Source organism: Tenrec ecaudatus, chromosome 2, assembly GCF_050624435.1.
Source record: "Tenrec ecaudatus isolate mTenEca1 chromosome 2, mTenEca1.hap1, whole genome shotgun sequence".
Lineage (NCBI taxonomy): Eukaryota > Metazoa > Chordata > Mammalia > Afrosoricida > Tenrecidae > Tenrec > Tenrec ecaudatus.
The window spans coordinates 185,031,044-185,102,047 of record NC_134531.1 but is presented as its reverse complement, the minus strand read 5'-3'; the positions used below and the strand labels follow the sequence as shown (position 1 = coordinate 185,102,047).

Sequence of the window (71,004 nt, the reverse complement as noted above, 5' to 3'; positions counted from 1 at the left end):
CTGTTGAAACCAAGTAATCCTTCAGGGAAGTCCCTCAGACCTTTTGCTTCAACTGAACGCCTGCGGGCACAGAAGCTCCTAGTCTCTGCTCCGGCTGGGAACACCGGCAGGCACCCAGCCTTGCGGAGGAAAGCACCCAGAGGTCAGGGAAGCGCGGCCCCCTGCTTCCGGCCTTCCTCGGCTGCGTGCAGCAGTGCCAGGCTGCTCTGAATTCAAGGACCATCTCCGACCCTGCAGGCGGGATGCTGGGTCGGCCATGGAACTGGTCTACCTGGTCTGATTTTCAGTGAGCACAGGGCAATAATAGCCAGGAAACCTGAGAATAGTCATCCTTTAGCCATCGCATTCTTGGTGGGTCAAGTGTTTGTAAGTCTGCCTGCTCGTGTGTCTTTATTTATAACCCCCAATCAACACTTGTGTTGCTTCTGCGGTCATTGGCAGAGTGGCAGCAATCCGGAGCCTTCTGACCAGCACGCTCCCAGCTGACACTGAACAAGACAGGGCGCTGCCTTCTGACTTCAGCTCTCCCGCCACGGTCTGCTGGTGCCTTGCTTCTCGGTGGATGTGCTTTTTATTGGAGATGTGGCTGCGTGGCGTGACTCCTAAGCACAATAAGGGCTGTCTGCGTTCCTGACGGGGGAAAGATGGCATTTCTATTCCCATACGGAGTTGGAGACTCAGAAACTCACGGGGACCGTTCTGCCCTAGCCTGTAGCTTGTTGGGGGGAGATTTGTGTCCGTGTGTTCCGTAAGCCCTGACGGCAGAGTGGGTTGTGCGTATCGGGCTGCTAACCTCGAGGCTGGCAGTTTGAAACCACCGGCGTCTCCTCAGGGGAAAGCTGAAACTTTCTACTCCTATAAAGTGTTAGTATCTGGGAACCCCACAGGGGCCGTCCACCCTGTCCTAAGGGGTCGTGATGAATTAGAATCAACTCGATGGCAGTGAGGCGTTTTTTGTTGTCGGTTTTTTATTCTGGTGTCCCGCTAGTGTGTCGTGTGCTAGAGAACCTACTTTCCGGAGTGAGGCTGGGGATTCCACGCCTAGGAGGAGGGTGTCTTCCCAAGGAAACGCCTACAAATCAAGATGATGTGACGATTGGTTGATGAGAATGCTGTGCCCGGAGGCTCACAGAAACCTACCTCTGCATTTCCTGGAAAGACTGGATCGGCAGTCGCTAAACCCATGTTCACGGTGACACTCTAGCGTCACAAAATAATGAGAATCAGCTGTGATTATCGAGCCCCAACCTGTGGGGCTAAACACCTACTTCGCAATCGTGTTCTAAGGCAGATGCAGCTGTAGTCTCAATGTACAGCAGAAAAATGAAGCTCAGAGAGGTTCAGTCACTTGCCCAAGGTAATCCTCGTCACATGGGGAAGAGCAAGAGTGCCAGGGCAGTCTCTTTAGCTCCAGAGTCTGCTCAGAAACATGCCGCCACTGAGACCATTCTGCTTCCTAGAGACCCCACAGGACACAGGGGAACAGCCCCGCGGGTGTCCGGGGCTGTAAATAGTTACATGAGCAGAACGCCTCATTTGTTAACCCTTGCAACTGCTGCTGGGTTCAAACTACTGACCATGCAGTGAGCAGCCGATGACACCTTGAGGGTGCCTTCCAGAACCTGCAGCCTTAATGATTTTACATTGCATCTGTGGTCATCGAATAAAAACATACTGGGCCTCTTGTAGTCCGAGGCTCTGGATACAAATGCTAAAAGCTCCCAGCCCACTGGGTGACCCAGAGCAGCAGCCGGCCATGGGACTGTACGATTATTATGGCAGTGGATGAGTGGAAGGAGTCCCAGTGCCTGGGGGGAGGGGTAAAGGGTGGTCTGCCAACTGCAAGGTCAGCAGTTCCAGCCTCCCAGAGGCTCCATGGGGCAAAGAGCAGGCTTCCTGCCCCCATAACCGTTTACAGGCTCGGTTGCTATACTGTCGATGGCAGTGAGTTTGAAGTTTGTTTTTCCGGGTGTATTGGTTAGAGTCCTAGAATGGTGCAAGCTGCTAGCTCAAAGGTTGGAGGTATGAGTCCATGCCAGGTCTGGTCAGCTACTTCCAAAAAACCAGAAAAGCACAGGTTCACTCTAACAGATGGGGTCAGCAGGCATCTGAATCAACTCAATGGCAATGGGCTGATGCGTGGGGTGTCCCAGTTAGGGCATTCAGTGCTGATGCCAACAAGGAATCTTAGCATCTCAACGGCTTAACAAGACATCACAAAGGCCAATACAGTGGACAGGGGCTTCTCCTCTGTGTAATCTTGTGAGAGCCAGCATCCTTGGAGCTTTCTACTGAATGTCAGCCAACAAGTACAAGAGAGATGTCATAGAGGGCCGAGTGCAGCACTTTATGACCTGGCCCAGAAATGCCATCCCTCACTTTTCCATATTCTATTGGCCCGAACCTGTAACCCTGCCCCAAGTTAGCTTCAGGGGAGATTCTGAAGAATATAACTGATGAGTCTCTCGTAGGTCTCGGCCCCAGTGGAGAAGACAAAAGAGAATGTGCTAGCCCTCTCCTGATTGGACAGAGGAAGGGACAAGTGTCCTGGGGCCAGTGGGCACAAGGAAAGGCATTCCAAACAGGGGGAACTGCCTGCGCCAAGAACTGTGCAAAGACCATCTCTCCAAAGCGCCTAGCAGCAAACTCTAATGCTTTATGATTATGGGTGAGTCATTTCCTAAGAAGGTATCTTAGATCACGTTGCCCAGAGCAGACTCTGGGACGAGTATTTGAGGATAAGTGATTTATTAAGGAAGTGTTTCAGGGAGGAGGTGGGAGAGGGAAAATGGGGAAGGGAAAGAAGCCAGGCAAGGGTGTGATCACAGGCAAAGGCCCAAGCTCAGGCTGCTTCTACAAGGAAAGTCTAGAGTGTATGCTAGCCCGCAGTGCACTCAGGCTAGGGTACATTTTCATGCTTAAGTCCCACACACTCCAGTTACTGCCCTGGGGCAGGATGGGAGGGAGAGTGTCTGCTCCCGGGCACAGACAGCTCTTGGTCTGTGGGCAAGCAACTCCGGCCCTGGGCAATCCAGTAATAAAAGGGCCACTATCGACGGATAGACACACATAACAGAGGAGCCAGCACAGGGGCTTAGAGAAAGGGGCTCCCCTGGGGACCCAGGAGCTCGAAGGAGTGGTACTACAGGGCAAAGAGAACCTGGCTTGGGACTGGGATTTGGTAACTCACGATAAGAAACAGGGGTCTGAAGTCCCAGGGTGGTACAAGTGGGGAGCACACATGTCTGCTAACCAAAGGTTGGGAGTTCAAGCCCACCAGAGGTGCGTTAGAAGAAAGGTCTGGCTCTCTACTTCCAAAAACAAAGCCGTCCCTAAAAGCCCTATGAACCTTACATCAAAAACTACCCCCAAGTCATCTTAAAATGGAGCACTCGTGTGACTAGCGTTGTGCTCTTTTAAGAGCCATCGAGGACAGCTCAGATGGGAACTTCAGGGCGCAATGAGTTTAGGGTCATGGGGAAGGAACAACTCCGAAAAGAAAGGTGAGAAAGGTGGCACAACTTGAAGAATGCCATCTCTGTACCATGGCATGGCCCGTGTAGGAAGTGTGGGACTGGTGTGTGCTTTGCTGTTTATATTCTCAACAACACATAGGAAATTTAGAAAGAAAATCACCACCGCCCCCTATGGAACACAGTCTACACACACACACACACAGAGAGAGAGAGAGAGAGAGAGAGAGAGAGTCACAGGAGCCCAGAGAGCAAGTGGCGATAACAAAGGCCTTTCAAACTGGAGAGATAACTGAGCTATGGAGGCAAAACCTAATCTTAGTCCTGCCACGATGTGGCTGCGGGCAGGCGCCTGGTCCTCCACGTTTGGTGTCCGCATCCGTAAAGTAGGAATTAGAACCTTATCTTGGAAGGGCTGGAGATTAGAGGTGGGACCAGGCACACACAAGAGGTGCTCAGTAAATGGTGGCTATCCTTGCTCAGAGCCCCTGGGGTGCAGGGGATTATGAGTTGGGCTGCTGACCCACAAAGTCAGCTGTTCAAAACCACTGGCTCCCTCGAAAGAGAAGGATGAGGCATTCTACTCCTAGAGTTACCCTCCCAGAAACCCACAGGGGAAGTTCTGTCCTGTCACTGGGTCGCTAGGAGTCAGCAGTGACCAACGGCAGTGAGGTTGGTTGGGTTTTCCTAGTCCTGTAGGGGCCAGGGTGGTGAGGAGGCAGAGGTGGGGAAGCTGCATCTGGAGCCTGAAGGCCTCTCCCTCCACTCCCTTGAGATGCCTTTCCACCCAGTGATTTAAAGATCTTCCAGTCCCAACTGATCAGGGCCAGAAAGTACATTACATATCACTTGGGTCCAGTCATCATTTAAACAGATGGGGAAACTATGTCCCAGAGAAAGGAAGCAATTTTACAAAGGCCCCCAAATCCAAAAACAGGAGTAGCAAAGGTGTTTCATTCATGCACCAACCCTGATCAATTGGTTGTGGCTGCTGAGCTGTGGGTTATGATAAGATTTCTGGGACTTGAACTGAACTCAACAGAAAATAATGCCAGGATGGATTAGTCATGTCTGTGGTGGGAGAGACTTAAGAGAACAGATGTATCCGCGCCAGCTATTTACATTATTGCTCTAGAAGATGAAATGATACATTAGTCCTCCTGCACCTCCACGTCTCCCGAAAGGGTCCAGCAATAGTCATAGAAGAGAGTGCCAAAATACGTCAAACGGATTCCAGGAGGCAGAAAGCTGTCCAACGTTGTGAAATCGCTGAACTATAGCTAGCGTGTAGACTGTAACAACTGTAACTCTTAACCATTCCTGAGGCCCTGCACACAGTTAGCATGCTCAGCTGCTAGCCAAGACGTCTGGAAGGTTGCAGGTTCCGGTCCATCCAAAGATACCGTTGGATGAAAGGCCCGGTGATCTACTTTCCAAAAAAAAAAAATCAGTCATTAAAAATCACCCTCTGGATGGAACACGGTCCTTCTCTGACACATTCAGGGTCACTCAGAGTTGGAGTCGACTTCACAGCCGCTCGGTTTATGAGACATGAATTTAGAAAAGAGGTCCAAGTGTCCTGAATCGTAGCAGACATCTCTTGGTGCTGCTTCCCCGCCTAAGAGCATCCCACCCCTGTAAAGTGTTAAAGAATGAGGATGCCCTTGTGAGGACTAAGGTGATCCTGACCCAAGCCATGGTATTTTCAATTGTCTCATCTGCACTTGAAAGCTGGAAGGTGAATAAGGAAGATGGAAGAAGAATTGATGCACTTGAATTATAATGTTGGCAATGAATATCGAATGGACCACGGACTGTCAGGAGAATGAACAAATCCGTCTCGGAAAAAGTACAGCCAGAATGCTCCTTGGAAGCGAGGAGGGAGAGACTGCCTCTCACGTTCTGTGGACATGTCAGCAGGAAGGACCGGGCCATTGGCTGAAATAGAGGCAGACACAGGAGCTGCAACCATAGGCGCCCCTGGGCGGAGCTGCTTTCTGCTGCAGTGAACTGGGACAGACTCGACATCACCGAATAACGCCAAAGGACCCCCCACCTTCCCCTTGGGGCCTCGGTTCTCACCTCCCCTCATCCCGCTGAAGCGTGGACTTTGAATGTTGGCAGAGAGACAAAGAGGCTGGCAATGGAGGGGACGCCTCTGTTCCAGTGGTTCCTTGCTGACTGGGGGCTCAGACTCAGAATGAAGGGGTTGGCCATCAGAGGTCTTTTTGCACAGTGACTAAACATCCGCTAGTGACCTGAGGTGAGAACTTGGGGTATTGTTGTTTCAAAAGCAGTCATTAATTAAATTGCCCTTCATCTGATATGCGGAACAAATATTAACTTCGATGGTTCGGATATCAGGAGGGTTGACAGCACTGTGGTGTAAGTATTGGGCTGTTCACCACAGGTCTCGGGTTCAAACCCACCAGCTGCTCCTGGGGAGAGAGATGACGCTGCCTGATCCCTGAAAGATGTGCAGCCTCCCAAGGCCTACATCGGGTTGCCATGAGTCGGGAACAACTGGACGGCAGTGTATTTGGGTTGGGTGCATGCAACAGGAACCAACTTAAGCAAAAGAAATGCATGAGGGAAAAGAAAAGAAATGTATTGGAAGAATTGGCAGCTAGAAAATAAGATCTGAGAGTGGACAGGAATTAGGATTGGTAGGATCCGTTCATTAATGGCCCCGCAAGTCATAGTAAAGGTCTTCACGGTCGATGAGGAAGCACAGGGGAGTGTAAACTTGTCAGGACCAAAATATTTTCTGCTTTGGATTCTTTCTGCCATCAAGGGAACATTTTTGGAAATATTATGGACTTTTGGCATCGCTGTGTGGGTCATCTATCTCCCAAGTGGATTCTGGCAACAGCACTGGTGGGATGAGACCTGTTCTTCCCCGTGGTGTGAAGTGGTACAGGTCTCAGCCAGGCAGTAGCTCACACTACAACTGGGATAGTAGCTTCCCCTGAAAGGAAAAAAATGTTGGCTGGCGATGTAAGTCCTACAGGTCCCAAAAGGATTAGATAGGAAAGTGACGGGCTTCAATTTGCATTTTAGAAAAGTCCTTCCGGATGTAACATATATGGAGAGAGAGAGAAGAACCCAAGACCAGAGATGAGGCCGTTGATTTGGCCCAGGTAAGAGTTACTGTGGACCTAGAAGAAGCAGTTGAGAATAGAGTCAGAGAAACGGGAGGATCTTTGAACCGTTGATAAAGGAGAATCAACAGGATATGAAGACAGATTGGATGTGGCAGAAGCGTCAGGAATCATCCCAAGCTGGCAGCTGGGCAGGCACTGGCACCGTTCACTGAGAAAGGATGGCTTCACCCCACTGAGCCTTGAGTGAAGGTGGCATAACTGGCTCCCTTTTCCTGCAGAAGGTCTAGGGCAGGCAGCCTGCCCAGGAAACTGGCCTGGAGGGATGAGCTAGAAAGGATGCCCAGTTTGGTATCAGACGTCAGGGTAATTCCAAACTCTTTTGGGTACAGAGATGGGCTTCCAGAGCCAAGTTCTGGGATGCTCTCCGCCTCTGGCTTTCCGCCCCAGGCATCATCTGCAGAGAATATCCAAAGATGTAAACATGATGATTTCATCAAGGTCCACATGTTAGGGGACACATGTGCAGGCGATGGCAGCCCATCAGACCATGGAAATTCTGACCCGGGAGGTTCAGACACAACAATGTGGAGGCTTCCCTCCCCCGGACCCCCTCTGGCCGACGCCCAGTTCTCAAACGTGGTTAATTAACGTAATGAATTATGACAAACGTGTATGGCACCTCTGATTTGCTGACAGCTGATACAAACAGAGGCGGTGGCCAAGAATCTCAATGTGTACATTACACACACACACAACTCCACCAAAAATAGCTTGCAACTGCGTTTGTAATCCAGTGACTTTTCCATCTGCACGGGAACATAGCAAGTTGTGGCTGCTGCTGCTAATGGTGAAGGCAGGATCGGGGATATATTGCCTCCATATTTTTAATTATTATTATAAATCCTTCCTTTTCACTGTCATTGCTTACCTCTATATTATATATTCTTTGGTTACTTTTAGCCAACCTTGCATTCCATAAAAGAAGAAAGAGCCACATATTCCCTGAGGACCTACTATGTGCTGGGGCTTCAAATACTAAGTCAGAAGTCTTGGGGGCAAGCAATAGAACTCCATATGAATCTGTTCGGGTAAATAATCATCATAAAGAATGCTAAATCTGCCAGAGACTGCCAGAAGAACTAGCACATCTGTCTTGGAAGATATTTGCTCTTCAGAAGTAAGGATGGTGGGACCTCATTGCACACACTTTGGACATGTTATCAGGGGGACTAGTCTTCGGAGAAGGGCCTCATGCTTAGTACAGTCCAAGAGCAGTGCAAAAGAAGAAGACACTCGATGAGATGGATTGACACAGTGGCAGCAACAATGCGCTCAACCATAAAAAGTGTGAGGATGGCGAGGCCCTGGGTGATGTTTCATTCTGACGTGCATAGGGTCACTGTGAGTTGCAATCAACTTGATGACATCTAACAATAGCAGGCAAAAAGGGGGAGGCAAGTGCTGAAAAAGACCTTGTAATATCTCCTATAATTGAATAAAGCTTGAATTAGCCATCCATGACAAGGGCAGAAAGATTTGGAACAGGGCTCTTGAGTGGTTATGCTCGGTGTGTGTGTATTTCTATATCTATCTATCTATCTCCTGTTTGAACGTCTCTCTCTCTCACTCCAGTTCAATGTCCTTGGTAAGGCAAGGAACATGGCTGCCAATAACTTCTTCCAATAGAGAGGGATTTTCCCAATTTTAAAAATCCTGAGGAGAAACCTGGGCAACTAACTCTGGTGCACATGGGGAAGATCGTATATGCGCATGATGTCTTCCAATGAAATCACATAACCGAAACCTGTTCACATATGATTGTAAAGGGGACTGAGAAGCCCCACATAGCACTCTCACACACACTTGCACATGCACACACACAAATTTATTTAATTCCCTTGGGCAGGCTTTACCATATCACGTTGCCAACTGAATTGCTTTTCTTAAATGAACTTGCTCTCTCTCTCTCTTTCTGTCTCTCTCTTCAATGTTAATATTTTAAAGGAAACTTTATATTTCTACTATATAGAGAAATAACCACCAAAATAATTTCATAATCATTCAAATAATAAATCACCTGAAACTACCCACAGGTTTAGGAATCGTGGTTCATGTTTCCGTCTTGTGCCTGGACTAGAAGCTCTATTCAAAGTGCCCACACGTCACTCATTTCAGCCAGCATGCTGTCGGACACAGTTGTTGTTAGACGCCATCAAGTCGCTTCTGAATCCTAGAGGCCCTAATGCACAACAGAAGAAAACGCTGGGGTCCGGTGCCAAACTCATCATTGTTTCTGGGTTGGAGCCCATCGACGTAGCCACTGTGTCGATCCATCTTGGTAAGGGTCTTCGTCTTCTTTACCAATCATGATGTCCTTTTCCAGAGATTGGTCTCTCCTGACATGTTCAAAGTACATGAGAGGAGGTCTCCCCATCCATGCTTCTCAGGAGCATTCTGGTTATATCTCTTCCAAGATGGATTTGTCTGCTCTTTGGGCAGGTCATGACACAAAGTGGTGCTCAATAACGTGTAGCCAGACTAAGGTTGCTTCTACCTCAATCTCTTTCCCAGGGACATTTGAAGAGTGGACTGGTTGAAGGAGAGGGTGTCTCAAGAAAAATGGAAGGAAAGGGAGGGGAGCGGGAGGGAAGGGAAACGTGTGCTGTATACTCTGACTGAACCCCACTAACCTCACATCTCAAAACTAGACCTCTCCTGCACTGTCCTGCCCAGGTTCTGCTCCGATGATGTCCTTCTGTATCCCCACCCAGACATCCTCGCACCCCTCTTCACAAGTCAGTCTTCAAGGTCTCACTTATCTGATGACTAAAGTTGTGTGTCAACGTGGCAGGTTCATGATTCTCAGAGGCTTGTCAGTTATTATATAATAATTTCCCATGATGAAATTGATGTAATGGTGGCCGGCCCCACTATGAGACATGACAGAGACACAGTGTGGGAATTGCACCCGATAGAATCCCACCACACCAAGGCAAAACATTAAGGGGGTGCAACAGAACAGCAAGGGGATGGAGCAGTGAGGACCCCAGGGAGTGCTGAAGGTGTACTTTTGGGCCAGGGCATGGTGCCCCAACAGACTGGACTGGAAAACACTCCTAAAGGCCAACAAACAATCCTTGAACTAACTACAAGCATTTCTTTCTTTATTTTTTATATACATATGTAAATTTATTTTGCTTCCCTGGCATAGGTATTGATGGGAGATTTGGGATATTATTTACTTAGTGAAGAGCATTTATAGGTTCACTTATATAGAATTATAGTTGTAACATGTGTGGTAGTTACACAATTGCATGTCAACTTGATAAAAGAATAAAGAGGTGGAGTCAGGCTGTGGCCTGATTGATACCTCCTTGTGGGCTTGGTCTTCTTTCTTTCTTTTTCTTTCTTTTTTTTGAATTTTCTGCCTTTTTTTAACATTTTGTTAGGGACTCATACAACTCTTATCACAATCCATACATACATCAATTGTATATAGCACATCTGTACATTCTTTGCCCTCATCACTTTCAAAGCATTTGCTCTCCACTTAAGCCCTTTGCATCAAGTCCTGTTTTCCCCCACTCCCTCCCCGCTCACCCCTCCCTCATGAGCCCTTGATAATTTATAAATTATTATTTGTCATATCTTGACAGGTCCGGCGTCACCCCCTTTTCTGTTATCCACCCCCCAGGGAGGAGGTCACATGTAGATCCTTGTAATTGGTTCCCTCTTTCCAACCCACTCACCCTCTACCCTCCCAGTATCGCCCCTCACACCCCTGGTCCTGAAGGTATCATCCACCCTGAATTCCCTGTGCCTCCAGCTCCTATCTGCACCAGTGTACATCCTCTGGTCTATCCAGACTTTCAAGGTAGAATTCGGATCATGGTAGTTGGGGGGGGGGGGGAACATTTAGGAACTGGAGGAAAGCTGTATTCTTCATTGGTGCTACATCGCACCCTGACCCCTAGACCCCTCTGGGAGGGGATCTCCAGTGGCTGACGAATGGGCTTTGGATCTCCCCTCTGCACTTCCCCCTTCATTCACTATGGTAACATTTTTTTCTTTTCTGATGATGCCTTATACCTGATCCCTTCGACACCTCGTGATTGCACAGGCTTGTGTGCTTCTTCCATGTAGGCTTTGTTGCTTCTAAGCTAGATGGCCGCTTGTTCACCTTCAAGCCTTTAAGATCCCTGACGCTATCTCTTTTGATAGCCGGGCACCATCAGCTTTCTTCGCCACATTTGCTTATGCACCCGTTTGTCCTCGGCGATCGTATCATGGAGGTGTGCACCCAATGATAGGATTTTTTGTTCTTTGATGCCTGATAACTGATCTCTTCGGAACCCAGACGCTATCTCTTTTGATAGCCAGGCACCATCAGCTTTCTTCACCACATTTGGTTGTTCACTCTCTTTGTTTTCAGCGGTTGTGTCGGGAGGGTGAGCATCATAGAATGCCAATTTAATAGAAGAAAGTATCCATGCATTGAGGGAGTGCTTGAGTAGAGACCCAAGGTCCTTCTGCCACCTTAATACTAAATCTATAAATATAGCTACATAGATCTATTTCCCTATCCTCATATATATATATATATATTTGCATATGTACATGTCTTTGTTTAGACCTCTATAAATGCCCTTTGTCTCCTAGCTCTTTCCTCTATTTCCCTTGACTTCAAGCATTTCTTTCCTGTTGTGTTTTGTTGTGTTGTGTTGTCATTGGTTTGTTGTTGTTTTGTTGTATATTGTTGCTTGGTTTTGCTCTGTCTTGTTTTTGTGCATGTTATTATCTCCGCAGGTCTGTCTAAATAAGATAGGCAGGATGAACAATCTGGAAGAGAAAACAATGGGACCAACAGTTCCAGGGGCACATGGGCGAGGGGAAGATGGGGGGAAAGGTAGTGGTTAATAAACCCAGGGACAAGGGAACAACAAGTGATCCAAATCGGTGATGAGGAGGGTGTAGGAGGCCTAGTTGGGCATGATCAAGGGTAATGTAACCAAAAGGAATTGCTGAAACCCTGGTGGGGACTGAGCATGTTAGTGGGACAGGAGGGAAGTCAAAGGAAATAGAGGAAAGAGCTGGGAGGCAAAGGGCATTTATAGAGGTATAGATAAAAACATGTACATATGCAAATATATTTATATAAGAGGATGGGTAAATAGATCTATGTGCCTCTATTTATAGGTTTAGTATTAAGGTAGCAGAAGGACATTGGGCCTCCACTCAAGTACTCCCTCAATGCAAGAATACTTTCTTGCTCACCTCCCTGACACAACCTTCCCGACACAACCGCTGAAGACAAAGAGAGTGAACAACCAAATGTGGTGAAGAAAGCTGATGGTGCCCGGCTATCAAAAGATATAGCATCTGGGATCTTAAAGGCTTGAAGGTAAACAAGCGGCCATCTGGCTCAGAAGCAACAAAGCCCACATGGAAGAACACACCAGCCTGTGTGATCACATGGTTCAGAAGGGATCAGTTATCAGGCATCATCAGAACAAAAATCTTACCATAGTGAATGAGGAGGGGGAGTGTGGAGTGGAGACCCAAAGCCCATTTGTAGGCCACTGGACATCCCCCTATAGAAGGGTCTTGGGGAGGAGATGAGCCAGTCAGGGTGCGAAGTAGCAATGATGAAAAATACAACTTTCCTCTATTTCCTAAATACTTCTTCCTCCCCCGCCCTCCCCCCCCCCCCACTGTCATGATCCAAATCCTACCTTGCAAGTCTGGCTAGACCAGAGGATGTACACTGGTACAGATAGGAACTGGAAACACAGGGAATGCAGGGCAAATGATACCTTCAGGACCAGTGGTGAGAGTGGCGATATTGGGAGGGTGGAGGGAGGGTGGGTTGGAAAGAGGGAACCAATTACAAGGATCTACATGTGACCTCCTCCCTGGGGGGTGGATAACAGAAAAGGGGGTAAAGGGAGACGTGGGACAGAGCAAGATAGGACAAAATAATAATTCATAAATTATCAAGGGTTCATGGGGGAGGGGTGGGGAGGGAGGGGAAAAATGAGGACCTGTTGCCAGGGACTTAAGTGGAGAGCAAATATTTTGAGAATGACGAAGGCAACAAATGTACACCTGTGCTTTACACAATCAATGTATGTATGGATTGTGATAAGAGTTGTATGAGCCCCTAATAAAATGATTTTTTAAAGAAATTGATGTAATGGAATCATCTCCATGATGATATCTGCTATGTGCAGCTAATCAATTGGAAGGGGGTTTCCTCAACGTGTGGTCTACTTCCAATATATGTAGTTACATAATCTGTTGTCAATTTGAGACTTAAGTAAAGGGGTGGAATTTAACCTGTCTATCAGGTTGCAGTTCAATGACCTCATTTGGAGGCACAAAGTTGATAAATAGCTCGCTGGAGGCAGGAAAAATAGGTTCACTCCCTGCGAGACATTCTTGTTGGCAAGCTTTACAGAGACAGGCTGATGGCAGCCAGAGCCTTGGAGCTGAAGAAGCCACATGGAGACCCACGCCAGCACTAAGATGCTTCTACCACCACTGGATCCACAAGACTTTCCACCCACAGTACTGTGATCTTCCTGCATTTGGTGTCATTAGGTGTCACTGCATGGCTGCATGAGTTTAGAGAGAAATGTAGGGACTAGTATCGACATATAGGGTAATGATCTGGTCTGGGGTATTTGCTCAATATACAATTGCTCTTTTATATAAATTGCTCTTTCGATACACATGTGAGTATCTATGAATGTGTTTCTCTAGTCAACCCAGACTAACATATACAGATTTCCTGACAACGCGCTCCCGTTTTTTGCTGAATCTGAATCCTGCATCTGGCTCACTATCATCTGACCGCTAAGTCTTAGGACTTGAGCCAGCAGCCTGCTATGCTGCCTACTAATCCTGGAAGTCATTAGCCTCTGGACCCTGAAGATCAACCATCTTACCTATCAATCTTGGATCCATTAATCTTTGCAGCCAGCAGCCTGGCATCTTACCTACAGGTCTTGGGTTTGTCAGCCCCTGAAGCTATGTGAGGGAGGAGAAATAGCCATTGTGACACCTGACCTGTAGTCTAGGAAATTGCCAGGATCTACAACTGCGTGAGTCATCTCCTTGATATAAACCTCTTTGTGTATGTGCATACTAAGCTTCACTGGTTTTGCTTCTCTGAAGAACCTACCCTAACACACTCCTCCTTCCGTAAACGTTGGAAACCCAACTAATAGAAATTTAAATAAGAAAAGTGTTCTCTCATAAGCAGGTTAATTCAGTAGTTGACGAATGTCAATAAGGACCTAAGTTCTTTCCATCTCTTTACTAGGTTGTCCTCATAGTTGCAAGGTAACTACAATAGCTCTAGGCATCACCTTATCACCAAAATCCAGAGTTATAAAAAGACCATGACCTCCATGTAGCTGTTAAGAATTAAGAAACTTCCTCTCAAAATGTACACCCCACAAACTTCCTCCAACAACTCCTTGGATATCATGTGATCACATTTCCCTTCCGAAGCCAATCATTCCCAAGGGCAAACAATTAGCATGATTAGTACTGAACTCAATTAGTACTGAACTCAAGCCAACCCCTTGAGGATAAAGAAGGATCAAGAGGTCTCTGAAATGCATAAATACCCCACCTAGGAACACAGAACTCAACCCAAATCAACATTCAATAGTAAGAAAACCGTCACATCCTTTTAAGTCCTTCCCTTGATCTACCTACCCTTCAGACCACTTGGATAAAATTCCTCTCTGGTCCATGGACTTTCCACATGTAATAATGTAAATGTCTCCTATCTTGTCTCCCCTTCTAGACTCTTCTGCACAAAGGCCATACCATGCCATCTTATCTGTCTAGGCTTGTTGAATGGGTTTCCACTGATCACACTGCAGTATAGTTTATAATTTATTTGTTCATAAGTCTGTCTCTGTCACCAGGTTCAACGTTCCTCCTGGAAGGGGGCAGATTTTTACAGGGATCCCAAACAGAGGGGCTGGCCCTTGTAGATGCTGAGGGGATGCTGGTTGTATTGAATTCACTGAACTGAATTCTGAGGGCACAGGGAAGGAGGTGGAGGAGGGAGAAGGAAACAGGCCAGGACAAAGGCAAGAACAAAGCAGGGCACAGACGCAGGTCTCTCTGCTGAGACAAAACATAGCTTGGCTCCAAGAGCCCATTCACTAGCTGGGATGGAGATTGTGGGAAACAGTCATTTGCTAGTTTAAATAAACCCTTTTACCTCGATTACATGTAATAGAATACAAAGGTATTGACTCAGTCTGAGGAGGAAGGCAGACATTCACAGGAACCACCACTTTGCAAACAGGCACTAATTACCCCTGAGGCGCAGGTCAAAGGTTCTTACAGGATTAAAATTGACAGTGGAAATAAAAGCAAAGCCTCTACTGTCGAATTAACTAATTGCTTGTCTCCTCTGCAGGCTTTACCCCAGCTTCATCTCTAATCGCTTGTTCTCTTGGCTGGCCAGCCCCTCAGTCCAACAAAACTGAGCTTTCCAGCCCCCTCTTTTCTAACCAGGACCCTCATTGAACTCCAGAGTCTCTGAGTGGTAGAAGCATTTAACAAGCTCACCTGCTACCTGAAAGGTTGGAGGTTCGAGTCCACCAGGTCAAAAAGAACATTGTGATCAATGAGTTAATTAGTTAATAAGGTTTACTGAGGAGAAAAAGCTGTTCTGGAGCAAAGAGCGTGCAAGCAGAGAGCAGTCACAAGGCTCTCTATTAAGCATCAGGGAGGCAGGGACCTTTGGCGCCAAGCATAATGCAAACAACTACATACTTGATAATGAGACAAAAAGTTGTTGGTTGGAACCCACCCAGAAGCAGCTTAAGAAAGGCCTGGTAATCTGCTTCCAAAAGTTCACAGCCTTGAAACCCTATGGAGCATTTGCACACTGCACGCACGGGATCCTATGAGTCAACATAGACTCCCTGGCAACTGACAAGAAGGGGATTTATCGTTGGAAAAGGTAAAAAGGGAGGTGTTCTTATCTGTGCAATTGGTGGGTTCTGGGATGATGAGTCAGAAACATTTTTAACTGTCCAGTTCTTCTTTTCAGGTAGACCCTTTAAAAAAAAATCTCTACTGTTTTGTGAGGGTTTGTACCCAGCTCAAATAGCCGTTTTGATTTATTCTCCAAAAGGAGCACCTGACACAAAGAGACATTTTTAGTTTGTAGTTTGTAGTTAATAACACAGAGGTGCCTTAGAAAAAAAAGGCCTGGTAATCTACTTCCGAAGACTTCACCATTGAAAAATCCCGTGGGGCACCCTGAGTGAGAATCAACGCAGACCCAACCAGCGGGCCATTGCCGTCAAAGTATTTGTGTGGGCGGGCAGACAGTAAAGGTGGTCATGCCTTGGAATTGGGGAGAGGAAGCAGAAGCAACCTGGATGAGCTGATTTCTTGCCTCATAATAATTACATTAGTAAATGAGCACTTGTGTGCTGGGCACAGTGCTAAGCGCATTATAAACATCAACTCCTTTCACTCTTAATAAGTCCTGATATGTATTCACCACTTAAATGAATCAGGACTTTCGGATAAACCAGTGATTCTAGGGAATGAAGAATGTGGGAGATGCACGGGGACATCTTATCACAGCAGAACGCAACGGAAAAGGGCTGTGGGGAAAAGGAGAGAGAGTCGCCCACAGGGGTCCCCATTGGCCAAAGATGAACTAATTCACCTACAAAAAGAAAAACTGGCTGCCGTGGATGGAAACTGACTAAATAATCCCAAAGTGTATGGTGGTCACTGCCGTCCAGTCTATTCCAACTCACAGTGACCCTAGGGCAGGGCAGAACAGCCCCTTCGAGTTTCTGAGACTGACAATCCTTACTGGAGCTTGCTCCCTGGGAGCTGCTGGTGGCTTTGAACTGTTGGCCTTGGAGTTAGCAGCCCAACATTTCACCCGCCATGCAACCAGGGCTCCTTCTAGCAAGAACGTGCCTCTTGTTCTGAAGACTAATACATTCAAAGAAAGAATCCGGTGCTCAGCCTCTCTTTCCTGTGTATTTGGTGTCTTGGGTTAACAGATTAGTTGGTGAGGGAGAGCTGTGGTTTATCAAAGAATCCCAGCTAGCAAATGTAGTAAAAATGATAGAACAAGAAAGTCGCCTTCTCGTCACCTTCCTGAAACAGTCTCAGCCAGGCTTCTAAATCTCAATGCAGTACCATCTGGGAACAGATCAGTCTTGTCTCAGGCCTGTCCTGGGCACTGTAGGATGCTTAAGAGCATCCGTAGCACCTCCACCACCCAACCACCCCCAGTTGTGGCAACAAAAGGTGTCTCTCAAACCACAACCCACTGCGCGAGTCCTGCTGCTCCTGACTCAGCAGTCCTATGGGACAGAGTAGGACTGGCCGGAAGGATTTCCAAGGCTTTAGTCCTTACTGACGGAGCTCTGATGACACAGTGGCTACGCCCTAGGCTGCTAACCGCAAGGTCAGCCGTTTGAAACCACCTGTCCCTCTGCAGAGAGAAAGTTGGGGCTTTCTATTCCCATAAATAGTTCCAGGCTTGTAAATCCACGGGGGGGGGGGGGGGGGCGGAAGGGGCAGAGCCCCTCAGTCCTGCAGGGTCCCTATGAGGCGGCAACAACCCGATGGCAGTGAGCTTGGTTTAGGTTTAACCCTGATGGAAGCAACTGGTCACACTTTTCTTGTGGACCGGCTGGTGGGTCCGCAGCGCCCACCTCTTTGGTGAGCGGCTCAGAGGCAAAGCGCTGTCAATTGAGAACCATTGATCCAGGCAGGGACTGGGAGATCTGCGCTCCACGATCCGGCTGGCTGCTAAAGCCATTAGGTGAACGCTGATGAGGCAGTGAGCCACACCTGACTCAAAGCAGCCCCAAGGGGTGCGCCAGGAAGGGGTAGTCCCCACCGCCACCATCAATCTCCATCAGCCTGGGAATAGAAATCCAAGGAGCGCCCCTAATAACACCTCCCTCCCCCCATGTTTTCCAACCAAGTTGCTGCCCCTATATTGAAATCATAAATCCTCAGCTGGTCTCTTTTCGGGTTTCTCTTTTTCTTTTCTTCTTTTTTTTCCCCCTGCAGGCTAGGCTTTCTCTCAGCCAGATCTTTGTACAAACTGCAGCTTCTACCTGCAAGGCCCCACCCTGTCGCCTGTGTTTACTCCCACCGATGCTTCCTGTTTTCCAAGTCTCCTCCTCCTCCATGCCTCTCCCTCCAGGAAGGTTCCCTAACTCCGGTTCCTATCACCGGAGCCCATGGGGGCACTTCCCAGAGCCTGCGGTCCCTAATTGGCTGCAAGCGGCAGAGGCGGTTCCAGAGTCCTTTCTGTGTTTGCAAGGCGCCCTGCAGAGTATTCAGTTCACTCCCTGGGGCTCACTTCCATTCCTAGTGACCCTCTCCCGGAGCAGACAGCTTCCGCTTTCTACTGAGGAGCACATGGAGGCTTAAGCTGCCAAGCTTGCCGTTAGCAGCTGAATGACTAACACAGCACCACAGGCAGAATATAACCCCAACCCCAAACTCAACTGCCCTCCAGTCGATGCTGAGGGTAGCAGCCCTATAGCACAGGGTAGAAGTGCCCTGGGAGACCCTGAGACGAACTGTTCACAGCAGTAGAAGGGCCACCTCTCTCCCAAGGGGCTGGCGGCTTCTCCATGTTGGCCTTGCAGTTAGCAGCCCAACTTGAAACTACTACCCACTCGGAAACTGCTGACAGTAAGGAAAGAGAAAGGGAGAGGGCGGGCAGAAGGCAGTGCGTGCATTTGTCTGAACACAAACGCATGCACGGTGCTGCGGTGCCTTGAAAGAGAACAGGCAAAGCAACGAGGCAGGTGGAGCGGTAGCATTCTCCCTTCCACGTGGGAGGCTCTGGCTCAATTCCTGGCCAATGGGCCTCCTCCGGCACAGCCACCCAGTGGGACTTGTCAACAGATTTCAGCGGCCCTTCTCTATGTAGACAGAGGAAGAACGGCCTGTGAGTCTCCCTCCAGAAATCAGCCAATGAAAACTCTATTGAGATAGTTAAAGTTCATTGTGTCAAACTGGTCAATAAACACACGTGGGATTAATTGAAGGGGGAGTGATAAATGACTATGAGCCTCACCTTTCTTCTTCTGGAGTCTCTTGCTTTCTGATGGTCAGATCAGGGAGCAGAGCTGCCTTAGCCACTTCCCTGCTTTAGATGACAAGGCTGACTTCCTGCAAGACATCCCTGAGGAGAAGCCACATGGACCTACCCCGATGCAGCCCTGGGTGCTGGAGCAGCCGTATGGAGACCCTTGCCGGTGCTGAGATGTTTACACATTCACTGACTCGGCTTCCGTCCTGCAGTCGGCATCATTGCATGTGTTTTGTGAGATGGAGGAGGGCTTCATGGATTGGTGTCAGACATATGGACTAATGTTGAACCGATGGGCTTGGGCCAGTACTGGGTCGGGATGTTTTCTTGATGTGCACTTACCCTTTATGTAAAACTCTCTCTTCTACATATGAGTTTCTGTGGATATGTTTCTCTAATGTACCCAGACTACCACACCTAGGGATCACAAAGGCTCCATCTGCAAAGGATCCCGGGGATGGCACAGAACTGGGTGATGCTCTTTCCCATAGTACGTGAGGTTGCTGTGCATGAGGAACCAACTCAATAGCAACCAAAGGGAAGACCTTAATCATCTGACCCCTTCCCTCCCGGCTTCTTGACCCAACAGTGCGCCCACCAGCCCTGTGCTCCTGCCACACTACCTTTCTATAAACCTAGAGTGCTCTTCTCTGCTTTTCTCTGCAGGATTGAACTTCCTTGACCCCTGACCCTTACCCCCTTTCCCAGTTAGTCACCCCATCGTCTGTGCACCCATAGCTTTTGAGGTCCCATCTACCTAGTCTCCTCTCACTGTGTTTCGGCCCAAGTGTGTTTCAGTCCAGGAGCTCCGCAAGGGCAGCAGGAGCCAGGGGGAGGCCCCTCTGGGCTCCCAGCTCTGGGAGGCAGGCAAGTGGTCAGTGGCCAGGAGAATGTTTGTGGGATGGAGACTGTATCTATGTGGGGAGAATGTATACTATTGTCATTCGGAGCTGCAACATTGGCTGGGATTCATAGTGACCCGTGGTGAAGCAGAATGAAGCACTGTCAGGTCCTATGCCGCTCTCACGGTACTTATGCCAGAGCCTCTTGTGCATCCGTCTCCCGAAGAGCTCGCCTTCTTTTCACTGCCCCTCTCGTTTACCCAGCAAATTGTCCTTCTCCGGGGACTGGTCTTTCCTGATAACATGTCCAAAATATGGTAGGCAAAGTCTCCCGGTCTTCATTTCTAAGGAGCATGCTGGCTCTTCTTCTTCCAAGACAGATTTGTTTGTTCTCCTGGCAGGCCGTGGTTCTTTCAGTGTTCTTCAGGAATACCATAATTCAAATGTATCGCTTCCTCGCGAGTCTTCCTGATTCAATGTTCAACTTTCCCAAGTATATGAGGCCCTTGAAAATACCATGGTGGAGGGAGGGGAAAAAAAAAAGAGGACCTGATGCAAAGGGCTTAAGTGGAGAGCAAATGCTTTGAGAATGATTTGGGCAGGGAATCTATGGATGTGCTTTATACAATTGATGTATGTATATGTATGGATTGTGATAAGAGTTGTATGAGCCCCTAATAAATTGTTTAGAAAAAAAAAGAAAATACCATGGCTTGGGTAAGTACTCTAAAACAGTGGTGCTCAACCTTCCTGCCTAACGCCATGTCCCTTTCAGAGAGTTCCTCATGTGGTGGTGACCCCCAACCATAGAATTATTTTCGTTGCTACTTCTTAACTGTAATTATGCTACTGTTATGAATCAGGCGACCCTTGTGAAAGGGTCGTTTGACCCCCCAAAGGGGTCACAGCCCACAGGGTGAGAACCGCTGCTCTAAAGAGATCTTGTGCAGTGTATTTACCTAATGCCACATATTTTAGGTCTCTGGCTGCCTCCATGAGCATTATCTGTGGATCCGAGCAAGATGAAATCCTTGACAACTTCAGTCATTCCTCCATTGATCATGACATTGTCTATTGACCCATTGGTGAGAGTGTTTTTGTTCTTTTCACATCGAGGTGGCATTCATACTGAAGGCTGCAGTCCTTAATCTGCATTAGCAAGTGCTTTATTCTCTGCACGTTCAGCAAGCAAGGTTGGATCATCTACATGTTTCAGGTTGTTACTAAGCCTTCCTCGAATGCTAACGCCACTTTCGCCTTCATATAGTCTGACTCCCTGGGTGGTTTGCTCAGCACAGAGATTGGATAAGTCTGGTGAGAGAATACACCCCTGAGGCACGCCTTCCCCGATTTTCCGCCACACAGTCTTCCTTTGCTCTGTTCAAACAACTGCCTCTTGGTCTATGTACAGGTTTTACACGTATTCAATGAAGTGTTCTAAAATGCCCATTCTTCACGTAGTTTGTTATGTGAATTTGTTGCTGTCTATAGTTTGTTATGACCCACACGGTCGTGTCCCTTTGTATAGTCAATAAAATGCAAGGAAATGCTTTCTGGTATTCTCTGCTTTCAACTCAGATTCATCTGATGTCAGCAATCATATCCCTAGTGCCACGCCTTCTTCTGAGTCCAGCTTGAATTTCTGGCGGCTCCCAGTCAATTTACTGTGGCAAATGGTTTTAATTATCTACAGCAAATTTTACTTGGATGTGATATTCATGATACTGTTGATAATTTCTATGTTCAGTTGGGTCACTATTCCTTGCAATACAAATTGGAATCTCTTCCGTTGTTTGGCCAGCAGCTGTCTTCCAAATTCCTTGGCTTGCATAAGTGAGTGCTTCCAGTACTTCATCAGCTTATTGAGACATTTCAATTTGTATTGCAAGAATTCCGGGAGCCTTGTGTTTTAATAATGCCTTCAGTACCGCTTGGAGTTTTCCCTTTAATACCAGCCGTTCTTGATCATATGCTACCTCTTAAAGTAGTGGAATGCCAATCAACTCTTTTTGGTGCAGTGATTCGATACATTTCTTCCCTCTTCTTTTAATGCTTCCTACCTTGTTCGGTATTTTACCCACAAAATCCTTCAGCATTGCAACTCAAGGGTTGAATTTTTTTTTTAATTCAGTGCTTTCAGCTTGAGGGGTTCTTCCTTCCTGACTTTCTAGCCTCAGGTCTTTGCACATTTCCTTGTAATTCCTTACTTTGTCTTCTTGGGTTGATCCTTGACATTTTTGTCCAGTTTTTTGTTTTGTTTTTTAACTACATCATTTCTTCCAGGTGCTTTAGTTATCTCTGTTCAAGAGCAAGCTTCATATTCTCTTCTGACACCACTTGGGCCTTTTCTTTCTTTCTTGTTTTCTTCATGACCTTTTGCTTTCTTTATGTATGATGTTTTTGATGTCATCTCAGAACTTATTGGGTCATTAGTGTAAAATGTGCCAAGTCTGTTCTTGACATGTTCTCTAAGTTCTGTTGGAGTAGACTGAAGGTCACCTGTTGGCTCTTGCAGACTTATTTTGCCTTTCTTCAGCTTCAACCTTAACTTGCACGTGAGTAATTGATCTGTTCCAGTCAGCCCCTGGCCTTTGGCTGATGATGTGAGCGTCTCCATCATTTCTTTCCACAGATCTAGTCAAGTCTTGTGTATCCCATCTAGTGAAGTCCACATGCACTCTCAGGTTTTGCATTGTTGAAAAAATATATTTGTGAAGAAGAAGGTATGTGTCTTGTAATATCGTATAATATGATCTCTCTTTTCTTTGTATCACCAAGATCATATTTTCTAACTACCAAACCTTCCTCTTTGTTTCCAACTTTTGCATTCCAATCACCAGTAATGATCAACCCATCTTGATGGCATATTTCATCTATTTCAGGCTGAAGAAGTTGATAAAATTCTTAAATATTTTCATCACTGGCATTAGTGTTTGGTGCATAAATTAGAATAATAGTTTTATTTACTGGAATCCCTTATAGGTATATAGATATTGTCCTATCACATACAGCATGGTACTTCAAGATAGATCTTAAAATGTTCATTCTGATGATTAATGTGATACATTCATCTTGAATTTGTCATTTGTGGTAAAGTAAACCATTTGATGGTCTGATTCAAAATGGCCCGCCCCCATCCATTTCAGCTCACTGGTACCTAGAATATCCATCTGTATGCATTTCATCCCAGTTTTTAAGAAATAGGGTATAGGGTATGCCAAGTCACGGATTGGACTAAAACAGAGTCTTCACATCTTTTTGCCCGGGACTCCTCAAAAATAATTTTGAAAACACTCTTCCCAGTCAAATCTATCTTATATAAAATTACATGTTTCTAAAGCTCCTAAGTCCATTGTGAAAATGCATGAACGAACGGTGACAGCCACTGAGACACTGGCGCCCAAGCAAAAGCTGCGCGTGGATTAGAACAGCCAATCATCTTTTTGCAAAGGTTAACGTGAAAGTATTTTTCCTAAAAGTCTAAAAAAAACCCTCTAAAATGTCAGAGATTATTTGTAGGAAGCAAGCATGGAATATTTCCCCGCCTCCTACTCATAATCATGCAAAATACTCCACAGAGATATAGACCAAGAAGGTGTCAGCAGGTGCCGGACTCTTTCTCAAGACTGAGAATAGTGAGAACCCAGCTAGAGGGGCTTTACCAGACACGCAGTTCCTAGCATGCTTTCCCAGATCTTGAAATCACCAGAGAAGCTGCATTATGTGAAGGGGAAGGCGGCATCAGAACTGGAGGAAGGCTTATTCACAACCTTTGCCTCTCGCACATTGGACATGCTATCAGGAGAGACCAGTCCCTAGAGAAGGACATCTTGCTTGGTAAAGTGGAGGGGCAGCAAAAAGGAGGAAGCCCCCAATAAGATAAACTGACACCGTGGCTGCAACAATGGGCTCAAATATACGAACAATTCTAAGGATGGCACAGGGCCAGGTGGGGTTTCTTTCTGTTGTATATCAGGTTGCTATGGGTCAGAACCAACTTAACAGCACCTAAGAACACAACAACTACAAGATGAGCTGGCAGGTAGGCAGCTAGATAGGTGAAAAAATTTAGTAGATAGATAGTTGTTGGAATGATGGGTGGATGAATACATGGGTAGTGGATGGATGAATAGATGGATGGATGGATGGATGGATGAATAGATGGATGGATGGATGGATGGATGGATGGATGGATGGATGGAAAGGTAAATAGACAGAGAAGGCATAGAAGGCTGCCATGAGTCTGTGTCCCCAGACTAAAATAAGTTACTCACATCATCAAAATGTCTCATTTTCACAACACCTGCCCAGAGGAATGTAATTCCAGTACAGGAGTTGAAGAAAAAAAGAGATATTAATTAAGCCCATTGACAATTCACCCACAACTGCTTCAATATATGGACCTAAATTCAGAATAACCCAGCACAGACCAAAATAGAGGTCACATGTCTTCCCTTGCAGAATAGATGGGTGCATGAGAGAGGCCTTCCCTCAAGTTCACGGCTCCATGATTCAGGGAACATCCCCACACTGCCTACAATCTGAAGCTCCCTACATGCTGGCACCATGCAGGTGGTAAGATGCTAGGTGAGGGAGAGGCTGATGTGTCTGTTTTGAAGTGGGCAGGGCTGTTGTGGAAAGAGCAGTGAGAACGGGGACCAGCAGCCACAGAGGCATTCTCTGGCTGAGCAGATTCAGAGAGAGCCCTGCGGAACCCTGAGCATCTGTAAATCAAGTCCGACAAGGTTAGCGTACCCATGCGCCTCTTGGAAACTCACCAGATACACAGGGCACACATTCCAAGCCTGAAGACCCTGGGCTGAAACATGTCCCCTTCTGGCAAGAGTCCACAATGAGGGTGGGAAGGAGAACAAGGGACACACCCACGGCACTCTCTCTCACGCTGCCCTTCCACCCAACCTCTCAGCTGCAGCAACATCATTAATGGGGGAGATGGATAAAGGAAAATTCCCTGGGGCAAGGCCCAGCCAGCTGTTTCTAACAAGCCCCCCAGGGTACTCAGCCGCGTTCAGGTGTGTGGACCACTGAGAATCACCGCTCTTGCCCTTGTATGCTGTCATAGTCATTGTCACTAGACCTGGTCAAGTTGGCCAGACTCAATACAACCTCTTGCACCACAGGATTGGTCCTTTGCGATCCATGGAGCTTTAATTGGCTGGATTTTGAAAGTAGATCACCAGACCTTTCTTCCTGCTGTGTGGTCTAACATGTGCAGGTTGGGGAATCAGACACAGAACCTTAAGCAAGTGAGCTCCTTTTGCCGAGCCTCAGTTCCCTCACTGGGGAAAACCAGTTGCGGTTGACATGACCACCCCGTGTGCTGAAGCAGAGATGTGCTGCTTCTGACTGATTTTTTTTCTCGTGTAGATTGCCAAACCTTTCTTCTGATGCACCGCTTGGTGGATCGTACCTCTGGGTAGATCAAACAGCCAATCTTTCAGACTGCAGGTGAGCATTGTCATCCTTTGCACTGCCCGGGGCTCCTGTGTTGTTGGTAGGAGGCAGTATCGAAGAAAGACCTCAGAGGGCTAAGTGAGCATCCAGTGAGAGAAGGGGGTGGACTGCCCCACACAGAGTTGATGCCCGATAGATGACAACAAACCTTAAGTTGAACGGGCCTGCAAAACTGACATCAGTCGTGGTCTCCTTAAATCATCCAGTGGCCAGCAGGAGATTGGTCAGACCAGAAGGCTGAGCACTCTCAAGCCGTTCCCTCTGTAAGCAGAGGAGCTGGGCAGAAACAAGGGGTTAGTACTAATGAGGTCCATGACTCTTCCTGAGGGAGGGGGTGGGGTTGGGGTTCATTACTGGCCTGTGCTGCAGGGGGCCTGCAGACGGGGCTACCTGTGGCCTCCTGCCATGCCAGAGCTAGAAACCTTAGCCAGGGAGCTAAGCGACCCAGGACCCAGGCTAGGGGGCGGCTGGTGGGGGCGGGGGGGTGGTAGCGGGGGAAGTCCTGCCACCATCTGGTCCTAAGCTCCCTGCCTAATGTTTGTAACAGACCCAGGAACTTAATTGCATGCTTAGGGGGCAGCGTTCACATCTTTAGCACCTAATTCACTCTTATTTCTTTGGAAGCCCCAATCCTGAGGCTGGGTAGAGAAAGCTGTCTGTTTATGGCCCTCTCAAGCCCCAGCATCCCAGCCTCGTTCTGCTCGAGCTGGGCAGGAGGCCAGGAGGGCATCTCTCCCAGTTTCTTGACCACCACCTAGGGTTACACCACCCTGCCCTGGCTAGCAGGAACACCCCAAACAGCCCCTTTGATTGGCCTGTGGGATGTCTTTTCAGCCCCTTCAGTGGGCATGTTGCTCCTCTTCCTCTGGACTTCGGGGCTTTGTTCTCTCCAGCCCCTACCAAGGCAGGGAAGGGAAGGAGCAGTGGTGCGGTGAGGAATGAACATAGCAAAGCCTGGGTTCGAGTCTCAGTTCTGCCACTTTCTACGATGGGACTTGGCGCTTTCCTCATTCTCCCACAGACTTCCATCTCCCTAGGCATGCACAAAATGCATGTCCTAATACCTATTTTGGAGCCCTGGTAGCCTAGTGGATTATACATTAGGGCTTTTACCTGCACGGCCAGCAGTTCAAACCCACCAGCTGCTCTGAGAAAGATGAGGTTTTTTCCTCCCATAGAGAGTTACAGACTCAGAAACCCACAGGGTCAGTTCTACCCTGTCCTACAGCATCTTTATGAGTCAAAATTGGCTCAATGACAGTGAGCAAGCATCTATATGGGCAGGTTTTTATATTAAGTGAGAGCATACTGATGGGTAAGCTCCCAAGCCGATGTCCATTTGTCAGGTTGTCCTACCATGGTGGCTTATATACTTCTGTGATGCTGGCTGCATCAGTGTTTCAAAAAGCAGCAGGGTCACCCTTGTGGACAGGTTTCAGTGGCACCCCTGGGTAGTTGGAGACAGCGACAGGAGACCCTGAAGGGGAGCTGAGCTTGGGGGCTTAGGCAGCTTCACTCAGGAATCTGCGGGTCTCTGTCCACCTCACAACCCAAGGGACCCCTTTCAAGTGGAAGGTGCATCCTGTGTGATTTCGCCTCTCACTCCGAGGAAAACCTCCCACCTGTCCCTGGAACCGGGTACCGGGTAGATTCCATACCAACAGACTGAAATGAAGGAAGTCCGGCTCCACTCTTTTTTCAGCTTGTATTGCTTTGGGCAGGTCATTTCCCTTCTCTGAACTGTCCAGTGCAAACGACATGGGACTGTTGTTCCCATTCAAGCGTAGTGAAAGAAGTGGACACCTGAGGGGTGCTCACCCAAGGACCCCATTCTCACCATTATGAAGTTCAAGACTATCGGGCTCGTGAACAGTATGCTCTTTCAAGAATGATCCACAGGCGGGGGCTCAAAGGGACACTCTGGGCTCAAAAGACTAGATGGGAAACTTAATAGCCAGGCAGTTTGTGTCCATTAGGGGAAGAGCCATCCAGAAAAAGAAGGCAAGGATGCCATCCCGTCTCTGAGGAACTGCTGAACTGGTTGTGGTCCTGCCATGTGTCTTCTCCACCAAAGCAAAGGAGACTGAGAATGAACACTGCATCTTGGGCTCACTCACTACTCACAGTGAGGCCCTGGGGGGTCCGATGGTCTCTCTGAAGCTATCTGCTTGGCTATCCTTGTGGATGTTAGGAATACCCACTTCCCACCCAGGGTTGGGGGGGGGGAGGTGCCCAGGCATTGTATGTACATCACCTAGCAAGGGGGCCTAACACAAGGTGGGCGCCTGCCTGCGGAGTGGCAGATTTGAGTGCCAGCCCTGCCACACTCTACTCTGAGATCTGAGGGAACTGGTTTCCGTCCCGAGCCTGCATGCCCTCATCTCCAAAATGGGGCAGTAATCGTGCCTTCCTCCCATGCAGTCCTGGGAACCCAGTGTGACTAGCAACTGAAAGGGGAGGCTTCCTAAAGGTGCTGTGGCAGGCAGGTAAGTCAGCTACAGGACAGGCGGACAGGACGCGAGGAGGGGGGAACCTTCATCAGAGGTAGAAACAAGGCTCTTGCCCCTCCCTCTACTCTGAAGTGGGTCACAGAGGGGGTGCACAGATCAGATGCAGCTGAGCCCATCCCCAGCCAGGAGTCCCCTGCCCTGGCCCATGTCCCACTCATGCCCCACTCTTTCCATAGGACCTCATTGTGGACCTCTAGCCATTCTTGGGCAGTGGGGCTCCCACTCTGTCAGGTGAAAGTGGAATGGGCAGAGTGCACAGGGGAGAGCCTGAGATGGGAAGAAGTGAGGAGAAGAGACGAGCAGGTGCACAGTTCCCTCCTGCAGCCCAGCTGGACTGCCCCCGCCACCCAGGCCAGCCTCAGTAGGCCAAACCAAAGCAGGCCCCCCGGGGAAGGAAGCCTGAGAAGGAATTGTGCTTAACTCTACACGCTCCAACCTGTGAGTGTGCAAGGAGACACACACCAGGGCCAGCCTTCCACGCCCCAGCTCCACCACTAGCCTGGGAGCGGCCTCACCAATCTTATTCAGCCTGTGAAAAGAGTGTGTGTGTGTGTGTGTGTGTGTGTGTGTGTGTGTGTGACGTCCAAGTTCATGCTGTTAACTGCTATCAAGTGCACTCTGACCTGTGATGACCCTATGTGTGCTGAGTCAAGCTGCTCTGTAGGGTTTTCAGAAGCAGGGCCTTCAGACAGGTGACGTTAGGTGAAACGTTCACTTATTATTCAACCAAGTAATTGTCCTCATATCATATACAAGTGACTCCTTTGATGAATTCCCAGCACTTAAAACAGTGCCTACAGGTCCCCATGTGACACAAAGTTTGCATTTGGCTGCGAACCTAAACAGCCTATCAGTGCCGCGGCAAAAAGGCCTGGCCCTCTGCTTCCACAAAGATTGGAGCCAAGAAGACTCTATGGCATGGTTTTTCTCCCTAACACATGGAGCTTCCCAGAGGGGGAACTGACTGCACAGCAATGAACTTGGCTCATCAGTTCAAGAACAGTGCCTGGAAATATGGCAAAGCACTGAACTTGGTCCATGGCTGGGGGTTTGGAAGTAGCCTTTCTTCCAAGGCACCTCTGAGTGGACTTGAACCTTTAACCTTGCAGCTGAGCACCATCACCACATACACTGCCTGGTACTTAATGCATGTGTGCATTGAACAAATCCATCAGGAAACCAAAGGAGGAAGAAACTAATGAGTGAATTCATCCAATTCTGTCATCAGATACACTCTCTTCCTTTGCTCTTTGATGGATCCCCCGTCACCACAACAGAGCCTGGCACAGCGGAAGAGGAGGAGCCACGTCCATCCACATGCGGACAGGGGCTCATTAGAACATCACCTCCTGGCAGGCAAAGAGTCCCCTCTGGTTTGGGCCAGGCTGCATTCTCAATGCCTATAGCAGTGCCAAGGAGCCCTGGTGGCATAGTAGTTATGAGTTGGCCTGCTGACTAAAATGTCAACGGTTCAAAACCACCAGCCGCTCCTTGGGAGAAAGATGAGGTTTTCTGCTCCTGTCAAGATTTGTAGTCTCAGAAACCCACAGAGGCAGCTCTACCCAGTTCTGAGGTCACTATGAATCAGAATTGAATCCGTGACAGTGACTTTGAGTTTGAGAACTGTGCCTGGGCATCATTCGCTATTTGTGAATGAATCATTGAGTGACTGACTGAATGAATGAATCAATCAGTGAATGAAGGCCTAAGGTCCCAGCTCTCGGTGCATGAAAAGACCTCAGACCTGGAAGCATCAAAGACAATGGGGGCTCTTCTGGCAGACCCCAACCCCGGACCACCACTCGCCCTCTTGATTTTTTTTTAAATAATTTGTCGGTTGTTTTTAATTGTTGAGGCAGTAATACTTGGTTCATGAAACTGCAATATACAGAGAAGTGAAATAAATAGCTTATATATATATAATATATATAATATAGCTGGTTTTAAAATATTCCCTTATCATTGGTGTACTAGGTCACGTGAGTCACGGAAGGTCGATAGCAGCATCTTCCAGAACTGCGAGCAAGGCAGGGTCACCATGATTGGACGAGACCGTCTGTCGTCGGGGGTCGAGGCGCTGAGAATTCCGAGGGGCACGCCTTCCCTGCGCGGTGTCTCGGGACAGCTTGCAGCAGACAATAAATAAATGACTGCAAACCAGAGAGCGATTTTTGTTGGAGTTTGGGAGGTGGGGTGGCTAGGAAAAGGGGGGGAGAGGGGGTTTGTTGGGTGGTTCCACTTTCTGCTTCTCTCTCTCTCTTTTTAATCTTGTTTTGTGTTTTTTCCTTTCAGAACCTTTGGGAAAAAGGACTTTGGTTTCTCAGAGTGTCGTTTTCCTCATTCAAGTCCTCCTCTGGGGTCAAGGTTAGAGTAGTCACTTCCTGGAGAGAGACAAGCACCTGTGCGTTGACGACAGTCCCTTCACGCGAGTCTTTTGTCATCGGGGGTTTTGAGTCAACAATAAAATCCTTATCGCACCCCACCCCCCAAGAGTTTTGGTTCAGTTTTTGTCTTCTTTTAAACACAATGTACAAAAATAGAGCTTCTTCCTTATTTTTCATGTAAAAATATTCCTCTGATGCAGTTCTCTGTGAGTGTGAGTGTGGGCTGGGGCGGCGGCGGGGGGCCACGGTGGGGCAGCCTAGCCGGGGTGCGTGGGGCGGATCCGCCGGGACCTCTTGGTCACCGTGGTGTACTTGAAGGGCTTCTGCAGCTCGGCCTGCCCCTTGGGGTAGCGCTTCATGAAGTGCACATCCTGCTGGTTCTCCCGGGTCTTGGGGCCCTTCCGAGGCCGCCCCTTCTTCGTGAAGCCCACGTACCAACCGGAGTATTTTGCCGACATCAGGGCGGTGTAGTTGTTCTCCAGAACCTTCTCGATGAACACACACTCCTTGCTGGTGCCATCGGGCTGTGGGGAAGAGAGAAGTAGGTGGTGAGAAAGGAGGAGGGCAGGGGGTGCAGAGCTGCGTAATGAGGGCACAGGGTGTGGCCATCGCTCTGGGCAGCAGAGTCAACCAGGCCTGTGGGCTGGACACACAGCAGTACACTTTGGCCTCAGTCATTCACTTCCCGGATCAGTGGGGCGGGCTTTTGATAGGAGCCGCTCCTGCACCCTTCCCCACCCTCTGTTAGGTAACAGACTCCCCCTGTCATTCGAGAACGTTCTCTTCACCACCCTTCCCCAGGCTCTTACCTCACCCCCACTAGAGCAAGAAGAGACCTAGACCTAGCCAATGGCAACATTATTTCCCCCTAGGTCTTGGTGATTGGTTAAGGGCCGTGCATGTTGTCCAATTTGAATGATCCTTAAGATCATTTTTTTCCTTAAATTTTTTTTAAAAATCTAAACTAGTTGCTGTCCAATCATTTCCAACTCATGGCAACACCCCAGATTACAGAGTCCACCTGGGCTCCATAGGGTTTCATGAACGTGACCTTTCGGAAGCAGAGGACTTTCTTCCAAGGAGTATCTGGGTGGGTTTGAACCGCCAAACTTTTGGTGAGGAGCTGATCCACTTAATTGATTCCACCATCCAGGGATTCCTTCAAAATCCAAAAATCAGAGGCCGATTTCACCTGGGGGTGGTATGTAAGGCTGACGCTCAAGTAGCCATCTTAGCACCACGAAGGGAATGTCTGTCTGTCGGCGAAGTGAACAGAGAGGAAGCAAAGCCAAGAGGAACGATCAAGAGAAACCACGTCCTGGTGGAATCACTTGGGCTCTGGCTCAAGTTACCTCAGAGTTATGGAAGTCAAGGTCTCGTTTTCCATGAACCAGCTACAACAGAGAAGAGTCCCCAACCCATGTGCACAAAACCTAACACGCGACCAGCGGCACAGAGAGCTCGGGCTCACACCTACGGACAATCGTGAGGATGACACAGGAGCAGGCTGAATGTTGTTCTGTGGCACTTAACAACAATACTCGACTTAATGCCACCGTTAGAGCATTAAATATAAATTACACTTAATGTAGACTGGGAGTGCATGTTAATGCTTGGGGTGAAGCGGGCTAGGGAACCCTAAAAATGAAAATTGTATGCAGCCAAACTGCCGAGCCTGTGCCTTAGGGCCCGGGGGTCTTTGGGCCCCCAGGCTAAAGTGGGAGCTCCCTCCCTGGGAGGCAAGATATACCAGGCAGGGACACTGGATTTAGAGACAGACGTTGAATCAGTTCTGAGACTTTTTTTTTTTACTTTTTATTGTGAATCGGGTGAAGGTTTCCAGAGCAGGTCATCAGTTTTACAATCAATGACTCGTACATATCATTGTCCCGTCTCATTCCTCTGACGACGCTCCTCCCACTGCCTCCCTGTGACTCCTGCTTCCCATTCCTCCTTCCTAACTGTCTGCCCTTGGACGAACGCTGCCTTTTTTATCACGAATGGTTGGGGGTTCCAAGGTGAGCACCCCTCACTCGGGTTCCCGTTCCCTAGGAGACCTGTCCATTGTTTGGCTGGCAATGGAGCCCCGAGGGTGAGTTCAGTTCCAAACCCGAAGGAGGTGTAAGTGTCTCGGGGTTTCCGCCAGTCGCTCTCTGACCTGTAAGTCTGGTCTTTTTTTTGATGATGTTGAATTGTGTTACATGTTTTTCTCCCCTCTATCCAAGGCCAGGAGCTCTGGTGGCACCATCGGGGAAGCTCTGGACAGCCAACCGCAGGGTCAGCGGTTCAACCCCACCAGCCACCTCATGGGGCAGAGGAGAAATGAAACTCTCTGCTTCGGCAAAGATTCACGGGCTCTAACCTTACTAAAGGAGGTCACGCTGAATTGGTATCTACTCAATTGCCATGGCTTAGGGTTTGGTCGACCCTGGACCTCCCATGTGATCCTTTCAGCTCTGAAACGTCTTGCTTGATGTCAGCAAGTTCCTCTCACTCTCTAAACCTTGGGTTCCTGCTCGACAGGAGGAGGACAGAGGCACAACCTCACAGAGGCACAGTGGGAAGCAAGCACTTCTACATGAACCTGACGCCCAGGAGGGAGGGGCTGCTAACTGATTTTTGAGGGGCAGGTGGTTCTGGCTGGTCTGGACAAAGGGGGGTAGGGCGGCAGGGTTTTGAATCTCCTCCCCAGACAACCCGACTTGCTCCATGGGGAGGAGTGGGAAACACACGGGTTGGAAGGCCTGAATTAGCAGCACTCGAGTTTCCAACGAACATCTCCAAATTTAGGCTGGGCCCACTCCTCGTTACGGCCGGCTGCCTGGCCAAGTTGGAAGCCCAGCGGTCTGGCTGTGTGTGGAGACTGAGGTGCTGTGAGTTCCAGCCTTTTGTTTGAAGTGGAAAACGGGCTGGAGCTTCCAGGAACGTTCACCTTTGAGCAGAGGGCAAGCTTGGGCCCTGCAGACAAAGTGCTGGACTTTGCAGAAAAGGACAGGCAGGGTAAGAAAACACTCTTTGGAGGGCAAGAGCTTTCGAGGAGACTGTAGAGCAGGCGGGGAGCAGGCTTAGCAAACATCCTGGGGGCCCAGAAGACAGCCTGTGACGGATTGCTGAGGAGAACGCCAGGGGCATACGTACAAGAAGAACAGAAGGGGGGGGCGGGTCCTTGGGTTCTGGATCCCCCACGGTGGACTCTGGAAGCTGCCTGCCTGACCTGAGTCCAGATTCTTTGGTTGGACTCACATGAACAATCAGAGCCTGCTGAACAAAGGTCACACTATGCTGTTTGCCCACCTAGAATACCTGCCACTTCCTGGGAAACTGCTTTCATCCTTCAAGGCTCAGTGCAGTGTAACTGCCTCCTCTGGAAGCCCCCCTAGTTGCCATTTCTCTCTCTAGGCAATTCCTCTTTTTCTATCAGGATACAACTCAAACATTAAACTTGCCTGGGCTTACAGACTCCATCTTCTGGACTCCCTGCCTCCAGGTCCATTCCCCGCTCCAGCTCCTGATTAGCCTGGAGCTTGTGAGATTGGGAATGCGTCTTCATGCCCTCACAGTGAGTTTGTGGTTGAATGGGGGGAGGGAGAACTTCAAATGGGAGGGAGACTTGGAGGGGTTTTCTTAGAATAGAGCTGTCTCGGGGACAGTCAGGAGCCTATGAAAGGCCCCTCCTGGGGGAGAGAAGAGGACCAACAAGAAGGCGGGGGAGCGCTTGGCCTGTCCCACCTGCTCTCCTTCTCCTTGTGCTTGTTCATTCGTTCATTTACTCAACACGTGTTCGTTGCCTACTGTGGCCCAGACCGTTCCCATCTCATCCTTCGTGTGGTCCTCCTAACACAATGAAGTAGGATCTGCCTGATAGAAACCAACGCTCAGAAGTGGAGACGTGTGCCCAAGGTTGGGCAACTTACAAGAGGCAGAGGCAGGATTTGAATCCGCCATTGAATCCGCCAGCACAGCTTGCTCTTCCTCTGCCCAATCTGGGGACAAAGTCCACAGGGAGAAGGAAGGTGAAGAGCAGGCGTCACTTGTCACCACACTTCCTCCAGGCTGACCCAGCCCTCTGGGATTTAGAGAGCAAATGATGGTCTCAGCTCAGGAACTTGGTGGATTGTGTGGAATTCGAGTCGCCTGCCAGTGCAGTGGGTCAGTACTCAACCAGTAACCCAAAGACGGGTGGTGGGGACCCTGGGAGAGAGATGTGGCAGTCTGCTTCTGAGAAAGAGTTGCAGCCTTGGGCACCCCAATCGCAGTTCGATTCTGTAGGACCTGCCATGGACTTGAGGCCCATAGGCTTGTGGGTGTTCCCCTACTGCCCCCCAGCTTCCTCCTTTCCAATCTGGGGTCCTTTTCCTCCCATTTGACCTGAAGACTGAACCCTCAGTTGGGCCCCAGATGTCTCACTCCCATGGAGTTGACTCCTTTTTGCATAGTGCAGTCACTTACAACCAAAGCCATCTTAACATGTCCCTGGTATCGCCCCAAGGCCCCTCACGGAAAGAGGTGGTGGCCCGATGTTGCCTCAAGAGGCCTTGGCCATGATCGTGTGGGGCAGTTGAGGACATCCTAACCGGATGGATTGTTCTTCACACCTCACAGCTCTTCATGCAGCCAGAAGTGCTCCCTTTCGTGAGTGCAGAGGGGACAGGGTGGGACACTGGCGTGTAACTACAGCCAGTGGCCTCACTCTTTCAAACTCACTGCCATCACGCCCATTCACTCAGACTCATAGCGACCCTGTGCCAAGAGCGGAGAACATCTGAGAAGGCTCTTTGGGGAGCTCAATGCATGTGCCATGCTGTGGGCAGAGAACGAGCAAAGCTGGCACCCCAGGTCCAGACAGTTCGAGAAAGCTGCCCCGCTGAGCCTCCCTGCGCCTGTAAGCAGCAGAAGCCAACACTTGAGCTTGAACGCGTGACTTTGTGACCTGGCTTCAAAGGAGAAAGGAATCGCTATGTAAGAAATGCCAGAGGACACTGAGGCTCAGCAGAACCAAGGGACTTTGGACTCCCTAGCTTGACCCGGATGATTCTGGCTGCTGGGCCAGACAGTCCCTTAGAGGGTGAGAACCACATTTCTTTGGTACCCCGCGGTCCTCTGACCAGACACCCAGAGTAGAGATGGATGGAAAGAGCCAGCATCAGCCCCCACTGAGCTCCCAGGCTGGTGGGTGTAACTCCAGTGGGTATGGATGAAGACACCTCAGTTGCTAGCCAACAGAGGGCTGTTCGTGGGACTGTGGGCTCTGGACTGGGTGGGCTAGAGGGTCCTGAAGGATGAGTGGGGACTCAGATGAACAGAGGAAAAGGCGGTTGTAATGGAGGAGCAGCTCTTACAAAGACTGGATGTCCCATCCAGACATGGTGGTAGGCAGTGCCACGTGCTTATGGGATAAAGTGTGAGGGCAAGGAGCAGGGTTAAGAGACCAGGGGGCGGGGGCAGGGCACATGATGGATCGTTTGGGCTAGGGTGGGGTTGGGGCCTGACAGTCTTGCTCTCCTTTCTATAAAGCTACGAGTGGGGAGGGCAGCGGTAGGGATAGGCCAGGGTGGAGCCCTGCACTAGGAACCCACCCAGAAGAGGCGGCCACAATTCCCAGGGAAGCGGGTGCAGGCAGCAGCTCAGGGGAGGAGGGGACCAGCACCAGCACGCGGCACCCAAGGATGGCTGTTACCGGGACCTGGGGCTTAACCATAGGGGGCGGGGGTAGGGTAAGGGGAGGACAGGGGGGGCGTCTGTCCAGGAGACAAAGGTTCCCGCTTCGGGAGCCTGAGATAAGCCAAATGGGGGCAATGGCAGGGCAGGTGGACTTAGGGGGCGCCCTCTGAACCCCCAGCGAGGCAGCCCAGAAGAAGAGGGACTAGAAGTGAATGGGAGAGTTGGGGTGGGGGTACGGGCAAGAGGCAGCCGAAGGGTGGGGAGCGGGCTTCCGCCGCCGCCGAGCCGACTTGGAGCGCCAGCTGAACCGTCCCCAATATTATTGACTGGAGAAGGCGAGCGGGCAGGAAATCGGAGCCGGCTCCTGTGGAAGCCGTGACTCAGCGGCCAGCCGGCGGGCGGAGGGCGGCCCAGCGGCGGGGGTGGGGGGTGGGGGGGCGCGGCCCGAGGGGACGGGCTGCTCTTTTGACCCCTCGATGGCCCTCGTGGGGTCACCATGCCGGGAACCGCACGCAGACGGGCGGGGCGCGCTCGGGCCCGAGCCGCGTGGGCACTGGGCACGGGCGGGGCGGCGGGAGCCCCCGCCTTGAGAAAGAAAGAAAAACGAGCCTCAAACTCAAAGCAGGTTGGGCCTGGGAAGCGGCCCAGGCGGGCAGGAGAACAAAGCGCCTGACGCGGGGCCGGGCCGCCGCCACAGGAAACGGCCGGCCAGGAGGACCCGGCGCCCGCGCCCCGGCCGGGTCCTGCCGGGAGCCCCCACGCCGGCCAGCCGAGCAGCCAGCCGCGGACGGCGCAGTGAATCACTAATTAAAACCATGCCCGCACCGAAGACGCGCTCTCCAGATTACTATTAGTTTGCTCTTTGGGACGCTTAGGGAGTGTGGGCAGCTGGAAGCTCTGCCTTCCAAACGGGGCTCCGAGCCCCGCCGCACTCTAGCATGGGACCTGGGACGGGCGCCGGAACAGGGCACAAGCCTCAGCTTTCGCCGCTGCGGAATGGGTACAGTACTGGCAGCACCTCCCGGGATTCTTGGTGAGCGCTTCGCTCAGAGCCTGGCGGAAAGTGGGTACTCCGTTAGTGGCGGTGGTTTGCTGCCGTCATTGTTAACTAATAATAATAATGGAACTAAACCCAGGCTCCCCTGGGGCCCAGGGCTCGGTAGGAAGGGAGGCATTCAAAAACATCAGAAACGCTGCCCAACTCCCTGCCCAAGCAAGGTGCACTCAAACAAAAGAAAAGGGAAAAAAATTAGCCACCATCGAGTCGATTCTGACTCGTGTCGACCCTATAGGACAGGGTAGAACTGACCCTAGGGGTTCCTGAAGCGGAACCTCTTTACCAGGAGTAGAAAGCCTCATCTTTCTCCTGCGGAGTGGCTGGTGGTCTCAAACTGCTGACCTTCTGGTTAACAGCCCAACGCACAGGGCAAATAATCAGCCAGGGGCCTGCCCTCCAGCAGAAGGTCCCCTTCCCTGGAATCAGGTTGCCCTACCCTTGCAGACAGAGCCTCCCCCCGCCCCACGCCCATGAATCAAGCTGGCCATGGGGGTGAATGGGGCGTCTGCAGAGGAGCGGGTGCACAGGTGATGGCTGCCTCATGCAACAGCTGTGTCCCCTCCGCGTGAACAGCCAGCCACGGGAAGCTGGTGCGGGAAGCCAGCACACACTGAGGGGGCGGAGGCGAGGTGGGGGGGGGCGCACGTGTAGACGTAGCACCAGCGGAGGCTCCAGTAAGCCCCCAGCGCATACGTCTGCCCCCGCAGCCCGCCCTAATTCATTTCATGCTGCGCTCTTGCCCGTTCCAAAGTAATAAAATCTTCCTGAAATGCTAGAACCGTGAGGCCGGGCGTGCTGACGAAGGCTGGGTTCCGGAGGCTGCTGCTGCGTGATGCCGTAAGCCCCTGGCGATTGTTAAAACAATCTACAGCCACCGCCCTCGGCCTGCCTGTCCCTGTTCCCAGACACCAGGTACCTACAGGCACGGAGCCCAAACACCCCCAGGGTTCAGCCCTGCCAAAGCTCCTCCTCCAGGAGGAGCGATTAGACCCTGCAGTTACCCCAATGGTGCAGCGGTGGAAAGCCTGGCCTGGCAGGCTGGGGCACCGGGCAGAGAAGGGGGTGAAAGGAAGAGATGACACGAGGCTCGCATGCAAATGTGCATGCTCTCCATCATGGGCTGGCAGGGCCCTGGACACGTGTCCCAGCTCCCCAGGTTCCCCAGGAATTTGGGGTCATCACTCACCTTCCCCACGAGCTTGCCTTTACGGTTCATGCACAGGTAGAATTCTGTCTCCTTGCCCTTGATCCGGACTTGACTACCGAAGGTGTCTGTCTCCACTAGGAGCTGGGCTTCGAAAGGCAGAAAAAAAGAACAAGACACATTTTTAACCAAAGACAATGGCACCAGGCACTCATGGTCCCTGACCCTGGCACTGGTCTCCTCCCCACAAGTCAGGCTGGGGCAGCCTCTCACAGCACCCATAGGAGCATCCAGCCCCACAGCAGGGAGATAGATGAGGTCCCTCAGGTGTTCCCCACCCCAGTCTCTTGACTCCATGTGGGGCAGGGGTGTGCCAGTCAGACAAGTTTTGCCTGCCCCTGGTGGCTAAACATGGGTGTGCCAGTCTTCTTCACCATCATCGCCCACCTCCCCCAGCTCCTCACCACCAGACCCACTGCCAGAGAAATAGCCTCACTGCCCAAAGCAGGTTCAGGTAGATAGCCCCATTCCCAAAGCTGGACAGACAGCCAGAGAACCATACAAAGAATGCCATTTCCCACCACAGGAGCAACGGGCAGACAGACACCACCAGGTCACAGTGGCCAACAGGAAGCGATAGTCTTGGTACCAAAGATGTGTGCAAACATGCTTGCCCATGTGTGTACGTACACACACACACACACACACACACACACACTGACTTTGGGGATGCCAAGTTACTCCCTCCAGAGTTAGACCTGAGGCCCCTTCCCCCAGGCCAACACCCGGAAGCCCGCAGGTGTTCCCTGGCCCTCTGCCCTGCCCCTGGAAGTGAAGAAGGCACAAGGAGGAGAAGTGTGTGTCCCCAGAAGACACTCACAATATTCCACCTTCCTGCACCAAGCCCACCAAGACTGGATGAGTCCCAGGAGCCTAGAAGTCCCAACCAGGTGAACATCCCCTGGTCCTTGAGAGGATGGGATTGTCTAGAGCAGAAGTTCTCAACCTTCCTAATGCCTCGGCCCTTTAATAGTTCCTCATGTGGTGGTCACCCCCAACCATAAAATTATTTTCATTGCTACTTCAGAACTGTAATCTTGCTACAGTTATGAATCGTAATGTAAATATCTGATTTGCGGGATGTATTAGGCAACCTCTGTGAAAGGGTCATTCAACCCCCAAAGGGCTCAAGACCGACCCACAGGTTGAGAACCGCTGGTCTAGAGACCGCCCACAACCCTGACTAATCAAGGGCATCAAGTGACACTCATTAAGCATGCTGTGTTCCTCCTGTCCCTCTGCCAGTCCACGTTTTCTCCCTATTGGGGAGCTGTGTGATTTGGGGTAAGACATGTACTCTCTCTTAGCTCTCTCGCCCCTCTGATCTTGAGCCCCTGGCCTGGAGATCCCCACTCCAGTCTCTACTGATGCCTTCTGTACCTTTGCTTCCCGTCCCCCAACTTTTCACACACACCCCCATTTCAGGTGTCTGCCCTTCCCTCACCCACAAAACTGGAATTCCAGTGACCAGGGGCTTGCTTCTCCATCACACACATCCTGGCCTCAAATTCCTGAGCACAGTGTCTTTGGAGTCACAAAATGGGTACCTCAGTGCCCTTAAAATATACTGGGCATGATTTTAATAAAAAACTTAAACATATATACCTCCGTGCCCTGCTGTGAAAATTAAAACCACCTGGAACTGGAGATTTCCAATAATTAACCTCGCCCTCCTTTGACACCACTGCTAATTAAAATATGATACCCACTTTTCCGTGGGAAAAAAAGAATTTACATAAAATTTAAAGATCTAACAAGAATTTAGTACTTCTAGAAATGGGAGGGGGCACATTCTTCTCTCTACCTCCCTGCCCCCACCTCCAATAAACACTGAGTCAGGAGAATTAGCCAATGCTAAGAAGCAGGGGGGAGACACAAACCCTGCACCCTCCCTGTGTCCCCTGAACTCAACGTCCTGCGATGTTTGCACATGTTCCCAGGACCAACTCCACAGCAGCTCTGCGGCAGGCTCGCCCACCTCCTGCCTCACACAGAGTACGGGCTCAGACAGGGGGCAGGAGGTCTCCTGCTCCCAGGAGCTTCTTCCACCCAGAAAGCAGCATGTGTAAGGGTTAGGGAAGACGCTGGAATGCCTGGATCTGGCTCTTATATCCACTTGTCTGACCTCGGTGTCTTCCACCTGTGCAATGAGGGTCCTGCAGCTGGTGGCTATGGAACAGAGTCCATCTCTGAACAGCCCCTCATGTGCAGAGCCGACCATGCAAGGCGGGTTGCAGGCAGTGGGTTGCCAGACCTTTCCTATGAGGCACCCATCAGTGGATTCAAGCCACCAATTTTACGACTAGTCACCAAGTGCCTGCGCCATGCCAGCACCAACCTTCCACAGTGACTGAGGTTGCTGCGCAGGGCGGCCAGGGGCAACGCGGGAGCATCGCCCACGTTTCTGGATAACTGCAGAACAAAACCATTTCCCTAAAAATGAATAAAATGATAAGGGGGAGGTTTAATCGTGGAAAATGCCAGAGGTGTGGCAAAGAGCGGAGGTGAAACAGAACTTGCTCCTCCCACCCCTCACCACCCCCCCCCCCACAAGTCCTGCCTTCTACGCTGACTTTCTTCAGCCTCCCCCAGGGCCACAGGCAGCCCTCACGCTGAGCTGTGTCAGGAAGCAGCTCTGCTGGGGACTCAGGGCTCACGCTGGGTGTGACTTCATTTCTGGCGCTACTACCCAGGGCTGTGTGGCCCTGAAAACCCCGCATCCCCCTCTGGGCTTCCATTTCCTCACAGTTTGGGAGAGGCAGAGGTGGCTGAGGACAAAGGAAAGATGAGGCCACAGGACAGTGATCCAAGTTTGATGAAGGAGAGATTGGTGGTCCACCTCCCTCTCCTGCCACACATGCTGAGCCTCTGTCCTCAGAGCAGTCTCAGACCAGTCACCCAGTGCCTGTGGGTGCCCACTGAAGCCACAGATCCCCACAAAGGTATGTGTCTTCGTCCCCATCTGAGAAAGAGACAGGGTTCAGAAACTGGGGGTCAGTGCGGTACTCTAGCTGTTAGGGCTGAGGTGTGGTCTGCTGACCTCTTGCTGCTGGGGGCCTGGGCTCTGGGGAGATAAGCCCCACACCCAGCCAGCTCCACAGCAGGAGGCCTCTGTCTTTTCCTGAACAGGCCAAACTGACCTCCCTCCCGACCCCCTGCCAGCTAGCCACCCCCACAGCATGGGGAGGGTCTGCAGCCAGGCGGCAGCAGCAGGGGAGCCAGAACTCTGTCTCTCCCACCCCCACCTCCCGCCCCCGCCCTGACCGCAGCAGGCAATGGAGTGACCTAGACTCCACTCGGTACATGACATCATGAGGAGGGATCGGGGCCAGAATTATGTAAAGTCTTTAGGGAGTAATAGCAACAGCGGTTCTCAGCGAGTGAGCAAGAGAACGAGTGAGAAACAGACAGACAGACAGACAGACAGACAGACAGACAGACAGACCTCCCAGGCTAGGTGGGCAGCCAGAGCTTGCTTGACCCTCAGCATCCCCCTCCCCATGTTCCTGTCTCCAGCCCCCAGGGTGCGGCTGTTGGGAAGCAGAAGCCTCATTTAGCTCAGTTCCATGCATGAGGCCTATACCAGGTCACACAGAAGGAGTTTGTGACAGTGTCCAATTTAGTTCCTCATCAGGAACCACCCCCACCCCCACCTCTGCCCCCAGGCCAGCATCACCTCCAACCCTCCCAACTCTGCAGTCTGCCCCTGCTGCTCCCCTTGGCCCTCAGCTCTCTGCAAGTGCCCCCTCCATACAGCAGCCAGAGGGAGCCTTTAAAAGTATAAATTTAATTATGCCTCTTTCCTGTTAAAAGCCTCCTGGGGATCCCACTTAGAAGAAAACCCACACTTTTTACTGGGACCCAGGAGGGGCAAATGTTCAGGCTTTGCTGACTCTCTCCACCTGTGCCCCTCATTCACAGCCCCCAAGCCACACAAGTCTCCCCCTCCCCAAATACCAAGTACACTACTGCCCCAGGGCCTTTGCACCAGCTGCCCCCTCTGCCAAGACATTGCTTTACCCAAATCTTCCCAGAATGCCCTCTCATCCCCCAGGTTCTGTCTCAGATGCCACCTGCTCTCAGAGACCTCCCTTGGCCTCGTTGCCTGTTTTCGTCACCCCTCTCTGTGCCCCAGGCCCCACCTGTTCTGTTTTCCTCAGACCTCTTCTCTGAAAGTATGTTATCCATCCTCATTTGTGTTGGCTGTCTCCACCCATTGACGGGTAAGTTCCATGAGGACAGGGACTTGTATGTCTTATTTGCCACTGTGATTTCCAGCTCCTAACACATGCTCAGGTGCCCAGGTAGCCCAAACAGTTAAGTGCTAACTCCTAGGTGAAAGGTTGGTGGTTCAGACCCACCCAGAGGTGCCTCGGAATATAGGCCTGGCGATCAGCTTCCAACAAGCCACAGCCTTGAGAACCCTGTGGGACAACCCTTCTCAGTACACATGGGCTCACCATGCTGCTGAACGGGCTCCGCAGTAACCAACAGTAAATAAGTCAGTCTCATTAAAGGGACAGATGCGCTGGTGGGATGGGTATAACTTAAGAGATTTTTTTTAATGTAATTCAGAGAGGACCTGCCCAAGGTCACAGCTCGTCAGGTCAGGATAGGAGTCTGACTCCACAGTCACCACACCGTTTCCTACTGGCCAGAGCACAACTCATGACACACACTGAACCTATGGTTCCCACTGACTCCATCCCCAGCCACAGTGCTACTGCAACATACTCCGGCTTGCTATATGCTCGAGCAAAGCAAAACTGTCCCTCTCTGAGCCAGGACAGGTCACTGTAACCCTTCTTCGGTTCTACCAAATCCCAGTGACCCACTGATTCCCAGCTGGGCACTGCTCTAGATGTGTTCTGTGCATTCGTCATCTCCTTCTCCCGGAACACCTGCAAGGGTGTCACTGCTAAACTGTTCGGATTATCCCACTTTATGGATTGGAAAACTGAGGTCCAAGGTCAAGCCATGATGGACCATAAGGGAGCTAAGATGCAAACTCAGGCACACTGGCCTAGAATCCTTGGTCTTAGCCCATCTACCTTACCACCCACGTCCCTCCACCCTGGCCCCTTCCCAGGACTGAGTAAGTGAATGAGTGAGTGAGTGAGTGAGTGAGTGAGTGAGTGAGTGAGTGAGTGAGTGAAAGAAAGAAAGAACACCAGCTGGAGGGAGGTGAGGTCTTCTCCTTGTCTTGGCTCTCTCAGAGCAGAGGCCGATGGGTGGAGAAGCACCAGCAAGGCCAAAAGTTGGGACCCATCCCACCCCAGTTCCACGTCCCTCTGACCCTGAGGGAGATGCCTTACACCATACTGGGAGATGGAGGTGGCCAGGTCTAGGCACACTCAGCCTGCGTGGGGCCTCAGCCTGAGAAAGGAGAAGGGTTCAGATTGGGGTGAGGGAGGAATAAACGGCTGCAGAAGCCAAAGGGCCGATGCCGACGGGGACGGGGACGTGGCACGTCACAGCATCCTCGAAGGGAAAGCCCACAGGCCTAGGAGAGAGGAGTGACGTTGATTGATGGGCTGCCTCCCTGCCATCCACTGGCAGGGCTTCCCGGCTCTCTGAGAGCCAGAGAGGCGTCATACAAAGAGAGGGAGCCACCAAGAAGCAAGAGGCAGAACTCAGAGAAGCAGACTGAAGAATGAGCTTATTTCCCTCCAGCCCTGAGTAGGTCAACACCAGACCTGTGAGGAGTAGGGAGCTAGGAGCCAGGGAGAGCTGATAGTTGGCCCCCCACATGGCCCCGCCCGGAGGCCAGCCATCAGCTGCTGCAATTCCAGTGCTGACAGTGCTATTGGCTGCTCTCCAGGCATCGTCCTGCAGCTAGGGGATGTCCTTGCTAGCAAGGCGCTTGGAGGTCACCCTGAACCTGTACTCCAGTCCCCTCCTCGAAAGCTGGCCAGGTGGAGAAAAGGAGAGAGAAGCAGGGACAGTGGGGGGGCGGGGGGGTGGAGTCCTTCCTGAAGAGCTTTCCCCCTCACTGTTACAGATAGACAGACACACACAGGGACACAAACACACACACAGAGGGGTACACATACACTCTCATCCAAGGGGGACACACAGAAACACATACTCACACACACAAATGAACACAGACACACGCTCACACACAAAAATGCAGCACACTCAGACACACACACTCTCTCTCTCACACACACACACACACAAGCACACAGGTCTTTGCTGGCAATGTGCCCGCAGTCCCCCATCTCCTAGAGTCCCTCAGGCGGTTTGCAGGCCACGTGGGCACACTGGAAAGGAAGAGGAAAAATCAATGGGATTGATCAGGAGCTATATTTAATCCTTGCTGCAACCCAGTGTAGCCATTTCAGCTGTAGGGTCAGCGAGGGGTGGGTGGCCACGGCTCGGCAGGGACAGAAGTCCTGGGACAGAAGCTCAGACACGACCTTTCCCAGCCTAGAGACTCCTGGAGGAAGTGGGTCGGCTTCTCACTCTGTCCCCACTGCACAGTGCAAGAGGGGGTCACTCCCAGACTGTGGACAGACAGGTGCATGTGTGGGAGCATGGGAAAGAGAATGGGGAGGAGGGAGGAAGAGAGGAAAGAAGTGCCTACTATGTGCAGAGCTCTGTGCCAGACATAAGGAGAAGCTCCTTTGCCCTGATGTCCCCAGAGGAGTGACCCCCAGCCACACCCCTAGGTACACACCAGAGGCAACAGCACCCACGTTGAATTCCTGCCTGGACTGCAGCTATGCCAGGAAGCAGCCGTGAACGAGACACGGCAACCAACTCTCCCTTCAAGGAGTCTATGATCGTTGTAGCAGGAAACTCTGCATCACAACCAAATGCCAGGTGCTGAGAAGCCCTGGGAAGAAACCATACCCGGACGAGGCAGTGGCAGGGGCCGCTCTGATAGGGGGACAATTGCAGAGAAGCCAGGGTGAGGGGAAAACATGGGTCGGAGAAGAGCATTCTCAGGCTGGGGGAACAGCCAACTCAGAGAGCCTTCGCTGGGGGCTTGCTTGGTGTGTTTCAGAGCAGCAGCAACAGGAGGCCTTGGCCGGAGCATGAGTCCAGGGCCAGGCCCAGCACTGGGCCTTGCAGCTAATTCAAGGGCTTACATTGGGTCGTGCGTGAGAGGGGAGCCTCTGAGCAGAGGAGTGGCATGGCCTCCTATGGTAGGAAAGGACCTGAGGGGTTCAGACTCAGAGAAGGGGTCACTGTGGCCTCAGCCCTGGACTTGGGGCCCTACCAGTCAGCCCAAGGACTTGGCTTTTTGCTGGGTCCCAGAGCGGGGGAAATGGATACAAGGGGAGCCCCTCCCACCCTCTCCCTCCATGCACCCCTTTCCTGGGTGAGCCATGCAAGTCAGCCCCACACCCACTGTACTCCTTCATCCTGCCTCCTTTAGGGGCTTTCTCTCTTCCAGGGGCTTGCTCTCTCTACCCACTTCCCCTGAGCTGGACCTGGGGGCTCAGATCTCAGAGGGGAGCCAGAGACATTGATGGAAGTTTCCACATCACCAGGGTCTTCTCTGGGACAAGGACAAACAGGAGTCTTAGTACGCAATCCCCACCCAGGAGACTCCAGAAGGCTGCTTGAGGGAGCCATGCCTGAATGGAGATGGGCTGGACAGACTAATGGCTACAGGCCTGAGATGGAGAATGCCTGTAGAGACCACGCATCCCTCTATCCCCATTACGCAGGTGCCCAGGGAGGGAGAGCACCATGTCACAGCAGCTTTGAGGCCCAGGCTCCTCCCACTCAAACTAGAGGAGCAGGGGCCCCAGGCTGAGAGCACCCAGGGGGCTAGGCTAGTAATGTCTGATGCCCAGCACACCCTTTGCTCAGGAATTAGTTCCTGAATGAGGGACTTCAAGACTGACCCGTACCCAGCAAGAGGGCCCCTTCCTCAACTGGCCTGGGACATGGTTAGCCAGACCTTATGGCCTAGAATCCAGCTTACGGATCCTCTTTCACCTACCTGGCACTCCAGGGCCCCCCAGTGGGAAGAGGCAGCACCCCTTCTCCAGGATCCTTCCTGGAAGCCTAAGAGCAGAGACTCAGCCTGAGCCCAGGAAGGTGACCCCACCCCTAGCCGCTCTCAGAAATGAGTACAGGTGGTTACTGGTGCTCATATTCCTGTTTTAAGAGTAGTATCTTGGGGCATAAGATAGCTCATTTCAATTAGCCCATTTCATAGATGAGGAAATAGTTTCACAAAGGGTAGCTCACAGATCCAAGATCTCCCAGCTGGAAAGTGCTAGAGCTAAGAATCAAACCCCATTAGTTTCGAGTCCCCACGTTCAACCCTTCCCATCAATGCCTCCCCACTGAGCACACCCACTCCCCTGACCTGCTCAGTCCTGGGAGGCTGGACTCCAGCAAAATGTGTTCTTATGTACATTTTTTTTTTTGGCCAAATAAATCCCCTTTTCCAGTGAAACCAGAAGGAGCTCTCCAACGCAAGTCTTTGTGCTGGGATCCCTGATACTTCCGAAGTCTGCACTCAACGGCCCTGAGCTCTCCATCCCCAGCTGGAATGACCCACTTCCCCAGCAACTCCGCTTCCTGCAGCCAGGAGGAGTGGACACCTCCCCAACCTGGGCAGCTGTCATGAGGACATCAACCTGAGGGCAGCTGCCATGAGGAGGCCTGCTCCCACCCACTTAGCTGAAGAAACTGTGCCCAGAGGCAGAGACACTTGGCCCAGGGACCACAAGTTTCTCAGAGGCAGAGGGGCAGGTGAAACCAGGTGTCCCTCCTCTTCCAGGAGGCCACTGCCTGCAGGACAGGGTGACTGGACAAAAGCAGGAAGCACAGGGCCAAACACAAGCCCTGATGCGCAGGCTTGCTCTGCCTCCCCCACAGACTGCAAAGCACGGGCCAAGCAGCTGAGCCTGTCCTCTCTTCCTGGAGTGGACCGTGCTTGGGGCTCTCACAGTGCTCCGGGGCCACCAGGAGACCCCTTGGAGAATCGCCAGGCATGGAAGCCCCAGCAGCATTCATGCAGACTTCACCAAAGGACAATCATGCATAGCCACAGAGTGCGGAGTGCCCAGACCCAGTGGGGCCTGCCCTCCAGCCTTCCCAGGCCCCGCCCAGCACCACTGTAGGGACAGGCTAGTCATAAGCACCTGAAATTCAGCCTCACAAGGAAGCCTGAGCCCAGGCCTATAGGAAGCCTGTTCACACTGGGTATTTGGTGGGGATTCTGAGAAGACACACTACAAAATGACCTGACTCTGGCTAAGTTGTGTGTGTGTGTGTGTGTGTGCAGTTCCTGATGGCAGGACTCTTTTGGCTGAACTAAGCTCTGAGCAGGAGGAGAGAGCAAGTTGCTGGACTGTCCTGGACTTGGCCTGAGCCCAAACAGACCCACCCCTCCCCCAGCGGCTGGGCAGACCCCCTCATGCAGATCCACAGAGCAGTCCAGCCTCCTGGCCCAGCCTGGCCACATAAATCACCCTCCCAATAATATTTGTATTGATTATCTAGATTGGGAGCCTCCACTGGCTCCATTGTCTCCTCGCCTCTCCCCGGGCTCCCAGATGGGGCCCCTGCACCGCATCTGCGTCCCTAATGCACCCTGTCAAGGGAGAAGTAGCAGCCTGCTCAGGCCAAGGCCCTGGGTGCTGGGGGGCACGGCAGCGTGCAGGAAAACATCCCAATATCCCTTGAAGGAAGGTCACGAACTCATGGGGTTTGCAGCCCTGGAAGAGAAGCCATGAACAGCCGCCAGGCTCACAAAACCCACACACACCCTAGACCCTCTGAGAGTGGTCCTCAGGGGCTTGTCAGAAATGCAGCCACTCAGGCCCCACCCCAGACCTACAGAATCCAGAGTCTGCGTTTTAACAAGATCCTGGGATATGTAGGGGCAAATTAGCACTTAAGAAGCAGGAAGCAGGGCTCCTCTTGCAGGGGGACTGAGAACCCAGAGCAGGCAAAGGGCTTGTCCAGGGTCACACAGAGCTCAGCGAAGATGGGAGGCTGGCGGCATCCCGGTTCCCCTCTTTCCTGCACTCCTGCCTCCTGTCTCAGGGCGTGGACAGATGGTTCCCACCAGAGTCTGACCCCCCTGTACTCTCCCAGCCTGGAGGGGCCAGCCAGCGCTGTGGCTCCCCAGGAGGGCACCTCCTGCCCGGCCGGCCGGCCAGCTGCCCCTTCCCGAGCAGCAACTGGACAGCAGCTCCCAGGGAAAACAGCCACCTGGGTCTGCCCAGCACAGCCGGGTGTCAGGGGAGGGGGGCACGGAGCCACAGGAGGCCCCAGAGAGGGACCAGCAGAGGGCCTGGGAGAGATGGGGAGGAGAGGAGAGACTGTGTTCTGAGGGAGGGGGCTGGGCCGGGGCCAGAAGGACAGGGTTAGTGCAGAGGGGGTCAATGAGAGATGGGCAGGAACAAAGAGGGGAGACCAGCAAAGAGGGGAACCAGCCAACTAAGAGAGGAAGAAGGAAAGCTAAAGGGAGGAGTAGGGGGGCAGTAAGGAGAGAGTGGGGCAGGGAGAAGAGAGGAGGCAGCTGGCCTGGAGATGCCTTAGCCACGCCGGCCCAGCCCTGCCTGACCGGCCTGGCCCGGCCCACCCCCAGTGGCGGTGCAGCTGCCACACTCGGGCCCTACCATGAGGTCAGGCCTGCCCCGGGGCTGAGGGGAAATAAATGGTGTCCAAGATAAAAGGTCCGAGAAATTATTTGTCTTGTTGTCATGTCCCGACTGCAGTGGGCAGGGGCCGACGGGCAGCAGGGCACTGACACAGAGGGGCCCAGGCGGGCAGGCTCAGCCACTGCCCACAGGACCCACACACGCAGCTCCCCGGATGTGGCCTGAGAAATGGGCTGGCAGCAGGTGCTTTCCCAGCGCAAGCAAGAGATGGAGTCCAGGGGCCTCCCAGGGAGCAGCCTGCTTCTCCTACCCTGCCACGTGGACTCGATAGCCTGGAAGTGGAGTGTGCCCTGAGTCCATGCTGCTGAGCCCCAATGCTCAGAAAGGGCCCCCCCACCCCCACCAAGGGCCTTTGTGGGCTGGGAGTTTGGGAAATGAGGGAGGGAGGGAGGGAGTGACTCCTTACTCCCCAGGCTCCTTTACTGAGGCAGCAGGAGAATAAGGGGCTCTACATACCCCCGGGGGGACTAAGAACTCCCACAGTCCAAGGGCAGGTTCAGGGGGCATGTTCCATACCTCCAGGGGCCACGGCTCACAGGCGTACAAACTCAACTCCAACCTGTAGCACGCGTGCGTGCACACACATGCACACACACTGCATCCTACTCCCCCACGCACACACTGCACAAACGACACCACGCCATGCCGTGCCACGCCACACACACCCTCGCCCAGCCCACAGCACACCACACCCTGCATGACCTCCCATCACCACACCACACACACACCACATACCACATCCCAAGACATGCTACATCCCACCCCACACATCACACCTGACACCACGCCCCACATCAGCGGCCCACCATCTCAGGCCAGATCTCCACAAGCACCAGCACCCCAAAAACATTACTCAGAAGTTCCCCCCAAACCTAGAGTATCTGAACCTGAGGTGATCCCAGCAGCCACAGCCCGACACCGGTGATGGCTGCCACGCCCCGGGTGCCCACCAGCAGCAAAGCACTCTCTGCCCACCTCTCCAGGGACTGCTCTGGACAAGGCCCTCGAGGCCGGCTGCCCTTCTCACAGCTGAGGGTACGGACGGAGGCCCAACCGTAGCCAGACGTGGCCGAGTTGGGACGTAGTGTTGTGTGCTGTGCGGGGTTGGGGGGGGGATGCTAGGCCTAAAGCAGGGGGTGGGCACATACCATACTTGTCCCCGTCCTCGCCGCGGGCACTGATCCGGCGGCCCAGGACCTGGATGTGCTTCCCGCTGGTCCGGCTGTAGAGCTGGTACAGCCGCAGCTGCTTACGGCTCACATCGTCCCGAGCCCGCGTCTGGTTCTCCACGTGGATGCGGAAGTCCACGTTCTCCTCGGCCGCCAGCACCTGGGCAAGAAGGGGGGAGTCTGTGAGCCACCCAGAACCCCTGGGACTCGCCCCACCCCACCCCTCCACACACACATGCATGCATGTACAGAGCCCAGAGAGAGCATCTGGGCCCACAGCACCCTCCGAGCACAGGTCTGAGGGGAACCAGCTGCCCGAAGCTGAGTGAGGGCCAGCAGGAAGGATGGGAGGTTCCTGGGGGGACATGGGCACATGGCTTGTGCCGCCTCAGACTCCCCTGAGTGTGTGGGAGGGACAGGGCCCTGCTCCGATGACCTCCCAGGCTGGCTGGGAAGACCAAGTGAGCAAATGGGAACGGAAGTCACCCCAAACAACCTGGAGGTGGGAGATTGATGGGGCCCCTATAACCACTGCTAGGGTCCATACTCATTCTGGGGGTGAACGGGCAGGAACTCAGTACCACTTCTCACCGGGGGGGTCAATGCTGGGGCCTCTCGCCACCCCCAGGTCCGCCCACCTCCCACCTGAAGAGGCCTTGCCTCCCCCATTGAGATCCCCTGGAGGGGGGTGCCCTCTGGGTTTAGCTCTAGCCTGCCCACTTCCTCCAGGAAGCCTTTTGTTGGGCCAGCACTTCTCTCCCCACCCCCACCCCAAACACTACCTCTAGCTAGAACTTACTAGCACCCCACCACTGCCACCCCTCACTGACCTTCCAGTAATCTATCCTCTGCTCAGATCCAGCCACCAGATCCCTCAGCCTTCTCCAGACTTCCCACCACACTGAGGCCAAGCCCTGCATGGGACACATCCCCTCACCTTCCCACCCCTAACCCCCTGGCTGCTTCCCGCCCCCCTCCTCCTGCTGTCACCCACCCTCCTCTCATTACATGGACTGCCTTACTCTGCCCGGGAACCTTCCAAGCACACTCCTGCCACAGGGCCTTTGCGCTCACTGTTCCCCAAGCCACCAAGCTCCTTCTGGCCACCCCGCTTCACTTCTATCTCTGCTCAGACGGCAGCTCCTCAGACAGACACTTCCTCCTGGTGGCCTTTCTGAGACAGTACCCCCACCCACCCACAAGCTTCCTAAGCTGACTGGGCATCTGGGGGCCTGGCAGTCATCTGTCCTGTGACCTGCTAACTGTATCCCTGTTTCATTCCATCTGAGCTGTAAGACTGTTCGGGTCCTGTGTCTGTTCTGTGAGCCCGCAAACCCGGGCACAACACTGGGCTCACGGGAGGAACAATCAGGACCCCTCGAAATGCTGCCGCAGCCCCACCCAGCCTGTGGCAGAGCAGGAAACCTTGGCTGTCCTCACCTTTGCCCCACCCTCAACGGTGAGCTCCCAAAGACGCAACTCACTGCCATCAAGTCGATTCTGACTCGTAGTGAAAGCCCTGCTCCGGCAGGTCTCCAAGAACAGAGGTCGGGTTTTCCCGAGTCACTGAGCCCCCGCGTCCCCACCAAGGCCTCTGCCACCCAGGCTGACCTGCACAACCCTGCGTCTCTGTCTGTACCCCAAGGGGACTTCAACTTGTCCTTTAGCCTTCACAATAACCCTTTGGGTGGATGTCTCTTCCCATATTCCAGGGAGGAAAGCCACAGAGTGGGCTGTGGCAGAGGTCAACACAGGTGCCTGTGTACCATGCCGGCAGGCAGCCCCCAGACCCCAACTTGGCCTTACAGCCCCCCTTGCTGGGCCCCACGCGCACCCGAGTACCGCTCCCTGGCTAAGGGACGGCAGGCAAGCCCTGAGGTCACTCGGCATCCGGACCTCTAAGGGGAGGCGGTGACAGCTCCCTCGGGGGTTGCTGGGCAGATTCAGTGTGTGGAAGAATGTCTGAGGTACTTAGAACAGAGACTGGCATCGAGTAAGCACACGGGAGGGCTGACTGGGGCCACCCTGGGAGAGCGCCTCTTGCCGAAGCTGGCAGGGAACCCTGGAGTGGTGTGCTAATGGCTATGCGCCTGACTAGCTACAAGGTTGGCACCTCGAACCCAGCCGGGAAGCCTCAGAAGAAAGGCCCAGCAATCGCTGAACACCCCTTGGTGCTCCCTCCACACTGCGCACCTCGGGCCGCCTGTCCTGAGGCAGCCCCACAGCCGCAGGAACACCGGGCAGATCACAGCCCCACCCCCGAGAGCCAGTGTGGGACATCAGTGTGCTTTGATCTTCCAACGACCCTGCAGCACAGGGACACCGGACACCTTCCCTTGGCATAAGCAGGAACTGAGGTTCAGACAAGTCCAGGCCACTGCTGGGACCACCTCGCTCAGAAGAGCAGAGTGGGCTTGACTTCAATCACCCCCCAAAGCCAGCCCCCCATTCCCAATCACAGCCTAGGATTCACCTACATCCTGAAGCCACCCCCTACACACCCCTCACACCCCCGCCACACACACACACACACACACACACACACACACACACACACACACTCAAGCGCTTGCCTTCCCTAGAATGAATTTCGGAGGCCGCTGGGCCTTTCCCCTCCCCCCAGGACTCCCCTGTGCCCCTCCCTGCCCACTCCTCTCCTCCTGCTACAGGAGGCCCTATCGACCAGAGGTCAAACCAATCTCCTAACCCCAGGCCCCGAGGGGAGCTGCCCTGGCCGGGAGCCAGCTTCCCATTAATGATTTTCTCCCTGCCCACTGGACAGAGGCAGTGGGGTGACCCAGGGTCAACAGGGGCTATCGGGTGGCCCTTCACCAGGATGCGGGCAGGAACAATCTATCCGCCCAGCTTCCACCGTGTAAGCCACACTCTGGCTCCATCGGCCCCGAGGGAGGCAGCAGAGGTAGCCACTGACATGGACACAGGGTCTGTCCTCCTGACAAGCCAGCCTCAAGGCCCCTGTCCCCCTCCTGCCAGCGGCCTGACACCTGCTTTCAGGTACCTCCTCCCAATAGTCTTTCCTGCACCCCACCCCCTCCGGCCCTGCCCTGAGGGGGTGCTCAACAAGCATAGCTGTGGTTCCGATGGGGAATTCGAGGCAGGAGAGGCCCTGTGATGCCTCTCCAGGGCTGCACTGCCCTCTGCAGAGAAGTACTGTAGCGCTCTCTCTCTCTCTCTCTCTCTCTCTCTCTCTCTCTCTCTCTCTCTCTCTCTCTCTCTCTCTCTCTCTCTCTCGCTCTATCTATCTATCTATCTCTCTGCCCCCTACCCCAGGATGTAGAACTGCGTTCCACAGGGCTTCCAATGGCCATGAAGTCCCCGGACTCAACGCCATTTGTGGCTGTTATTTTGGGTGCTGGTTGTCACCGTGCCGGTTCCCCCCGTGTGCGGAGTGGAACCGCTGTAGCCGGTCCTCAGGCTGTGACCGCTAGGAGGCAGTCAGCCAGGCCTCTCTTCCAAGGCACCTCGGGGTGGGTCTCAGCCACCTCGGTGTTCTGAGTAGCCGTCCAGCACTTGAACCTTTTGAGGGCGGCCGCTTCGGAAGGCAGGTGAGCGGAAGTCGTCTTTTCATGTCCTCACCCCTGGGCAGGAAGAACCCATTTCCCAGATGTGGCTTCTGAGGCATCTTCTCCAGAGCCCCAAGGTCTCCCTCCAGAGCCCCACAAAGCTGGTCCCCCTGGAGAGCCACTCCCCATCTCCTCCTGGGCTGCCTGCTGGCTGGCGGCAGGGCACGTCCCATGGGTGCCCTTGGAGGCCTCCCCAGACAGCCAGAGCTGCTCTCCCGGCACAGTGATCAGGAGTGCTGAGAAGCGCTGGGTGAAAGACATACGACTGATGGACTCTTGCTTGGCAAGAAGGGCTGGCGCATGGCAGGACGGTCCCCTCTGCACGGAAGGTGCCTTTTGTGGCTCTGCCTGCCTCCCCTGCAGCCTGTGCACAGCATCCTCTCCAGGGCAGCTTCCCCCATGGGGGTGGGCGGGGGAGCCTATAGTTGGGTTCCGCTGCAGCCTAAGACCCCAACCACCCCTCACCCGGTCCTTCCCCCTGCCCTGAGGGAGCAGTCACTCCCCAGACCAGAAACTGTGCAAGGGGCAGCATGTGACTAGTGGGGTCTGAGCCAAGGTCCTAGCATTGTCCTCAGTGGGGCAGAGCCTGCTGCCCGCTTACCCTCAGCACGCGGTGACACCATCTCCACGGCCCAGAGCCTCTAACCACCTAGTCCCTGCTTATCTTACCAGCCTCCTCTCTCAAGAAACTGACAGGGACCTACCACGGGGTGGAGGAACTGAGGATACGTCCCAAGGGTCTCCCCTGGCCCCTGCCCCCTGCCCATCCCACAGTCAGCAGCTCCCCACTGCAGCCTCGCAGACCCTCTCGGGGCTCTAGAAGGCTGGTTGGAGGGGCTTCCTAGCTTTCTCCCCGGGTTACACTCCCACCTTCCACAGACGTCTGCTACATGACCCATCACCACACACACACACACACACACACACACACACACACACACACACACACACACTGGACAACCACACGACACACCACAAGTCTCGCCCCAGATGACCAACTCAGTGGACTTCTCTCAGTCTCCGTTTCCGCAACTGCGCTCCAGAGAGCATGTCCATGGATCTCAGAAAGCGTGATCCGTACTCGTAACAAGAGCAACTGCTGCTTGTTCTGTTTTGTTTAAACGGCCCTACTTCCCTCTCTGCCAAAAGCCCCTCTCGGGAATTTACCCCATGTAACCCTCAAAGCAACCAAGGGAGGAGTGTGGTTGGTCCCACCATGCCACAGAGGAGGGAAGTGAGCGGCCTGATGAAGAGCAGCCCCTTCTCTACAGTCGCAGACTGAAATGCAGCCCCTCCCGCCCCCGCCATCTCTGCTATTCCACCCAGGACAGCCTCTGTTCGCCCTCTCTCCCCCAGCCACCTGCCTCTCCTGTTTCAAGACAGCAACTGGTGCTGGCCACAAGCTTGCCTGCGTGGGCATGAGTGGGTAGAAGGCCTCTAGTGTCCCCAACTCACCCACCCCAACCCCAGCGAGGAGAATGGGGTCAGACTGCCCCTTCCCGCCCAGGTCTCTAATCCACCTGGTGGCTGCTCTCTCAGCAGTGGCCCTGGCTCCAGGCAGCCTGCCCAGAAAGAGAGGGTCTCTGGGCAGCCTACAGACTTCCAACCAAATTCTACCCTGCCCACCTCCCTCCAGAGCAGCATCTCCCAAGTCTGGATCCAAACCGGAAGCTGGCACCCCTTCCAGGTCCCTTCTCCAACCCAACCTGCAGAGCCCCAGAACCTTCCTTCCTCGAGAGCAACTGGGACTCAGACCAGGAGTGACTGCCAGCCACAGTACCCTCAAGGCTAGTGTTACCCCAGAGAGTGAGCCAGGCAGTGCTCGGGGCCAGGACAGGCTGAGCGTGCATCACACACACACACACACACACACACACACACACACACAAGCTCGTGCAGACCCACCCAGGTTTACAGGACATAAGCAACAGAGCTGAGATTTGAACCCCTCTCATGGATTCATAGGGGCAGGGCAGAAGGGCCTCTATGGATCTCTGATGCTGTAATTCATTCCGGGAGTGGAAAGCCTCATCTTTCTCCCTTGGGGTGGCTAGTGGGTTCAAGGTCAGTGTGGTGAGCAGCCCCTGGAAGCCCACTCTGGCCCCCAGTTCCTAAGAGCAGCTCTGGTGCCAGGGCAGTGAGTTTCCAGAGCCCAAGTGGACACGATCATTCAGCGTCAGGCTGCTTAGGCCAAAGGTCAAAAGTTGGAATCGGCCCGCCCATGGCTCTGTGGCTCCGTGGAAGAGGAGCCCCGGTGACCTCAGAAACTTTGTGGAGCACTTCTACTCTGTCCCACAGGTCTCTATGAGTCAGAATCTCGGCGCTGGCCCCCATCAGCCACCACAGTTGGCTCCAAAGCTTCCCCCAGTCAGCACCCCTGGACAGAAAGCAGGAAAGAGGCTCCCGGTTACTCTGAGTTTTGCTCATCCCCTCAGTCCCACTTCTCTCTCTCCTATGATACTCCCTCCAGCCTGGCCAGAACAGACAGAATGATGAAGCCCATGTGCTTCCCCACCCCCGCCTGCCCATTAGTGCCCAGAACTATCAATGTATTGATTGGCATGGCTGGGCCATCAGCATGGGGGTGTAAGGGAAGGTGCTGTCACCCAGGGCAGCTAGCGGGGCTGTGCAGAGATGAGAAGTGGAGGCTGGAACCTGGGGTCAGCCTCCCTCTACCCTGCACATCAGCCTTCTCCATACAGAGCATCAATCAGCTGGGAACCCACATTCTCCAGCTCCCAGTCCTTCCTGCCTCAATGTCCTCTCCCTTAGAACTTGGGGCGGGGGTTGTCCATGCCTATGAGATAAGAAACATACCCTTTATGCCACCATTCAATGCCTACTTCTCTCCGCTCTTTTGGCCTGACCTTTCTCCATCACCCCCATTCCCAGACTGGAAACTCCAGCCACCTTGACTTACCGTGGAGTTCCCGGATGTCCTGCAGAGCTCTTCCATGGCAACCCTGCACTGCCTTTCCCATCTGCAGGCTAGCAATAGCCTCTTGGCCTGGCCTGCTCCTGTTTCAAACCCAGCGTCTTCCTTGGCCCGAGTCTGGCTTCATCAAGTACCCACTGCACCCTGGAGTCTCTGACCCCCAGCACAGGTGCCTCAGGTTTCTAGCAGGTCCCTCAAGACTAGAACAGGTCATGCCCTCTCCACTGCACCCCTCCCAGTGCCCTGGCACCAACAGAGGCTGCAGGGGGCTCGACCAGCACCTGGACCCTCCACTCACTGACTCAACATCCACCCAGCATGCCAGGTTCCACGCCAGATGCCACAGACACCCCCCCCCTTGACTTCCAGGAATCTACGCGTATGAGCTGGCAGCAGGCAGGCCCATGACACATAGGAGTCAAGTGCAGAACTGCACCCGCATGAACTGAACCCTTCTAATGAGCCAGGCTCCACGCCCAGTGCTGCCCCGTAAGGCCACAATCAGCCCTGAGGAGGTTCTGTTTCTACAACCATATTAAAGAAGCCGGGAGGCCCAGCCCTGCTCAACCAGCCAGGGTGCAATGGGCCCCATGTGGGCTGGGGCTAGAGCCCAAGCTCCCATCTGGGTCCCAGCAGAATCCCCCGGGTTCCACGACAGCCACAAAGTGCCCTGGGAAGGTGAGGTGGAGAGGCCAATAAAGTGACCCAAAGTGGCCCCAGCCCTTCAGAGGGGACACTGGAAAACAAGCTGGGTCACCTTCTTCATCCCCCGCCATACCCAATCCAGGACAGCACTCAAAACCAAACTCACTGCCATTGAGTTCATTTGGATTCGTAGGGACCCCATAAGACAGGGTAGAACCACCCCTGTGGGTTTCCAAGATTGTTTCATCTTTATGGGAGTAGAAAGCCTCATCTTCCTCCCTAAGAGTGCCTGGTGGTTTCTAACTTCTGACCTTGGGGCTGGCAGTCCAACACGTAGCTGACTGTGCCACCAGGGTTCCGAGGCACAGTGCAGGTGTCCCAATTTGCTGATGAGGACCAAGGCCAGGAGTTAAGCCTACTATCTTCCTCTGCCACCCACCTGTCCGTTTACATGCTGCGGTGGCATCTCTGTCACCATGACACCAGGAGCTACGCAACCAGTATTTCAAATCCCAGCAGTGGCTCAAGGTGGACTGTTTCAGCAGAGCTTACAGACTAAGACAGAGTAGGCCAAAAGGCCTGGCAATCTCCTTCCAAAAATCAGCCAGTGAAAATACTATGGATCCCAAGAGAACATTGTCCTTACCCCCAGGTTGAAAGATTCTAAGCTACTGAACTCAAACCAACAGCCAAAGTAGAACAATCAGCATAGAAATCACGAACAATCACTGAACAAGGTGTGTAGAAATAGTTGAATGGGAGCCGAAGTTGCTGTGTTAGGCATCACCAAAACACACAACGAAATGCTGTTTTTCCAACTGCAATAGCACACCAACAATCACAGAGACGGCGCAGGTCCTGTTATAAGGTGGCCCTGCATCGGAGCCACCTTGATGACAACTAGCCACAGCGAGGCCATGGCTGCCTAGGGCTGCTATTATTCACCCTGTTGTTTCCCACAGGACAAGCAAAAAGAGCCCCAGAGAGGTTACGGGCCCTACCCAAAGCCCACACATAGGGGGTCAGGATGAAGCATAGCCACACAGCTAAGCAATGACCTGTGTATCGCATTGACTGTGTACTAGCCACTGTTCCAGATACTTGGCGTACTAACGTTCTCATAAAGGGACCGGTACGTAGCATCTTGGAGAAAAGACTCACGCCGGGAAGGAGTTCACCTTGCTTGGATCCACACTCTATGCTCACAGAAGCAGCAGTCAAGAGATCACATTGCATTAGACAAATCTGCTGCACCAGCCCTCTTTAAAGTGTTGAAAAGCAAGGAAGTTACTTTAAGGACTAAAATGTACCTTATCCCAGCCCTGATATTGTTCAATCACCGCAGATGCATGGGAAAGTCGGACACGGAATGAGGAAGACTGAAGAAGAAGAATCAATGCATTTGAATTATGGTGCTGGAGAAAACACTGATCGTGCCACGGACTGCCGAAAAAACCAACGGTGCTGTCTCAGAAGCCACGGTGCTCCTCAGAAGGAAGGAGGGCAAGACTTGGGCTCACGTGCCTTGGACATGTTGTCAGGAGAGAGTGGTACCTGGAGAAGGACATCATGCTTGGGAAAGTGGAGGGGCAGCACAACAGAGGAAGGCCCTCGACAAGGCGGGTTGACCCCACGGCTGCAAAGATGCATTCCATAACAACATAACAGGAGTTGTGAGGACGGCAGGAGACTGAATGGAGGAGTCTCATTCTGTTGTGCTTAGTCGCTGAGTCCGAATGGACCCGGAGGCCCTAACAACACGCCCTTAAGCAATTACTACTACTCAGTTAGTACTGTTGGTGTTGTGTACAACATCCCCCTAGTCCCCACAATCACCCTCAGCACTCGTCATGATCCTGTTTTACAGATGAGGAAAGCCAGAGCACTGAGGGCTGTAAGTTAGGGAATTGGCCAAACATCTGGTAACCAGTACAACCTGACCTCAGACCTTTGGTGTGGTCTCTCCCACACCAAAGACCGTGTACTCAAGGAGCAAGACAGGCACCTAGCGCAGCTTGGTGACACTCGGGTGAGTGACCCGAGGCACAGAGGGGAGCCACACAGTGAGTCAGGGACAAAGCCAGAACCAGGGCTGCGGGCAGCCTTTCTGCTCGATGGCCCACCAGAGGCTGCCGTTGGCCCCATCCTTAACTCGGCAGCACTTTAACTGGCCCTGGATCCTTCTGAGAGAGCCTGTGCAGTACAAATGGGTAACAAGCTCAGCTCCTAATCAAAAGGTTGGAAGTTCAAGGCCTCCCAGAGATGCCTTGGAAGAAGAGCCTGGTGATCTACTTCTGAACAATGCACCAGCAAACACCCTACGGAGTGCAGGGCATCTGTGGGATCATCATCAGGAGTCAGGACTGACACAGACAATAAATGGAGTCTAAATAAGCCAATTCCAAACTTCCTTCAGCCCCTACTGGCAAGCCAGACAAAGCCCCAGGGATCCACTGGCCAGCTGATGTTCCAGAACAAATCCCCAAAATGCTAACAGCAAGCCTAAGTTCTTAGAAGGCCAACCTGGTCTCCCCATCCAGATAAGGGTCTCTGATACTGGCCCTCTCCTCAGTCCGCAGGGCTCTGCCACAGGGCCGAGCTGAGGGACAGACCCCAACCCAGCAGAACTATGCAGACAACAAACTCTTCAGACCAGCCCTTGCCTGCAGAAGGGATACCACCAAAACCCACTGCCCAGGTGAGCAGGGGCCGGGCAGTGCCCTGGGATGGGAGCTCTCTCTATGGCAGGCCAAGGAAAGCCTCCCGGAGAGAGATGTACAGCCAGGTCTCACAACACCAATAAGCGGGAATGATATAAAAAGAGGGAAGTTGGCAACAACAACAACGACAAATGATGACAACACTGGGAAACGTGCGGCAGTGAAAGGCAACAGAGGTTTATGTTACTATACATGCAATCCTACAATCACAATGGCCTGTGAGTGGACGCATGGGAAGACTCACAGGCTGCAGGGGTGTGGGTGGAGAGTAGGAATGTGCCCACAAAGGCACACAGGTTTGACAGAGGACATGTGTGCATAGTTATCTACCTTTGCCGCAGAGGCACAACCTAGACCACAGAGACCATGTTCTAGAGCCTGCCTTGGTGAATCGTTGACTGGAGTCTTAAAAGCTGGTGAGTGGCCATCAAAGTGCAGCTCTTTGTTTCTCTTTGTCTAGAGCAGCGGTTCTCAACCTTCCTAATGCTGCGACCCTTTCAGACAGTGCCTCGTGTTGTGGTGACTCCCCAACTATAAACTTATTTTCATTGCTACTTCATAACTGTCATTTTGCTACTGTTATGAATCAGGCAACCCCTGTGAAAGGGTCGTTCGACCCCCAAAGAGGTCGCAATTCACAGGTTGAGAACCGCTGATCTAGAGGAAAGAGGAGTCATGAAAATAAGATCTACAATGAAATGATTAGTCCAATGGACTAATGGACCACATGAGCAACAGTCTTCATGAGCTTGAGACCAGAAGAACTAGATGGTGCCCGGCGAACACTAGCAATTGCTCTGAAAAGGACCCCATTAGAAGACTGTCGCTGCATTGGGAGGAAAATATGGAACAAAGCTAAAAATTCATTTAAAAAAAAGCTTACTCATCAGATAAAGACTGGTGGAACCCCCAAGAATGTGGCTCTTAGTCACTGTTCAGGTCTGGAAATGAACACATCCCTGCAAGACTCAATTTTTCTCCAAAAAATAAATTGGTCTATAAGGGGGGGGCATTAACACCACCACGGAGGTACACACACCTTAGAATAAGCAACCCTGTGAAGTCCAAAGGGCAACCTTTCCCCAAGGTCAATGTTCAGGAGGAGAAGTGGAGACGGGCACCATTGGGAGGAAGTGGAACATGTGATGTGCACTAAGGAGACCGCAGTCCTTGAGGTGGAGCAAAATGCGCTCAAATTGTTGAATCAAAACCTCCTGATCAGTTCTGGAAACCTTCACCCACTCACAGGAAAGAGCTTAAAGAGAGAAGGGCAGGATCCACCCCGCAGCAGGACCACAAGCCCTGGAGGGTCTGCAGTCTGCAGGCTGGGGCTGCAGTGCAGCGCGAGGGGAAAGATAGGTCTGGAGACAAAGGCAGCTGAAGGCCCCACGTGGGAAAGGTCCCCATGGCTAAGACGTGGAATAAAACTAAACCAAACCAAACGCACTGCCACCAAGTCAACGGCAACTCATACAACCCTATAGGACTGGGTAGGACTTCCCTGATCAGTTGCTGAGACTGCAACTCTTTAGGGATGTGGAAAGTCCCGTCTTTCTCCCTGGCTGGTAGCCTCGAACTGTGGACTTCGTGAAGAATGGTAATGAGACCAATAGCTGCCGTGCAGTGGCCCTGGAAGGAACCCTGCTAGCAGACTGCTGAACCAGGGCTGCTAACGGAATGGTTGCCCTTACACGGGTTAGCAGCCCCGGGGGAGGAGGGCCTGCTGCTCGGGTGCGGTGACCATTACAGCCAAGAAAGGTCTACGGGCGGTTCTCCTTTGTCTCCCTGGGCCGTGACCAGCCAGAAGCCACTCCATGGCACCTAACAACAGCCAAATGGATGCCCTCAGTACTTCGCCCTTCCACCCACTCAGAATGCTCAGGAAGTAGAGGGTGTTTTTACCCCATTTTACAGGAACAGAAGTTGAGCTCCATGGAGAGACTCAGAAGGAGGCCTTGAGCCCAGGCTGCCCAATTCAGTGCATGGCTGCCTTTCAACAGGGTGACGGACCTGGGCACCCGAGAGCTAGCTCCCAGGCTACCTCACTCTTGCTGTGCAGCCAAAGGTGGGTTACTTCATGCCTCTGGGCCTCGCTGTCCTCATCTGGAGAATGGGCAGATAAGCTCCAAGCTGGCCGTGAGGCTTTGTCTAGATCGTCTGTAGCTCCCATCAAGCGGAGAGCCCCCTCGGCTGTTGTAAGCAGAGGGTGCTTGTTCGTCTGATGAGCCTGTAGCCTGATCCTTACCCACACTCCTGCTGAGTGCCCTTGACCCCACCAGTCCCTCTGGTGACCCAACATGCCATCATTGCAGCCCTGGGTGGGTAAGAGGTAACGCCTGGTCTCTGACATGTTACCCCAAGCAGGCTGGCACAGGCTCACAGTGACAACCAAGAGAAATTGTAAAAATCCACTTCCTTATCTCAGAGCCACTGATACTCCCGGGATGCAGGAATGCTGGCAGGGTGCCCCCTCCACCCAAGGAGAGAGGAGGAGGAGGAGGGGATTGAATCCCTGACACCTGCCCGTCCCCTGCCCACCAACAAACAAAAATAATAATAAACCCCCACCTCCAGATCTGGGTGCTTTGTCGAGCGCCGCATTCCAGAACCACCGGGTCTGCAAGGCCCACTGAACCTTGACATTACCTACCACCACCACCACCTACCACTAACACCAACCACTTACCACCAATACCTACCACCTAGCAATACCATCTCCACCTACCACCACCACCATTATCACCACCGCTGGAACCCAGAGAGGCTCTCTCACTGCCCACCCTAGCCAGGCCTCTGGGCCCCCCTATGTCTCCAAACACCATGGAGGTTTTCTGGGGGAAATTCAGGTTGGGGCAGTAGAAAGAACAAGTCTTTCCCTCATATCCTATCTGAGCCCAACTACTGTGAACTAGGACTGTGAAAGAGGTTTCCAAAAGGTCATGGGGAGATTCCATTATCTTTAAATTCCACATTCCACAAACTTTTGACAACCACTCCCCCCCACCCCTTTATCATGCTCACCCACCTCAACCTATATGTGGAATGGAAGAATGGAATAAGCTTCCCTTGTAAAACAAACAAAACCCTCTGAAAGTCTTACAAGCAGCACTTTCTCTCTTTACCTGAGGCCAGTCACTCCTCTCAGGCTCGGCTGCTCCCCTCCCCGCCAGGCTGCAGGGCGAGAGGAAACGTGACCAGACCAGGTTCCTTGAAGGCCAGACTGACCAGGTCTTGCTCCCTGGGAACCAGGACTCATGGACTGAAAACAGGGTTGAATGGGTAGGTGTGTGATGCAGTTGCTTTACCGAGTTAAAAGGGAGCCCTGGCAGCCTAGTGGATTAGGCATTGGGCTGCAAACTCAAAGGTCAGCAGCTGGAACCCACTAGCTGCTAGGGTCACCTGATTCAGAACTGACTGGATGGCCAATAGTTCTTCTCTGGTCTTCCATTAGGGCAGGGGCAGGGGTTCTGTGCCTTCCACTCAGGGATCAAGGTTTGATTCCCAGCGGGGGCACCTCATGAAAGCCATCCTTCAGCAGAGCTTCCAGACTACGACTGACCAGGAAGAAGGGCCATCTACTGCTGAACATCGGTCAACGACCACACTGGCCTCTCTGTGGGGGGAAGGGTTCTAACACCAACCGCACCCAATAGTGCAGCTTCCCGTCCTGCCCACGTCCAGTCACCAAAGACCCTGTCTCTGGCTTCCCTGCGCTATCTGGCTTGATGGCTTGAGGAAAGGGCTGCACCTTCCTGAAGAGACTCAGAGGGGCAGGGAAGGAAACTTGCGAACTTGAACGCTCCGCTCCATGGGGTGAGAAACAGAGGAAGTGGAGCCATGGGAGGGACAAAGGGGTGGTCAGCGGAAGCCCCCCAGCCCCAGCCTAGCTCCCGCCTTCCCTGTCTGGGGAAGGCCGGACCTAGCAGAGCCTGGCGGCGGGAACAATGTCAGGCAGGTGCCGGTGGAGACGCGTGAAAAGCCCAGCCCGGTGTCATTGTCAGCGCTCAGCCAAGTGCAGAAAAACAATTTACTCGTCACGCTGCCTGCTCCCCGCGGAAATTTTTTAAATTCTTCCGATTTGAGCTATCCACGGTGTCCCGAGTCGTGTGGAGACGGGATTTTATTAAATTCCCAGCTTCCCGCTTCCTGGGGTGGCCTTCGGGTGAGGGTGGAGCTCGCCCCAGGGGGGCAGAGGCCGGCCAGGATCTGGCATTGAATGTGCGCAGGGAAACGTGGCTGGGGACCAAGGGGGAGGCGGGGAGGTGCAGTCTAGGCTAGGCGGCTGATGGGGTGAGGGGGTGGGGCCCCAAAACCCCATTACAGAGAGACTGACTGGACCGGTACGCAAACGCTTCCATGTGGCAGAAAGGTTTGGTATCTTTCTGGGCACAGGAGAATTTGCTAACCATTCCCATCTCTACTATATATACCCATCCAGCCTCCCAAACCCACAAATAACCCCGGACAGGAGAGGTGGAGCGGAAGTTCAGGTCCAGGTTCACTGGTTTGCAAAGTCTTGAACTCTCTCCTCCTCATGCCCCAGCCCCCCCTCACCCCTGCACCACCCTCAGAGAAGCCTCCCCTAACCCTTTTAAACACCCCTTCCCTTGAAGGAGCCCCAGTGAATTAGTGGCTTGGGCACTGGGCTGCCAACCACAAGATCAGCAGTTTGAACCAGCCAGCCGTTGGTTCTGCTCTGCAGGAGGATGAGGTTGTCTGCTCCTGTAAACGTTGACAGTCTCAGAAATCCAAAGGCGTTAGTTTTGCCCTGTCCTGTAAGTTCACTGTGAGTCAGAGCAGACTCAATGGCAGCAGGTGGGTAGTGGTCCCATTAGTAGCTCCATCTGCCCAATGAGATCTCAGCAGTGGCCCACCTCAGACACCTGGCAACTAACATCCAGAGCCCACTGCTCAACTCTGCACCATGAAGGCCCACCCACCTTGGTCCCTGAAGTGCAAGTGGGAACCAGAGCTTGCCAACCTTGCCTGGAATCCCCTAGGATCAGTTCCATTCATGCTTAAGGATCAAGGATACTGTTGAAATCCTAGGGGTGTGGGTGTGTGTGTGGGGGGGGGGACGACAAAGGACCCTCTCCCAGACATCAGCATATGGAGTGTTTCAGGGGAAAGCACATACGTACACTCCATAATCCTACCCTCAGTTACTCTAGGATGGAGCTGTAAGGTTGAAAGCATCAGCAGTTTGGACAGAGGGTGTGGCGCGGGGAGGAGATGGGGGTGGTGAGGAGAATGCTGTACCCACTGGGTGGCTCTTCCAGACCTGACCCAGGTGGACTCTCTACAGCCCTTTACTAAGAGGTGCACCAGCCAGGAGGTGGAAGGGTGACGAGGATTTGAGGCTCCGTGAAGAACACAAAGAGCTCCCAGCAACTATTCCGGAGGCCCACTTCAAGAAAACCCAAAGAGCAGCAGCCGCGAGGTGCCCCTTGCCTCCTCTCTATCTCCATGTGCATCTCACGACCTGTCTCTACACACCTGTCCTACAACCCAGGATTGGCACTCTGGGAAGGGGCGCTCTCCCAAGTCACCCAAGTAGACACCCTGGAGTGGCTAGGGGGCCTGACCTCTGTCTAGGGACTCTGCTGCAGAGCAGGCAGGCCATGCCTGGCACTGGTCTCTCTCTCTGACACCAGCCGCTCACCACCCCCACCCTGTCACCACCGCAGGGTCACATCTGCTTTGGCAAACAGGCAGTTTTAAGTTACTGACTCCAGTTGTATTGATTCAAGGAGCCACCGGGGACCCTCCTCATCCTGATGGGAGGGAAGAAGCCATCAGTCTGTCCATCCATCTAGTCATCCACCCTTCCATCACCCAGCTACACAGACTGTCCCCAGCCCAAGGTGCCACCTCAGAGGAGTGGGAATGGAGAAAAACAGAGCCCCCACCCCCCCTCCCACCACCACTGCCAAACACAGCTGAGTCTCAGCAACACAACACTCCTGGGGGCTGGGGGCTGGGAAGACCACCATCTTGCCACCCTCAAGGTTCTCTGCTGTTGCCCCCAGAATCCAGAAGGCAGAGGCCTAACCTGTAAGGACACCTGCCTTTCTCCAAGAGCAGGAAGGGGCAATGAGTCCTCCTTTGGCCCGAGTCCAGCTCCTCCAAAGGCCCCTCCCTCACAGCTCTAGGTGGGTGGGGGTCTGGGCAGCTGGCGCTTCCTATTCCCTTTGCCCGCCACCGCCCCCCACCCCCCATGCTGAGGCAGCCTTGGTCTGGTTCTAATCGGGGCTGAAGTCGGCTCCCTCTTCTCTCTCCCTCCCCCTCCCCTCCTTTTTCCTTCATTTCCACGGCTTTGGAAGCCAGAGCGTTCCAACTGTCTGCGTGCCAAGACCTTCCCGAGTCTGAAAGCTGCTGAAGTAACAGATCAGATTTTAGCAAGTGCTTTCCAGGCTGAGCGCCAAGCCCTCTTCTGATTCACGGAGAGTGAGCGAGCGAGCGGGGAGCAGGCGGGGAAGCAGCGGAGGGCTGCACCACCTTGGGCGAGGGCGAGCGCAGCCCGGCACAGAGCGATCTCAGGGCAACCACGCCTCGGCCCGCTCGCCCGGCTCGGCCCCTCCGGCCCAGCGTCGCCCGAGCTCCCCCACCCACCCACGCCCCCCCCCCCCCGCGTCTATCGCTCCCCTGAAAAGCTGCGGACGCCTTTGAAACCACAGAGTAATTTACAACTGAAGCCTTCTCTCTGAACTCGAAATCCACTCTGCTGAATGGAGTCTTTTTGTTTGGAAAAGCGAGTGGAGATCTATGGGATGGTGGACAGAGAAAAGCCAACTCCTTGTTGACTGCGGTCAGGGCACTTGGGAGTCCGGCACACTTCGGAGGCGGAGCCCGCAGGCTCAGGGGGATCTCCTCTCCCACGAGGCCGGAAGGGGCCGCGAAAGCCCGCGCTGGCCTGAGCCTCGAGCAGAGTCCCTTGGCCTTGACCAGTCCCTACCCGGCGCGGGGCGCGCGCGCGCGCGCGCGCGAGCGGAGCCGCCCTCCTGCGCCCTGGGAACAGGTGCACTAGGCTCCGCGCCCAGGAGGGTGGGGCACAGGGAGGGGGCGCGGCCCGGAGGAGGGGGGTCGGCAGCTATGGCGAGGCAGGGGCGGGAGGAGGTCAGAGTCAGGAGCCCACGTACCTGTACCTGGAAGCACAGCAGCAGGAAGTGTAAACACCTGCGGGAGAGAGATGGAGAGGCGGTCAGTGGGACCTCAGGGGGGTGGGGAACGCGCGGACAGACAGACATGCAGACGGGAAAGTCAGACGAGCAGACCGGTGGGCACACAGAGCCATAGGCACAGAGACAGCCGCCCCGCAGGGCGGGCAGCCGGCGCGCGGGCGCTTACAGGCAAGTGCAGGCGGAGGGCGCTGAATACATCGCTGGGCGGGGGGCAGGCGGCGGCTCCTAGCCCAGCCTGCACATGTCCGCTCCGCGCGGCCGGGACCGGGCGCCTCCGCCGCCGTCGCCGCCGCCGCCGCCGCTGCTGCTGCTCCCTCCTCGCCGGCTGCTGCTGCTGCTGCTGTTGCTGCTGCTGCTGCAGACTCTGCTGCTCCGGGGCGCTCCGCCGCGCGCCCTGCGGCATCAGCGCCCCGCGCGGCTCCTCCCGAGCGCTGCGCCCTCCGGGCTGGCGCGGGGGCTGCGGAGCGGCCGCCGCTGTGCAGGGGACGCCGGCCGATGCGGGAACGCTCGTTCGGTGCCGGCCGTCCGGGCGTCCTTAGGGTGCTGGCTGCCCAGCTCACTCTGTGGGCGGCATGGGCCGCCGGGCTGGCAGCTGGGGCGCGCGCTCCGGCCGACGCGGGGGACTGCGCTGGGCCAGGGGTCAGGGCTCCGGGGCCGGGGCGCGCGGCTGCAGCACGAACGCGTCACGGCCGCTCCGTCTGGGCGCCCGCCGGCTCATGTCTCCTCCTCCGCGTCTCTCCGGCCGTGCGCATCGCCGCCTCCCACCACTGGCGGCGGCCGGGGCGTTTTCTACGCGCGGGCGGCGAGGGGGCGGGGGGCCGGGGGCGGGCCCGGGCCGGAGCCGGCACAATGAGGATGCGGGGCCCGGGGGCTCCCCCCTCGGGGCGCGGCCGGACGGGCGCTCAGCTCGCTTGGGTGCGCCGCGCCCACATCAAAGGCGGCCCTGCCTGCTTGTCTGCCTGCCGCGGCCTCTCCACTGCCTCCTCCTCCTCCTCCTCCTCCTCCTCCTCCTCCTGGCGGCTCCGCGGTGGAGGGGAGGCGCTCAGACTCTCGGCGACGGGACCCGCAGCTCCGAAGGGCAGAGCCCAGGAGGCTGGAGCGGGTGAGCGCTGGAAGCCGTCGGAGTGCTGCGCCTGGGCGCCGTGGCCAGCACCAGGGCGCAAACGCTGCCGGAATTAGGTCCCAAGGACGCAGTTTGGTGTGGAGCGGTCTCCCTCTGCCACACGCCCTACTCACACTCACTCACACCCCAGCGCCAGCGCTGGAGTGGCGAGTGGGGAGCGGCGAGGGGGTGGGCCAGGCCCAGCCCACGAGGCGGCTCCGCTGAAGGGGGGTCGCTTTTACCCGTCCTGCGGGTCCACTCAGGATCGTGTCCTTTCCCAGACACCCTCCCGACCGACTGACCACTCTAAGTGAGTCTCTTTTCCCTTCTCTACCTACCCTGGTCGCTGGGGGGCGGGGGGTGGGGGAATTGGCGCACGGGCGTCTCTCCTCCCGCGGGGCTCCTAGTTCGGTTCCTAGGATCCCAGGCTGGGCTTTTAGCCCGGCTCTCCAGTAGGGTACCAGTTTTGGAAACGCACGGCCGCCACCTAGCGGACTCTAAGCATCACTGCCACCCCAACTTGGCGTTGCTGCAAACCCGGGAGGAGCCGGCAAACTGCTAGTCAGAGACCTTTCTAGTTAGTCCCTTTTGTGGGTCAGCTGAGAGCTGCTTGTGTGTGCATACTCCGGCAGTTCGGTTCCTGACCTGGACCGCTCTTCTCAAGTCGTTCTCACCACTCCTAGCCCTTCCAGAGATGTAACGCCTGCCCTTGCCACCAACCCCACAATGTAGATAATGCCATTTCTAACTGCCTCCCTGCTTCCACGAGTAAAGCCCTGGCTGATCGCCCTATTTCACAAGAGCATAAACAGAGGTCAGTGTCAGCCACGTACTTGTTCTGGTATCAGGACTCCGCAAGCTCGGAGGGTTCAGCTTTCTCCCCAGATGGAGGGTAGTTGGGGTCTGTAATTTCAGGTTGTCAGAAAAACAGAAAACCTTTTTTAAACCAGGTACTGACCGATGGCAAAGTTCTTGTGTGAAGCTGCAGCGATGTTTACCTAGACATTCTCATTGCTAGAATTGGTCTTGCAAAGAGGCCAGATTTTTTTACTGGTTCTCAAGTGCCAGAGAAAATGAACTTATCCCGACAGACTTTCGTGGCCAAGGACAAATAGAGATCGACAGGAATGTCCTCACTGGATCATTGCCACCAGCCTTGGTCTTCCTTTGCATGAAGACCTCCAACAGACAGTCAAGAGGTATTTTGGCCTCCAAAACCCAAGCGGGTTGTCAAAAAGTCAATTCCACTCAGCAATCCTGTGAGAGAGCAGAACTGCGTCAGCTTCCAAGGCTGTAAATCTTTACGGAAGCCAACTGCCACATCTTTCTCCCTTAGAGTGGCTGGTGTTTTGTACTGCTGATTATTTGAGTAGCAGCTGAATGCTTGGTTTTGGCTTACCATCTGCTAAAACGGGGCTTGTAAGTATGTCATGGTGAAGAGTCAAAGTTCCAGGTTATTTACTGTGGCTAGCTTCAATTCTACATATTGTTGTGAGTTGCTGCTGAGTTGGCCCAACACCTGGAGTCCCAGGCCTAACAGAGATGTTGCCCAGTTGTGTCAGCCCCCGAGATTGGTAGTGGATTATATCGTTGTGATCTATAGGGTTGTCACTGGCTGATTGTTGCCAGACCATTCTCCATAGTCCGTTTGGGAGTTCTACAGAAACCTGTTCAGCATCATAAACCCACTAAACCTACCGCCATCAAGTCGATTCCAACTCATGGGAGAGCATAAAACTGCTCCTTCCGTTTCTGAAGACTACATCTTTATGAGAGTAGATAGCTGCCTCTTCTCTTGCTGAGTAGCTAGTGGGCTTGCACATAAAGGCTCAGCGCTGACCCCGTTGTACACCATGTATCCTTTTCAGCACCAGAATAGCATGTAAGCCGCTACTAAAAGATGGTTGATAGCTGGCTGTACACGAGGTGCATTGACCAGTAATTGAACCCATCTCCCACACAGAAGGCAAGAATCATTAGCTTCGTGTAACAACTCACATCCTATCTAAAATACTTGCAATTTATTTTAATACTCAGGTAAAGTATATTTGTCGATCCTGTCACGCATATACAGAGGTAGAAAAATCTAGTCAAGAGAACTGTTCTCGGCAAATTTAAGAGCATAAACTCAAGGGTTAGGTGGCTAGGATTTGAATGCTGTCGCCAACATTCACTTGTAGATTTCAGCAAGTAACAGAACTCTGCTTCCTGGCCTGTAACACACAGGTGGCTAGCAACCTGTCTCCAGAGTTGCTGTGAGGACCAGAGGACATTATCCAGAGCCTGGCACACGATGTTCCAGATTTGTAGCTGTTGCTAAGAATCCCTGTGACGGTCTTCACGTTCTCCATCTTCACCGTTTCATGAAGGAGGCAGGATCTTCCCATTCTGTCGTTTGTATCCAATCATTTTGCCACAGTATTCAGTTTCACCCCTTCAAACTTTTCATCAGACCTACTGAAAACATGAATCTTAAAGTGTTTTTGTTTTGTTTTCTACTGGAAATATCAAAATGTGAAGCCAGTGTTTTGCAACATATTCACGTAGTTGTGTGGCTTGGCAGTTAAGACCTGGTAGTCCCTCATCATGTACTGTAACACCAATAGAGTCTCCTTCAGTGAGATCTGCTATAAGCCAACGGGGCACAACACCCTTACTCAGATCACAGGCCTGATCCAAGTACTTGAAAGGGGTGTGGCCTGCTTCCAGTATGAGTGGATGTTGTGGGAAAGCTTGCTTGCTTTTTTTTCTGGGTCTGGGCTTGAAATTTACCTCTGGTTCTTTGGACATGAGCCAACAGCCTGCCATGTGGCTAGTACATCCTAGGAGGCATCGCAACCCATCATCTTACAGGCCAACCTTGGCTACATTCTCCTCTGCAGACATAACCTAATCTGCTGACCTTGCTTCTGCCAATCTTGGATTCACCAGGTCCTAAAGTTATGCAATTCAGGAGAAACCTTCAGCTTAATATCTGACCTGTGGGCTCAGAATTTGCCAGGACTTACTTGGGCTTGCCCACTTTTACAACTTTGTGAATCATATTCTTAATATAAACTTATACCTATGTCAATAGATATAGAAACAGATCAATTCACTGAAATTGCTTCTCTAATGAACCCAGCCTAAGCAGTCACTGAATTCACACTGCATCACAACAATTTGCCCTCTCCCAAGGGCTCAAGTTGTGTAGGATC

At 53.0% G+C, this 71,004-nt stretch overlaps 1 protein-coding gene across 1 annotated transcript; it reads right to left on the bottom strand.

The window, feature by feature from the left end:
- Positions 1-29,342: 29,342 nt before the first annotated feature.
- FGF18 (fibroblast growth factor 18) lies at positions 29,343-67,501 on the bottom strand. The gene is made up of 5 exons (XM_075541939.1): positions 66,872-67,501; positions 66,664-66,700; positions 49,620-49,800; positions 37,814-37,920; positions 29,343-30,433 (listed from the first exon to the last, which is right to left on the bottom strand). Exons 1-5 carry the CDS (start codon positions 66,901-66,903, stop codon positions 30,167-30,169), a joined length of 624 nt encoding a protein of 207 aa, XP_075398054.1. The 5' UTR covers positions 66,904-67,501; the 3' UTR covers positions 29,343-30,166.
- Positions 67,502-71,004: the final 3,503 nt, after the last annotated feature.

Excerpts from the sequence above, each read along its gene's own strand:
- FGF18 (XM_075541939.1), bottom strand. The coding sequence starts at position 66,903 with ATGTATTCAGCGCCCTCCGCCTGCACTTGCCT. Across the intron at positions 66,701-66,871 it reads CCCTCCGCCTGCACTTGCCT|GTGTTTACACTTCCTGCTGC; the intron begins GTAAGCGCCCGC and ends TCTCTCCCGCAG. Across the intron at positions 49,801-66,663 it reads TGCTGTGCTTCCAGGTACAG|GTGCTGGCGGCCGAGGAGAA; the intron begins GTACGTGGGCTC and ends CTTCTTGCCCAG.